This window comes from Telopea speciosissima, chromosome 3, assembly GCF_018873765.1.
Source record: "Telopea speciosissima isolate NSW1024214 ecotype Mountain lineage chromosome 3, Tspe_v1, whole genome shotgun sequence".
Taxonomy (NCBI): Eukaryota; Viridiplantae; Streptophyta; class Magnoliopsida; order Proteales; family Proteaceae; genus Telopea; species Telopea speciosissima.
In genome coordinates, this window is record NC_057918.1 from 43,617,573 (window position 1) to 43,689,661 (window position 72,089).

General features: G+C 40.5%; 3 protein-coding genes, 2 long non-coding RNA genes and 1 pseudogene across 5 annotated transcripts in view; 3 read left to right on the top strand and 3 right to left on the bottom strand.

Moving 5' to 3' along the window:
- Nucleotides 1-6,557: 6,557 nt before the first annotated feature.
- LOC122655200 lies at nt 6,558-8,048 on the bottom strand (annotated as a pseudogene).
- A 433-nt stretch (nt 8,049-8,481) lies between these two features.
- Nucleotides 8,482-11,945, top strand: LOC122655201. The gene is made up of 4 exons (XM_043849416.1): nt 8,482-10,610; nt 10,700-10,885; nt 11,080-11,182; nt 11,277-11,945. The coding sequence occupies exons 1-4, from the start codon at nt 8,482-8,484 to the stop codon at nt 11,943-11,945; spliced, it is 3,087 nt and encodes a 1,028-aa protein (XP_043705351.1).
- Nucleotides 11,946-26,100: 14,155 nt separating this feature from the next.
- Nucleotides 26,101-32,164, top strand: LOC122656571 (60S ribosomal protein L5). The gene is made up of 9 exons (XM_043851150.1): nt 26,101-26,186; nt 26,938-27,007; nt 27,097-27,188; nt 27,840-27,966; nt 28,080-28,159; nt 28,245-28,361; nt 31,394-31,528; nt 31,654-31,823; nt 32,024-32,164. The coding sequence occupies exons 1-9, from the start codon at nt 26,184-26,186 to the stop codon at nt 32,133-32,135; spliced, it is 906 nt and encodes a 301-aa protein (XP_043707085.1). The 5' UTR covers nt 26,101-26,183; the 3' UTR covers nt 32,136-32,164.
- On the bottom strand, nt 32,008-34,564 carry LOC122656572. The gene is made up of 3 exons (XR_006332126.1): nt 34,554-34,564; nt 32,667-32,669; nt 32,008-32,180 (listed from the first exon to the last, which is right to left on the bottom strand). It is a non-coding gene; the product is annotated as an uncharacterized LOC122656572 (long non-coding RNA).
- A 29,543-nt stretch (nt 34,565-64,107) lies between these two features.
- Nucleotides 64,108-72,089, bottom strand: part of LOC122656307 — an 11,043-nt gene continuing 3,061 nt past the window's right edge. Inside the window, exon 3 of the long non-coding RNA XR_006332079.1 lies at nt 64,108-64,179. This is a non-coding gene — a long non-coding RNA (uncharacterized LOC122656307). The remainder of the gene's footprint in view (nt 64,180-72,089) is intronic.
- Nucleotides 64,690-72,089, top strand: part of LOC122656306 (inositol oxygenase 1-like) — a 12,462-nt gene continuing 5,062 nt past the window's right edge. Inside the window, exons 1-5 of the mRNA XM_043850788.1 lie at nt 64,690-64,766; nt 64,862-65,066; nt 65,175-65,234; nt 65,315-65,367; nt 65,472-65,510. Of these exons, the coding sequence (XP_043706723.1) occupies nt 64,871-65,066; nt 65,175-65,234; nt 65,315-65,367; nt 65,472-65,510 (348 nt within the window). The 5' untranslated portion in view covers nt 64,690-64,766; nt 64,862-64,870. The remainder of the gene's footprint in view (nt 64,767-64,861; nt 65,067-65,174; nt 65,235-65,314; nt 65,368-65,471; nt 65,511-72,089) is intronic.

A 72,089-nucleotide genomic window follows, 5' to 3' on the forward strand; every position in this document is an offset into this window, starting at 1 on the left:
CACCCAACAACCAAGGTTCATATAGAATGTCTCAAAAATAAAGACCTTAAAATCCTCAACCATACACAAGTTGGTATGGAAACCAAAAGGCAAGTAGTCACCAAACGGTGTGGAGACCAAGAGGAATGTATAATACTAACAATAATGGACCCAACACCCAATGGGGACCAAAGTTTTATTAAGCATTTTTATTTTTTAGGTGCACTTAAGCAACAAAGAATGATATATTGATAGCGGTTGCTCGAAGCATATGACATCCAACCCAAAATTATTTTCGAAACTCAAAAGATAAAAAGGTGGATGGGTGTCTTTTGGAGACAACAGCAAAGGAAGAATCATTGGTAATGGATCAATAAAGTTTGGAGGTATAGTAATCTCTAACGTTAGCCTAGTCAAGAACTTGAAGTATAACTTGCTTAGTGTAAGTCAACTTTGTAATAATGGCTATTCTGTTACTTTTAATGCTTCCAAATGTGAGATTAAAGATTCTCATGATAACATGATTCTTGAGGGTTCTAAGAAGAATAATGTTTATATTTGTATATTCAATGTGAACTCTCATGATGCTTGTCTCATATCTAAGTTTGATGATGCAACCTTGTGGGATAAAAAATTGGGACATATTAATCCTAAGATTATTAAATCCCTATCTTCTAAGAACCTAGTGAGAAACTTACCTAAGTTAAATTTTGATAAGCATCAAACTTGTGGAGCTTGTCAAAGAAGTAAACTTACCAAAGCTTCTCATAAGGCCATTAATTCTGTTGCCACTACTAGACCTCTACAATTACTTCACTTAGACTTATTTGGACCTATACAAACCACTAGCTTGGGAGGAAAGAAATATACTTTCATTATTGTGGATGATTACTCCCATTTTACTTGGACCCTTTTCCTCAAGCATAAGAATGATGCATACGAGGAGTTTGTAGCTCTTTGCATGAGAATACAAAATCAAAAGGGTTACATGATTACTTCCATAAAAAGTGACCATGGTGGTGAATTTGATAATATAGAAGAATTTGGTGAGTTTTGTCGAAAACAAGGTATAACACATAATTTCTCAGCCCCTAGAACACCACAATCAAATGGTGTGGTTGAAAGAAAGAATAGAACAATCACTACAAGAAAAAGGGTCTTTCGCGGCATTTTTTGATGGGCCTTGGCGGCGTTTATCTATAAACGCAGGTATATATGAATATTCGCCGGCGTTTACCACCAAACGTCGGTGTATAAAGGATAATAAGTAGAAATCATGGCGTTGACATATAACCGCCGCTACATATACATCTTTAGGGGCGTTTGTTTTGAAATGTCGAGGTATACAACACTACAACGACGTTTACTTATAAATGCCGTAATATCATATTAGATGTACTCCTCCCATAAGTATTTTCGGGCGTTTAGTAAGAAAACGCCGTTAGATGGGGAACTATCGCCACGTTTATTGATAATCGCCGCTTAATATAATACTTTTTTCCGGCGTTTGTTCTAAACCGCCGGGGTATGAAACAATACAACGGCGTTTATTTGTAAATGCCGTAATATCATATTGTAGTTATGTGTTTTCGGGCGTTTATTAAGAAAACGCCGTTAGATGGAGAACTATATAGCCACGTTTATTGATAATCACCGCTACTATTTTTCACGAAAAAACTCTGAACTCTATTCATTTCCTGCCTCTTGCCGCGCGCTAACTGATCGACCCTTTCTAAAATCTCAAATCCCAATCCCTCACGTTTCTCTCTCAATCTATCACAATCGTTCTCCCTCAAATCCCAATCCCTGAGTTTCTCTCTTAATCTCTCGCATTCTCCCTCAAATCGCTCTCTTTGTTATTGTTGAACAATGTCCGATTGATAGATAAAGAACCTTTATCTTGTCTCTTCAGTTATTACAAAACAGATCACCCATGGATGTTGGCTTGGGTTGTTGATTAACAATGGCCATGGACGATTGATCATCCCACAGTCTCTTTCACTCTGGCTGCAAGCCGAGGACTATTTGTGGCTTCAACAAAGAACTCAAACTGTTCACCGATCACCATCCTTGTGTCCCTCTCTAATCTTCACATTCTCTTCAAATCTATCTCAATCTCCCACATTTTCTCTCAGATTTCTCTTAAATCTCTTTCAACCTCTCTCCCACTGCAACCGTTGTGGACCATTTGGGGCTAAAACAACCGATTGAGGATCAAGGGGAAGATTCTAGGGTTGGTGTTGCTCTCGGCTACCACTCGCAAGAGCTCCACCTGTTGTAGCCGATGGTGGTGTTGCTCTTGGCCTCCCGCTTGGGAGCATCTCCTACTCTGAGGTACGTAGTGAGCTCTTACTCTTCTTATTCCTCTTTGATCTGTCTCTATCTCTCTCTCCTTCAATGTGAACACTATTTGACTGATTTTGTAGTCGATGATGATGAATTGTGGGTTGTCTTGCGCTCATGTTGTGCTACTGGATTTTGCATTTAACTCTTCTATTCAGCCTTCATTCTTGGATTTCTATTTATATTGTGGTTGTCTATGTGAAATCGCATCAGTGTGTTTAGGTGCAAACCAATTTGGACTTACTCAAATTGGCAGACTACACTTATGACATACCAAGCACATAATTCTGTTGAGAGAAACCATTTTTTAGGAATTATTGGGTGTGTTATAACGAGGATGTAATGCCTGATGCTTAAGGATAGGTTTGGTCCTGTAGGTATAATGCTCTAAGTTCCTTGTTGTTCACCCTTTGACTACGGAGTCTAGAACCCCTCCATTGCTGTTCCTGGTTTGCTTTGATATCATATTGATGTTGCATAGAACCTGGAATATATGGTTCATGATGGCCCTCGAATTCACATAATGAAATCTCAATCTCTTTGCTGTATGAAAGTTAACCAATGATAATTGATTAATACACTTTTGCTTTGAGGGGGGAAAAAAAAGGCCGAAAGATTGTCTCTGTTTTGCAGAGAAATAGCCAAAATTTTAACCCCAATAAAAATTGGATCAGATCATGTAAAAGCCTTACAGAAGTGCATAATCTGCTCATCCTTCACTTATATAATCTGTAATCTCTATTTGTTTAATTAGCTGGAGTTTTCTCAAACCTTTAAAGTATGTACTGCTGTAGTCTAGTTTACATTATGCCATTGATGTTCTCTAGTAAATCTAAAGTGGGTAGGAAATATGTTAAATCAACCTAAACAAAATGGGTTTGTTGTCTCTGATTCCTTTCTTCTTCTTCTTTTTTTCCAATGGTTGGACAATCTAGCTTATGAAAATAATAGAGAGACTAATTCCTCAGTCTAATAATTACCATTTGAATCATCATTCACCCATTAACCTCAATATTTAGTTATGGTCTTCCTTGCATAAAGGTTCCTTGAGGTTTGAATCCCAAAACCATTTATTAGTTGGACTGTATGGGATTCTTGGTTTTTTATGTTTTAGTTGTTGATTGAGAACTGAGAAGTAGGGGAGATGAGAGACCTAAATCAGCCTCAGTGATTCAATGCTGGTGCCAAGTGGATTGGAAGGTCCATCTCTCAACTCATGGAAGTTTTGCTCAAGCTATTACTGCCTCACTTTAATTTAATTTTTTTTTTCAATTGAATTTATAAAGGGGATTTTAAAATATTAATTAGTAAAAACCAAGCGAGTCTTTGTTTGATTCTGCGCATCCTATGCTTTAGTAGAAGTGAAGATCTAAAGATCTTCATCTGCATTTTCTACCACACTACATATTAGTGAAAATAATGCACACACAAACGTTTAAGTAGAAGCATAAGAGAGAATCATGCATATATGTGATGTTGTTTGTCTATGTACTCGTCATTGTTAGTTGTAATCTGTAGTTAAGTAAAGATTGAAATCTTCTATGAACCTGATCCTGGCTGCAATTATTAATTGTAATCCGTGTATAATCTAATGATTTTACTTTATATTCTTTTTTTGTGTGTGTGTGTGTGTGTTGGAGGGGGGGGGTGTTAATTTTTTATGTATTTGTGTTCTTGCTAGTTGATCAGATGTTAATTTCTATGGAAAAACCAAATATAAAAGCATAACTACAGTTTGGTCCAAACTTTTGATTCCTTAATTAATATATATATATAGTATGGCCATGATTGAATTTTAAATTTTAATAAATTAGTTGTGTCTTGGTTTATGGTTGTGGCAAGAATTGTAGGAGTTTGGTATTCCATGAACATGGCTGAGAAGAGTAATAGAACAAGTACCTTTAATAATCCTTGTGAAAGGAGTAGTGAAAGATATCTATAGATAACATTAATTTACCATTTCAATTCTCATTTTTGTTTTTATCAGCTAAGAAAGAATTTATTTAAAATGGAAGTGGGGTTGAGGTAACCCTAAATTACAGAATATCTGTACAAGGCTAAGCCAGCTATAAGAAACTTAAAAGAAATATCTTTCATTCTTCCAAATATTCATTAATCAAAATCAATGGCATTTAATTTATTTGATTACAATTTTAAATGGAATTGAGTGGATATTGATAGCCCCAAAGCAGTTTATCTTTGTTTAAACTCTCTAGATTTTGACGTTGATTGTACTTCTCACTATCTCTTCAAAATAGTGTTCAAGTCCTTTAAATGATGAAACTTGGGTGGTGCATGTGTTGATCACCAAACTAACACCTTATTCTTTGATTAGTTACCCAAGCTAATGAATAGATGTTGGGAAACTTTGGATTCTGTCTTTGCTTAAGGTGATTTAAATTGTGCTTTGCAAATACTGCATTAATTGATAACCTAAACCGTGCTTCATATGTGTGGACAGATTGACAAATGATGAAAGCTTCTCAACTCTCTAATCTCAACACCCCCCTATACATCTTCCTCCCCTGTTTGTTACTCTCAATCTCTAACTCCCTCTCATTGTAGAGCTGGACATTGACCTAAAAAAAATATTTTAACAGGGGAAGGGACTGATATTTGATACTTCTCAGATTTGCTGTTAAATTTGCTGCTTTTCTCCATATATTCATTCACCTCTCTAAGTTTCTGATATTAATGGATTTATCTCCCCTCTTCTCCTTGTTACCTCCAACTCTTGAACTTTTTCCCAAATCCCAACCATTCACAGATTCTTATATGTTTTAAAACCAACTAAAGAAAGTTCTCCAATGGGTTTTGTCTTGATTCTGACTTTATGGGCTGTACCGGGTGACTTATTCCTACCTTTTTAATTAAGATCCATTAATAATGGTCTCTCATTATAAGGTCAAGACCATGACCCCTTTCCTTTTAGTAAATCACCCTAATGTCATATATGAACATTACAGCTTGACACCAACACCCCCAACCCCTTAATTCTCCCCTCTTGGCCTAAGAAGATCAAGATTGGGATTGGAAGTTGGAACTAAATATCACTTGTATGTATCTTTGCGATTTCTATTCATCTTGGGTTTTAAAACATAGAGTACATAAAAACAATTCTGTATTTGTGCTAATTCATTGAATAAGTCTGCTGTAGTTTATACAGATCTGTTTGAATAAGTCTGTTTTAGTTTATACAGATCGATGATTATGTCCGCATGACCTGGTTGTTACGGTTCAATTCTATCTTAATCTAATGTCAAGATACTAGTCTTTGGATGGTAATCACCTAAGTCTTGAGCTTAACTCGTGGGAAGGATTGGTAGTTTTACATTTTAACCTGAGCTTAACTGTGAGAAAAATTGGTAGTTTTACATTTTAACTGATGTGTTTCTTGTCTTGCTAGGGGGTGTCTGTAAGGTTTGAAGGCCTACTGACTAGAATCCTTCATTGGCTGCTGCTGTTGGACCTAGCCATCCAAGTCCTAATCTCAACCTAGCTGTTGTTGGTCTTACCCCAGGGTAGGTTGGGCAGTTTATTCATTTGAGTATTTTTTTTAAAGGTAATTATGTTGCTTATTGATTCAAAATTGGAGATACAATCAGCACAACAGGTGAGACTGTCTGGTTCTTCCTTAGGAGTGAAAGGTTTTGTTTTTGGCACTAGAGATGTGTTTGGAGAGAGAGATACCTTTGAGTCAAGGGCACTACAAGAATGAAAAAAAGAAAAGAAAAGATTAAATCTAATGCAAAAAAGGAATTTAAAAAAAAAGAAAGAAGAATCTCTAAATTTTCCAGTCAATATAGATATGGTAAATGAATTTCATATATAGTAACTAATGCTCTGTTTTTATTTTTCTATTTATTGTGGGTACTGTATTTTATTCACATTTGGTGATTATCAAAAGAAAATTTCTTCCAGATCTATTCTAAACAAGGGAAAGTGCAAACTCAAATGGTAAATAAACTTGTGGTTTAGCTGAAAATAAACAATTAGATCAATAAGTAAATGAACAAATAGAATGTATAAATAAAAAGATAAAATAAAGAAACCAGATCGAATTTAATAAGTGGACCCTCTTTGAGAAGGTAAAATTAGAAGATATTTGGAAAAAATAAAAAAAAATCAAAAAATCAAAACAATGAATATTAGAAACACAAATCCAAGCAAAAATTCAAGGATTTCATTATAAATCTAAAACTTAATGCATTTGAGTGAAGCTATTGATGGTTGGCTTAGTTGGAAGCATGGAGGCTCAAACCCAATCCACCTGAAGGAACAGAGACAGCTTGAAAATTCCATTGAGTCTCAAGAGAGGGTTGCTTCATCTGGCACCTCATGTAAGTTTGATAATTTGCAATGGCCATTAACCATACCTTACTGTTTGAGCAGCTATAGTCTGAGAGCAACCTTCCTATCTCTGCAACCAGATGATCAGTAGCATTATAACTACATACTTCTGCTGAGAATCCTCCCTCTTTCTCACCAACACCACCTTCAACTACCCATTTGAGATCTCCAGCATAGATGATTGCTCCCACCTCCTGTTACAAGAGAACCCACCTTCCTTCTCAAGTCTGCAACCTTCATCTCCATATCCTCTCTCCTCATGAACCTCAAAGAGACAGAGGATAACTGAAATTTAATAAAGTGGGCCAATCTTAATTCGTCAGGTACCTCGCTTCTTTCCACTTTCCCCATGAGCTCTGCAACCAGTCCTTTAGTAGTTGAAACGGAGTCCCCAACAATCACTGTATTCCTTCTTTTCTTCCTCATCAGAACCTCCAAAACCAACCTGAAATCCTCCTTTTCAGTGGCTGAATCAGTGAAGATGGAACTTAAAGGCTTCTTTGGAGTAGAAAAGAGAAGTGGGTTTTGCTCAAAATAGCAGTTCAACAAATGGGTCTGCTAGAAACTCCTGTGGTTGCTAATCTCTCTATGAGTTTCAATAGGAGGAGAACAAGTAGAAGAGAGAATCCCCACCGAGCGCTATAGCAGAAAAAAGAACAAGCTGAAACGTCCTCTAGGTTGTTCTTCACGGTTGTCTTGGAGAATCCAGCTTCTCTCATTACCCTACTAACACTAGGGTCATCTAAAATGGATATAATGAGCTGCTCTAGTGCTACCTTAATGGCAAGGAGAGGTTGTTGTCTGCTGCTGTTCTATGCAACCCCTCCTCGGTGTGCTTGAGCTCTCTTGATCTTGCAATGAGAGCATTTGAGAGAGAAGGTTGGCCATGAAGGAAAGGACCAGGTGTTGTTGGAAGTGTATTGAGAGCCACATTGAAGCAAAGTTCAAGATCTCTGCATTGCAGTGGATGAGAAGTTGAATGTGGATGAGACTTTGAGACAAGCCCTCCTTAAGAGACTGCACCTTGGACTCAATAAGGTGGCAGCCTCATTACAGCTTGACACCAGCACCCCCAGCCCCTTAATTCTCCCATCTTGGCCTAAGAAGATCAAGATTGGGATTGGAAGTTGGAACTAAATATCACTTGTATGTATCTTTGCGATTTCTATTCATCTTGGGTTTTAAAGCATAGAGTACAGAGAAACAATTCTGTATTAAATCAATTATATACAAAGAAACACCAAAAGACAAATATAGAATCCAGCCTCTGGTTCAAACTTTGAAAATTTTTGGGTGCACAACCTTAAATAAAGAGATTCACTATTTCTTCCCCTATGCTATGTTGCTGCTATATTTTACATACAGTTATTTCTCATTGGGTGTCATTTGTCCATCTGTAGTTCCATAAAACCATCCAAAACAAACAGATAAAAATTGGAACAGAAATCCAAAAATCCCAAACAAACAAACAAAAAGAAACCATTTAAGATTTTATGTCTATTTTTTACACTTGTTTTACGTTCTTAACGTCCACTTGTTTTACGTTCTTAATGTCTTTAATTCTCTTAAAGACAACTTGTTAAAGATTCCAAATCTTTAGAATCTGGTCATCTGGTCTCATTTACATTTTGTATGATACCATTCTCTTGTAATAGGTTTTGTGAGGTGGTTAGGCTACAATCAAATGGATAGGAGTTGGATTCATAGATCACGAGATCGTATATTCCGTGCGGGTGATCAATATGAAGCTGGTGTAAATGGTTTCCTGGACTTTGCTTTTTCCACAGTACCCATAGGGGAGAAGATTTCATGCCGTGTATAATTTGCATTAATCAACGACTGGGAACACGAGATGAAGTGTTTGAGCACTTGATAGTTGATGGAATTATGGCTGGCTATACGGTGTGGAGTTCCCATGGGGAAATTATACCTTCAAATACCACAATAATAGAAAATATTGTGGTTGATGAAGAGATTGTTAACATAAATGACATACTTCAAGATGTGTTTCCTGGTGAAGCCTTTGAAGGAGCTGGTGGTAGTAGCACAAGTGGACACATAGAGGGAATAGGAAATGAGTCAGAAAAATTGGATAGATTGATGCAAGAAGCAGAGAAGGCATTGTATCCAGAATGCAACGAGTTCACAAAATTGTCATTTACTGTTGCACTATATCACATAAAGTGCCTATGCAGTTGGAGTGACAAGTCCTTCTCTATGTTGTTGGATTTATTGAAGAAAGCACTACCACAAAATAATACCTTGCCGAATTCTTTATATGAAGCAAAGAAGATGCTTAAAGATTTGGGACTCAGTTACAACAAGATCGATGCATGCCCCAACGATTGTATGCTATATTGGAAGGATGCATCTAATGAAAAGTCTTGTCTCAAATGTGGGGCATCAAGATATTCACCCAAATCCAAAGCTCCAGCAAAAACATTACGCCACTTTCCTTTGATACCAAGGCTTCAAAGATTATATAAGTCATCAGTAACATCATCTGAAATGAGATGGCATAAAGATGGACGTATGGATGATGGAAAAATACGTCATCCTGCAGATGCAGAAGCATGGAAGGATTTTGACAGACTGCATCCAACTTTTAGTGCGGATCCCCGAAATGTTAGGTTGGGGCTTTCAAGTGATGGATTTAATCCTTTTAATGATATTAAGAATTCATATAGCATTTGGCCTGTTATTGTGGTGCCATATAATCTGCCACCATGGAAGTGCATGAAACAAACATCGTTCATGTTGACATTACTAATTCCAGGTAAAAATCAGCCTGGAAATGATATAGATGTTTATTTACAGCCTTTGATTGATGAATTAAAATTATTGTGGGATGGTGTTGACACCTATGATTCATTGAAGAAAGAGTCATTCCATTTACGTGCCTGCCTCTTATGGACAATCAACGACTTTCCTGCATATGCCAATCTTTCAGGCTGGAGCACCAAGGGTGCATTGGCGTGCCCTTGTTGCAACAAAGAGACCATGTCAACTTGGTTGAAACACAGCCATAAGCAATGTTACCTAGGCCATCGTCGATTCCTAGAAGGAAATCATAAATTTCGATTGGATAAGAGAGGTTTCAATGGTTGTGTTGAGTTTGGGGTAGCACCACAGCCCCTTTCAGGCATTGCTTCGCTAGCTCAAATGGAAGGTGTAGAATTTCCTACATTTGGTAAGGGATCTGATAAGAATGATACCGGTAAACGAAAGAGAGTTGGAGGTCGAACTGAACTACCTTTTAATTGGAAGAAGAGAAGTGTATTCTTTGAGTTGCCATATTGGAAGCATAATCTACTCCGTCATAATCTGGATGTCATGCATATAGAAAAGAATGTGTGTGACAACATCATTGGTACACTGTTGGAATTAAAAGATAGATCAAAAGATAAGTTGGAGGCCCGACTAGATTTGCAAGACATGAACATTAGACCATCTTTGCATCCGCAGAGGATAGAGGGGAGCACTAAAGTGATTATACCTCCAGCAAGCTATACAATGTCTAAGGTAGAAAAAGAACAGTTTTGCAAAGCTTTAGATGGTTTGAAGGTGCCTGATGGGTATTCTGGAAATCTATCACGTTGTTGTGAAAGTTCTGAAAGGGATATGTCCGGAATGAAGAGCCATGATTGTCATGTTTTAATGCAACAACTCCTTCCTCTATCAATACGGGTACATCCAACGAAGAATGTTAAGTTGGTGTTGTTGTCATTGTGCGCTTTCTTTCGATGTGTATGTGCGAAAGTTGCTAAAACCGAAGATTTGAACCAACTTGAAGCCAGTATTGCAGAAACCCTATGCAATCTAGAGAGGATCTTCCCTCCTACATTCTTTGATGTTATGGTTCATCTAATGGTTCATTTACCATGGGAGATATTATTGGGTGGACCCGTCCACTATAGGTGGATGTATCCTTTTGAAAGGTTAGTCATTAATATCCTTGCTGCAAGTTCACATGTTTGTTTTATCTTTTACATTTTTGTTCCCATGTACTAATTATGCGTATCAATAGGTTCAACAAGACCCTCAAGGATTACATGCGTAATGCAAGGCACCCAGAAGGGTCTATTGTAGAGGGATACATTGCAAATGAATGTTTGCAATTTTGTGCCCCGCATATCAAAGGACTCGAGACCCGATTAACCCGTCCAAAGAGGAATGTTGATAACGAACATCTACAGGTAGAGCACAACATTGGGTATTCTCATGCAAAGGTAGACCATTAGGGCGTGCTGCGATGGTGCGATTAGAGTGGAAAGAGATTGTACAAGCGCATCGATATGTTCTATTGCATTACGAACCCATTGATACATATCGAAAGTAAGTGTCATGATTAATGTTACTTCACTTCAAGTCTTTATTCCAACTTTAATAAGACTTCTCTAATTGTAGGCTCCATTTGGAAGAGCTAAAAGAGAACCTAGGCCATAGGGTTCGACAAGAACAAAGAGATAAGGTGCATGCAGAGCAATTCACAGAATGGTTTAGAAGTCATGTAAGCAGTATTAAATTTTTTTGCTTTAATCTATTTAATATTGAAAAAACATACATTTGATTATCTCCATAACAACTAATGTTGAATCAAATAGGTGGACAAGCTACGCGAAAGTGGAGAAATCATACCTCCCATTATTCAAAGGCTAGCCCAGGGTCCCAATCGGGAAGTAAAAAAGTATAAGGGGTACATATTGAATGGTATACGTTTCCACACCAAGGATCGTGAAGCTAATCGACGAACCCAAAATAGCGGCGTCTTAGTAACCTCAATAACATCAAGCAACCCTCATCGTAGAGATACTCGACCTTGTGATGGAAATGTGCATTACTATGGTGTGTTGAAGGAAGTTGTTGAGATGGAATATTCAGCGGACCTAAAAGTAATGCTATTCCATTGTGATTGGGTTGAAACAAGGGATAGGGCAGTGTTCAAAGAACCTATTGGCTTTACACGGGTGAACTTCAATCATTTAATGCATACCGGTCGACATTTATCTGATGACCCATTTGTCTTTCCTAGCCAATCAGAGCAAGTATTTTATGTGTCCGACCCCCGCAACAAAGGCTGGGCTATTGCTCTCAGTGCATCAGTGCGCGATGTATTTGATACGAATGTTGTTGTGGAAGAATACTTTACTCAAGATTATCAACATATGAACATGCAGACTAGGGATCTGAGACGAGTAAATATTGGTGGTGTTGATCTTAGTTGGGAAAGGACAGACTTAGAAGGAACAACAGTTGATGCAACTCTCCAATAATAATCTGATAATTATTTTATGGATTGTATATCTTTTTATTATTATGACTTTTCAAGGCAAGGTGTTTATTGTGCTAAACTTTTATTTATTTATGTAAGTTCATAATTGATATATCTGATATACTTACTGTGATTGTGATCTTGTTCCAATGCAGGTTTAGGAGATGAATGAGCACCAGAGTTCCGGGGGCCCTAATACTAGCTCTGAGGGCCCTAGTATTAATTCTGAGGGCCATAGTTCGTCATCGTTATCTAGAAGTATAACTTTCAGTTTCTAATTTTAAAAATATAATAATTATGCTAATTACTAAATGAATACCATTTTGCTTACTAATAATGTCATATTTTTTTTATTGTAGGGCGTAAGAGAGGCCATACAAGAGCCTTCCATGTCTATAATAGGCCAAGTACTGATAAAAAAGATATGCGGATAAATGATTTTGATGTTATAATTGGTGATTACGGAGCTGAATTTGCCACATTCTGTGGTACTCTTGCTAGGACCCCAACACTACTACCGTTAGATTATCATGATTGGAGATTGATTCCGAAGCATTACAAAGAAGATACATGGGATAGGATTAAGGTATGGTGATATCACATCTTATATGTATGTATAAAGGAACTAAGAATGCATAGATATATATGTTGTTATTATTGATGAGTTTATACTTCTATCTACTAATTCAATATGTTTAATAGGAAAAGTATAATGTGTCGGACTCAGCCCAACATGTTGTGTTAATGAGAATTGGCCACTCATGGCGGGATTACAAGGGAGAACTGAAAAAAATGACAGAGGAAAAATATCCTAATCTATTGATTGCCCCTCGCCCTATGAATCCTGTAGAAATTCCACAAACTCAGTGGGAGTACCTCCTTGGGAGGTGGACATCTTCACAATGGCAGGTAATATGATTTTTTTTAATCAATGTATTAACATAATTTCATTTGATTGAAATAATTATGATACATATTTTGCTTATGGGTTTTATGTATGATAGGATAAATCTAAAAAGAATAAAGAGAGTAGATCGAAACAAACTATGTCTCATACAGCCGGCAGGAGGAGCTTTGCACAGGTGGCTGAAGACATGAGGGTTGAAGACCCAGATGGCGAGGGACCTTCCAGAGTACAATTATTTAAGAGAACTCATACAAGGAGAGATGGCAGCATCATAGATCAGGTTGCGAGAGAAATCATAGTAAGTATTCCAAGGCTGTTGTTTGATAGTAATCTCAACCCCTTTCATTCACTGTTGCTGTATTTTTTGAAAGCAATTCATTATCAGATTTTGGGACCCTATTTTTTTCCTTTTTCTCTTCTCAATTTGTGATGCTTGAGATTTTTCCGAGTGAGTCATATATGTTCCTTTTTTGTGCATGTTTTTTTCCTCCCTCTCTCTGTTGGTTCTTCCTTTCGGAGTTCTTTCTTGTCTCATATTTGTATGTCTTCGAGATCAATGAAATTTTTATGATTATTTAATAAAAAGAGAAGGAGAAATAGAGAAAGAGGGAGAGGAATGAGTACTAAGTATGGAATGTATGTTCTTTTCTATTCTGATGTCAACCTATTTTACATTGGTTTGTAGAACAAGATTGATGAGAAATTGGAGGAACAACCCCCAGAAATGAGAGAAATGAAACCTGTCCAAGACAAAGCGTTTGTGGCAGTGGTCGACCCAGATTCAAGTGGCCGAGTGTTTGGTCAAGGCTTAGGTGTAAAGCCGACTACTTTTGGCACCACACCCAGAAATATTGAGGCAAGACGACAACAAGAAGAATCGCAAAGAGAAGTACGAGAATTGAGGGAAGAGCTTAGAACTGTGAGAGAAGAATTGACAGAAATGGGCACTTTGAAAGAAAAGTTGGTAGAAATGGATACTTTGAAAGAAAGGTTGACAGAAATGGATGCAATGAAGCGCCAAATAGAAATTATCACCCAAGGGCTCTTGGGTAGAGGTAGTTCACAGTGTTCAGTTAACTTATGTAAGTTACAAATTATTAAATTTTATTGGTTTGTTTATCTTAAGTATTATATAGATTAATCTTGATCACAAATCAATTTGAACAGCTGATAATTGAGGCCGTTGCATAAGCTGGCTTAGATTTTGACAGTCTATCTATACAGGTAAACTTTCAGGCCCTCTTTCTTACATCCATCAATTCTATGTTAGGTTGAGACTAAAAATATATCACAAGTAAAGATTGCAGGACAAATCCTTAGGAACCAGAATAGAGAGATCTGAAATAACTTGAAACTGAGGAATCTGATGGGGTTGTAATCTAGGTTGGAGGACAATATGGAATAGGGAAATAAACCGTCAAAATATGGTTCCAATCCAATGGTTGGATCTGAAGTTGTAGCACTGCCTAGAAAATAGAGACTTTTTGAAAAACAAATTTAGAAACCTTGTAGAAAATAGAAAGTAAGGATCAATATTAGAACATAGGACAATTTTAGTAACAATGAAGGACAAATTAGTTAGTGAGACTGGAAAATAGTAACTAGATAGCAGAAAATAAATTTAGAATAAGTAGTACTGTTGCAACAGAACTAATGAATAGGCAGTGTACTGCCAACAAAATGTGAAATCAATGGAAGGAAGTTGTGTCTTCAAGACCATGGCTGCATTGTTTCTGGCATTATATGTTTCAAACAAATTTAACCTCAAAATTTTTCTTTTCCGGGGTTTTTACTTGGAACAAATGGAGTCTAAATGGAATATAGGAACTAACAATTTAGGGATAAAGGCAATAAGCAGAAATCCCGGGTTGCTTTATTTTCTTCCATTCAGTTTCTGAGAAAATTATTTCTGTATTCGTTTATTGAGATTTAAGCAGATTTATTTGGTCTTATTTTTTGGTTCCATGCTTTAATCCTATTCATTCACTTGAAGAGAGTTTTATATATTTCTGTAACATTATTTTTATTTTTAAATGTTTTCTTTCTTGATTCCCTGGTTCTTCTTTTATGAACTTAATCATTCCTGCTGCGTTTCCAGTTTCGTTTCAGATTTGAGTGTTCTACTTCGTTTTGGAACTGGTTCCTTCTTCTTCCCTGCATATTTCTCTCAGTAATGGGGCTTTGCTTCGTTCCTTCTTTCTTGAGTGTTCTGTTGCGTTTCAGATCTGAATGTCTAGCTTCATTTTTTATCTAAATGTTCTTTTTAGCATCAGAATCCCATCATCGTTCTGGCATTCTTCTCTGTTTGTTTGATCACCGCTGCTCTCCTTCTCGTTGCTTCTGAGTTGACTCTCTGCTGCTAGCTCCTTCCTTCGCTGGTTTCAGACTTCTACTTTGTTCAGATATGTTCGGCTGTGTTTTAGTTATATGGTGAAAGCACCATTGTAGGAGATGGTGGTGTTGCGACAGAATCGAGGGCGAGGGAGTCGGGAGTGGGGACCGGATAAAGTCCTGTTTTTTCTTCTGACGGAAGTGTTCATAAACAGTAAAAGCAATAAATTTTTGCCCTGCCAAATGTGCTCACTGAGCAGTTTTTGACCCAGAACTACTCTCTCCGAGTAGAAAAACAGACCAGCTTGCCAAATGCAATTCTGCTCACAATCTGCTTTTGTGAGCAAGAAAACAATAAAATTACTTTCAGTGAGTGTAACCAAACACGGCCTTGGAGTAAGAGAGTGATAAGGGGTATGAGTGGAATGAATTGGCTTGGTTAAGATATTTCTCTCTCAACCACAATAGCTCTCTTCATCCTTTTTGCTCTAAGTTGTTATCTCCCTCTCATTAACTTCTCTATTCCCCTCCTACAGCTATTACTCTTTTCCCCTTCTTTGCTCCTACTATTTCTCTTTAAACTAATCTTCTTTTCTTCTCCATCCTATCCATTGGTTTAAAGCTCAAATCCTATTTCAGGAAAGACTTATCTCTCTCTCTCTCTCTCCAATCAACTTCACCCATCAACTCTCTCCAATCAACTTAATCCATCAATTTCAAATACTTAGTTTTTTTATGTCTGATTTCTTGTTGTAAGAATTATTTATATCAGACAATTATTGCTTAAATTCTGAACCATTAGATCTAGATTCAGATCTGGCCATATCAACATAAAAAACTGACCGTTAGATTTAAGATCAGCAGTATGTATGGGAAAGAGGTGAGCATCCAAGTGATGATAATTAGCTTCTTCCTCAAGAAGAAATTGCTCTCAGTTCATGAATCATATTATATTCTCTTCATTTCCTGTGTACCAGAAACCGTAGTTTCATTGGAGGATGAAACAGTATTTGTCAACTATTGGACTCCTTGATCTCATGAAGAGTATCTTGTAGCAGAGACTAATAAAAAGCAATCTAGAATGTTGATTGTGAGTGAATTGGTTAATTAGTTGTTTCAAAAAGCCCTTCCTCTGGAGCTTACTAGGGGATGATTGCTAATACAATTGCTATTTATTGCCAAGAGATTCCTTGGTTATGGAAACAATATGGGTTGAATGACAACAATCCACCATCAGATTAAAATGTTTTCTTTTTAATCTGATTGCTTATAGGGGTTATGACTTTAAAATCCTTTTTCATTTTGATTTGATGACATTGAACCCTTCACTATATTATGATGATAATTCACCTGCCATGGTAGGCAATCTATTTCTCTGTCCTTATCCATTCTAAGTCTCTCCAAAATGCAGAGCATGAATGATATGAGACTCTCCAAGATGGCAAAAATTGGAAGTATCAAGTTCTTGTTAATTGGTTCTCTAGATATAGATTCTTTAAATCTGTGCTTTCTGCTCATTTTGTTTATTAGCTTTTTCCTATCATAGTTCAATATGTTTCCGTCCTTCCCCTTCTGAACTTTTTTACCTTGATATTCTCAAGGGCCTTTCTTGGTTGCTTGTTAGTAGCTGAAGATGGGTTTTGATAGCTCGTTTCATACTTCTACTAGAAAACTAGAAATCCTCACCCAAAAACCAAAAGAATGGGATGCTTGACAGTAGATTTTCCATTCTCAACTCAGTTCCCTCCCCCCACCCTTCTGTTTATATATTGCCTTTTTTTGCTTTTCTTTATAAGCCATCATGTCTCTTTCATAACCACTCTTGATTCCCATAAGTAGTAGGTTAGAGCTTTAAGAGTCAAAATCTCAACCTTATGCTGAAGAAGGCAGCAGTCAGGGTACTGGGTATGTAGTCTGTTCTAAAACTCCTGGATTCGACATATTCTATTCCATAAAGTGGTAGTTACTAGAAATTCAGAATTTGGTATCATTCGACACTTATACAACTCAGACTATATGGTTACCTCTTTCTACACTTCTTAAGTTTCCTATGCTGTGCAACGGGGTTTTGGAAATGTCTGCAGTTTCTGCTTTCCTTATTGTACATCTTGACAAGCTACTATTTATATTCAGTTTAAAGACAACCAGCTGTTATCAAAAAAAGAAGATAGGACCACACGTAGGACCAGGATCTGATTGAAGGATTTGAAGAAAACTGAGAAACTAAATAGATTCAAAAAATTTAATGCAGTTTTTAAAAAAATGGTTTTTCTGTTTTTACTAAACACTACCCAATGATTGTATTCATGAGGGAATAATTTACTGATTTTAGAAATTAGAGAGGGGAAGAAGAGACGTAAATAAACAGGGGTTCTAAAAGATGTCTGAACTTAGGAAACTCTAATTAAGCTGGACTGTAACTTCAGCAATAGAATTGCTTGGGTCTACTTATGATTTCCAGGCCAGAAAATAATATCTTAATAAGGCTAGAGGAGGTATCGTAGGCTGGTTGCTTGTAATTCATATATCTTGATAAGGATAAAAAATATTAGACTATTGTTAGGATTCAAGAGAGATTAGCAACATAAACACCAAATCTAAGAAGAGACCAAACTAATATGAATAAGATATTGTCAAATGATGCAGGTTGGAAATTGATAGAAAAATAGGGTATGTGCTTGGTTTGGAATCAGATAAGCCAAGAAGTAAAGAGGAAGAAGTACGAGAAGAAGGCAAGAAGGAGGACGAGAAGAAATTAGAATGGAGAAGAACAGCAGGTTCACACCGTGATGAATAGCTCATACGAGTTGAGCGGGGACATGCACCACAGATACTAAACAAACAATTGATTCAATCCATTCAACTCAAGTATGTTCAATGGGTTACAATTTTATATAAAGAAAAAAAAAAAGACTCATAATCATATCCTAAAAGCGAAGTTAAGAACTACTAGAACTCTATTCCCTTAAAGAGAGGATTTTTATGCCCTTTTCTGCTTGTCCTTTTTCTCCCCCATCTTCAAAGTAGTTGAGTGACCTTGATTGTGGCTCTAACTAGTTTTTAAAATGCATTGAATGCCATTGTAACATCACCTTTCACTAACAGATTGTTTCTTTTGTGTTTCTCTTTTTCTTATACCGTTGCGTAAGATTGACTCAGTGGGCAAGGTCGGAGAGGTGGTTGGTTGCTCTTGTGTCATTGTAAAGGTGAGTAAAAACTACAATGAAGTTCATGTTAACCCATTTTCTAGTTTAGCATAAATCTGATTTCTTTCTCTTATGGTTTCCCATCTTCCTACGATGTGCAGGACTATAGGGAAGAATTTGAGGGTCTTAATATCGTCCAGGAGTATGTGAAGTCATATTATGTTAATGCACTAAGAATTGAAAGATATATTGTTTGAGGTTTTTGACCTGGAGTCGATCAATGGGAACCTTTCTTTTTATTTTTCCCTTTTGTTATTTGTAGTTGATAATTAGAATGGACTAAATACAGTTATTTTTTGTTGGTGGTTGTGAACCAAGAGGGTTTATCATTTTTTCTTGTTAAGTTGAGATTGAATTAATACTTTTTTAATGTTTGGTATTTCATATTAGTGGATGTTGGGCATTAGTAAAATTACTGCTTTGTGGATTAATGTGTATTTTTATGGTTTGAAATGAATATATATTATATATGAAACAGGGGGGGTGTAGGGTGGTCATGCAGGCTATGCTGCAGCATAGAGAACAAATTCTTAAAAAAAAAAAATATTACTTTTGACGGCATTATATAACAAATGTCACAATAATAAAAGCCCCCATATATGACGGCGTTTATGAAACGCCGCTGCCATATGTTTTACCGGCGTTTATAAACAACTGCCGCAAACAACATATATTTAGCAACATATACCGGCGTTTAAGACACGCCGCCATAGGGTATTTTACCGGCGTTTATGTAAACATGCCGCAAATAAATAATATTATACCAACGTTTACCAATCTATAGCGGCGTGTCCCAAAACGCCGTGATAAAGTATATATGGCGACATTTACTAACAAACGTTGGCGAAAGTATACCTACACGGGCATATCGCATAAACGCCATGATACATTTCCGGCGGTACATTTGACGACATATGTGCGGCATTTATTACAAACGCCGCTGAAGCATATAGCGGCATTTTTGTAAGCTATGGCGGCACTTACAAAACGCCGCAAAAGACGTCTTTTCTTGTAGTGAATCCAAGAAACAGCTTGGACAATGCTCAATGAGTACTCCTTGCCTAAGTATTTTTGGGCTGAAGCTGTTCATACGGCTTGCTATGTGTTAAACCGAGTTTTGATAAGACCTATCCTATTAAAGACTTCCTATGAATTGTTTCATAATAAATTACCTAAAGTGGATTATTTCAAAGTTTTTGGTTGTGCTTGTTTTATTCTTAACACTAAGGACAACTTAGGAAAGTTTGAAGAAAAGGCTGATGATGGTATATTCCTAGGCTACTTCACAAATAGTAGAGCATATAGAATGTTTAATAAAAGAACACTACTTGTGGAAGAGTCTATGAATGTTAGATTTGATGAATCTATGGCAAAAGAAAAATATAAAGACCTAGAAGATGATGATGAAGATGAAGTACTTGAGATTAGGAAGAGAGTTGAAAAAGCTACTTTAGATGAACCTAATGATCAAGTACATCAACTTCCTAAAGAGATTAGAACTGTCAAAGACCATCCCCTTGACCTTGTCATTGGAAACCTAGATAAAGGTGTGCAAACTAGGAGTAAAATCCAAAATGTTTGTTCCAATGTGGCCTTTATATCTACCATCAAACCCAAGAATATTAAAGAAGCTCTTTTGGATAGTGATTGGATAATCGCTATGCAAGAAGAATTTAACCAATTTGAAAAGAATCAAGTTTGGGACTTAGTGCCAACACCCTCTAACACCAAAATTATTGGGACTAGATGGGTATTTAGGAATAAACTTGATGAAGATGGTAATATCACTAGAAACAAAGCTAGGCTAATTGCTCAAGGTTATAACCAACAAGAAGGTATTGATTTTGATGAATCATATGCACCTGTAGCTAGACTTGAGTCAATTAGAATGTTGCTTGCTTTTGCCTGTCATAAGAATTTCAGGTTGCACCAAATGGACGTCAAAAGCGCATTCTTGAATGGTTACATCAATGAAGAAGTCTATGTCTCTCAACTGCCTGGTTTTGAAGACTCAAAGTTTCCTAACCATGTATACAAGCTGAAAAAGGCCATGTATGGTTTAAAATAGGCCCAAGAGCATGGTATGACATATTGAGTAAATTTCTAGTTGATACTGGTTTTTCAATGGGTAAAATAGATACTATTTTATTTGTTAAACATGATAAGAATGATGTGATCATAGTTCAAATTTATGTAGATGATATTATCTTTGGATCTACAGATGAATCTTTTTATCATGATTTTAGCAAATGCATGAGTAATGAATTTGAGATGAGTCTCATGGGTGAACTGAATTTCTTTTTAGGTTTACAAATTAAACAAACCCCTAATGGGATCTTCATTAGTCAAACAAAGTACCTTAAAAAATTATTGAAAAAGTTTGACATCAATGGACAAAAGTCATCCAGTACTCCAATGAGTACATCTGTAACTTTGTCCAAAGATGAAGATGGAATCCCTGTTGACCCAACTAAGTATAGAGGCATGATAGGTAGCTTACTCTACCTAACGGCTAGTAGACCGGACATTATGTTTAGTGTCTGTGCTTGTGCTAGGTTCCAAGCCAAACCTATGCAATCCCATTTGAGTACTGTAAAGAGAATCTTTAAGTATTTAAAGGGAACCCCAAGCATTGGACTATGGTACCCTATGGACAATGACTTTCACCTTGTTAGCTTCTCTGACGCCGATTTTGCCGGGTGTCATGTTGATCATAAGAGTACAAGTGGAACTTGTCACTTCTTGGGATTATATTTAGCGTCATGATTTAGTAAGAAGCAAAATTCAGTTGCTCTTTCTACCACTAAAGCTGAATACATTGCAGTCGGACGGTGTTGTGCACAAGTATTTTAGATGAGGCAAACCCTCCAAGACTACGGAGTAAAGTTTGACACCTCCTCAATCCAATGTGATAACACAAGTGCTATTAACCTTAGTAAGAATCCGATTTTACACTCTCGAGCTAAGCATATCAATGTTCGTCATCACTTTCTATGTGATACAGCTCAAAGAGGTGAAATCCGACTTGACTATATTGAGACCGAGAAGCAAATTGCGGACATCTTCATAAAACCCTTGAGTGAAGAAAGATTCTGCTCACTTACAAGAGACCTAGGGTTGTGTGACCCCTTTGAATAAACTAAAATTTTTTTTTAAAAAAAAAGTATTTTTGCTTCAAAAATTGCTATTTTTCACTGTTTATGCTTGAAACGGTATACTTGGACTAATGCTTGTGTTCTAAGTGTTTTAAGAGTCAAAGCATAGCACCAAGTGAGGGGGAGCGTATACAAGTGTACAAAGACCATACTCAAAGAAGATTGAAGCTTGGAAGACAAAGTCAAACTTTTGGAAGCTTAAAGTCAAACTTTTGAAAGCTTAAAGTCTTGAAGAATTGAAGACTCTTGATTGAAAACTTTGTAAAATTACAAATATGTAATTTTTGTTGTTTTCCTTATGCAATGTCCAAGCCTCAAAGAACTTAAATGGTTTGGGTCCAGAATTGTTATTCATCAAGATTTTCAACAAAATTGGATTGTGGTCTGACACCCCAGGACATAAGAATGTAGCCTCTGAGAACTTCATTTTATCAACCCACTTATTGTTCACTAATACCCAGTCTAGTTTGCAAGAAATTCTATTGGCCCCACTCTGATTATTGTTCTAGGTATAGAACTCCCATTTCCATTTTAAGTCCATTAGCCCTGCAGTAAAAATACAAGTATTAAACTCATCTAGGACAACTTGTCTTACTACATCCCCATCAATCTTCTCATTCTGATGCCTATCAGAATTAAAATCACCAACTAAGGTCCAAGACTCATCAATAGTAATCGCAAGTTGTGAGATATCCCTCCACAGTTCACTACGCCCCTCCAAAGAGTTAAAAGCGTACACTACCGAACACAAAAACCTCAAGGATGTCCCAAGAATTTCCACCTTCATATGAATGAGCTGTGGAGACATCTTGAGCAAATCCACCTTTAAACAAGTTGGGTCCCAACCAATCCAGATTCTAGTAGAAGAATTTTGATCACAATTATGAATAAATTTCCACCCCAATCCAAAACCCTGAAAAATTCGATCCACATTCTCCTCCACATTTGTTTCTAACAACATAGCCAACTTAACATTATTGTCAGCAAGCCACTGTTTGACACTTCTTTGTTTTTCAGGGGCATTTAATCCCCTCACATTCTAGCAGAAACAATTCATTTACCATCATTTTTAGAATGGGACCCATCAAGCTTCTTCCCTCCAAGAGCCACACCAGCCTCTACCAGCTTCTTTTTTAAATTTGAGTTAACCTCAACTTTTTGGGGTTTAAAAGACGAAAAGGCCCTCCTCTTACTCAAATTGTGGCCAACAAACCCCTCACTACTATCAACAGGCTATTTATTAAATTCCATAATATTTAATTTAAGAGAGTGCGACATACCTTTAGTCTGTTGAGTAGAGTCCCCCGAAAATGCAGCAACCTCCAAATCCATTTGTCCTATCTGTATCTCTCTCCCCAAAGACTCCCGAGCACTATGGACTCCTTCCTTCAAATCTGGCCAAAGGAGAATCTCCTTGCTAGACAAATCCAGCTTGTCATAAACCACCTTCTCTACCTTTTCCAACTCCTCAATATTAGGAACTACTTCTGGATTAGCAAACCGCAAATCATCCACCATACTCCCTTCCTTATCCCTCCCCAGTTGAGACTCCCGCACCTTGAGGCATGCATCCTTAATTCCTACCACCTGGGAATAGACAAGAGTATTACCCACCCTCTGATCATGCGCTGCAGAGTCCTCCTCACAATCAACCACCGATAGAATATTAAGGTAAGAATTATTTAATTCAGGGACACCTTCTTGAGCCGCAATTGAATTCAAATCCCCAACAGACCGCTCCTTATTTTCCTCAACATCCTCTACCAGCTCCTTCTCCAATGTAGCAAGGACTCTAAAAGAGTTTCCTGAGTCAATGGACTTCCCTTTCCCCTTCAAATGAGAATTCAAATTTTGAACATTCCCCAGCCGTCTTCCCCCTCCGGCCAGCTTCTCAGGTAAAATTCCATCTCCGACTAGCTTCTCAGGCCCAACTATCACTGAATCAGACCTACTGCCCACCTACACTCCCTTAACTCGCCATTCCTTCCTTTGACCGCTCTCCTTCTCAGCCTTTGCTGTAATTCTAACTCCACACAGATTAGAAGAGTGCCCAAACGCGAAGCAATGTTGGCATCGAGGAGGCTTCCATTAATAAACAACCCTCTGGGAAAAGACTGAACCATTCTCACCATGGACTGAAACAAAAGAAGGGAACTTACAGGCAACATCCACTTCCACACAAACCCGAGCATAAGACAGGCGCTCTTGTGATCTTGTCATTTTATCCGTTATAATAGGCTTCCCAATAACACTATCAATCGAACTTAAAGCCTCTGCAGACCAAAATGTGAAAAGGAAGATTAGGCAAGCAAACCCAAACTGGAACGGAGAACATATCAATCTTCTCAAGTTTCATATCTGGACTCCATGGCCTAAGAATAATAGGCCTCTTCTGCACAGTCCAAGGCCCTCCATCAAGAACTTTCACTTTATCCTCCTCCAAGCTGAACCGAAAAACAAAGAAGCCACTATCCAGCAACTTCACATCCACGTGCCCAACTATTTTCCATTGTTTTAAGAGCATATCCTTCGTGAAGGTAAAGCTTGGTCTCCACCCAATAAAATGTCCCAGTTAAGTGTTCTTCCATTTAAGTAACTCTCCTAACCCAGCATTAGAATATTGAGCAACGCACTTGCCATCAACCACTGCAGGCTTAATAAACTTTAACTCAAAACCTTCCCCATTGAAAGAATTTGACCCAGAAGAGAACAGTGAAGCCCAAGAAACTCCTTTCCTTCTCTTAACACCTGCAGCCTCAATGGATGCAGAACCATCCTTTGCCAAATCAGCAGCTATAACACCTACATCACCAGCCAAACAAACATCTCCCACGACCAAATTTGTACCACCCCCTCCATTAGAAACAGAACCCCCTCCTTCATCCCCAAAACCAGCACCTCCATCTTCTCCAGCCAATGAAGATGAAGGGCCAATATCCGAAGGCTACTGGCCATACCCGAAGCTCGCACACCCGCTTTGGATAGGGCTTTTCTATATATATGGGCAGTGTAAGAAGGAATATGCACACTACAACCAATGAGGTGTTGAAAAATGGTTTCATCCATATGGGGCCTACGTGGGACTCACATGATCATAATAGGAGAGAAAAATATTAGTGTGGGTCCCACTATTTATTACGTGAGAAGGGTATAAATGAATTTGTTATTTTCATGTTCTTCTATTGTAAACACAGATCTGGCATGAAGTTCATCTAAATCGTCAATTGAGTTTCCACTTAGGTCTTGCGTTATAACATTTCTGTTTTTGTATTTCTATGTTTTTGGTTTCTAAGAACAAAAAAAAAGAAAACAAAAAGAAAAAGGAGAATAGAAATACGTTTGTTGTTGCCTGTTAAGAATTTTTTTTTTTTGGGAATGAACCAGTTATTGAGAAACACAGACAAACACTACAATTGGAAATCGAGAAGCAAAATTTTGGAACTTCTTTGTTTTAGAAAAAGGGAGAAATAAGGGAGAAAATTTTGGAATTTTTCTCTGCACCAAGCCCCACCTTGCACTGCCATTCCATGACTTCTAACACCAGCTCCTGTGCATTGCCTCCATCCGACCGCCTCTATTAACAACCATGTAACACAATTTATCCCCTGCAACCTACCTCCATCCGACCGCATCCGCCTCACCCTACAACCTGTCGCAAATCCTTGCAATCCAACAAAATACCTATTGCCGCCCCTGAACCCCCTGAATTCCTGTTGAACAAACATCGTGAATTTGGAATCCACCTGAATCCTCGTCCAACCTCCGCACTGACCTCACCCAACCTCCGAACCCTAGCGCCTCCATCGCGCACCAAGCTCGTCCTTCATCACCCTCTTTTGCCTCGCCAAGCCCGACCGTTGATCTCCTAACCTTAACACCCCTACCCCTGCAATCTCAACTTCCAAAACCCCCTTCTTTCTCTTTCTTTCCTGAACCCAACCCCTTGAACATCTCTTCTTGTCGTTTCTATTTCTTTTTTGGGACAAAAAAATGGAAATTACTACGCATAAAAAATGTGTTTTATGTTTCTTATGGGTCAGAAATAGAAATGACCACGTGTTACCAAATGCCTATTTTTTTTAACCAAGAAATAGAAATATCAAGTGTTTTTTTGGTAGAAGAAATATCAAAAGTTATAAATATGAATTAAGGCCGCGTTTGGTATGCATTCTATGTCGATTTGATATTCTCAGATAATAAAAATAGTTGTTTTTATTGTCTGAGAATATGATGAAATAGAGAATGCATTCTAAGAATGCATACCAAACACAGCCCAGTAAGAAAAATACTATCATGCAAGCCCTTAGGCAGCGTTTGGTAAGATTTCTTAAACCCCATATTTCTTTTTCATGAAAATACCCCACTACCCCCACAAAAAAACAAGAAGTTCAGCAACAAGTCAGGTTGGGGGGGCAAGCCGGATCTTCAGTTTGACACTTCGATCCATCGAGCACTAATCAAGAGAAGGGTAAAATGGAAACTATTGGAAGTCTATCGGGGGTAAAATGGTAAATAGAGAAACCAAATTAGGGTTTCGCAACGACACTCGCTCTATAAGTCTTGTGAGCCGTGCTAGACATAGGGTTTCTCTTGAATCGTCTCTCCTCCTCGAAGCTCCACCGCTGAAACTCTGAAGCAAAATGGTACGTAGATTCAATTGCCTCGTTCATCAGCTGCTGCTTCATTATTTTTTTCTCGTTTCTCATTCTCTTTGTTATTATGTAGTGTGTATAGTTCTTCTCCTCTGTGTATTTATGACATAAGTTTGCTAGGCTGTAGATTCGTTAACATTAGGGTTCTTCTACTTTTTTTTTTTTTTTTTCTGATTTTGATTCAGTTGATGTATTATTGTCGTTTTTTTTTTTTTTTTTATCTATTCTTTTGTTAGAATCCTTATTTTTTTTTTTTTCTGAGTTTGGTCTCTTTCCAAGTATTTTCTTATCTGATTTTGATCTATGTTTCGATCTTTTATTGGCATGCGAACAGATATATTTGTTATATGGTAGTTCTCTGTTTATCATTGAACGATCATTTGAGTCTTATACTTGATTTCTGCTGCTATTTGGATTTTTGTCCTGTCTGAAGCATCGTTTCAGGATTCGGTATCGTTGCCGATCCGCCGGTACAGATACCTGGCCGATGCAGATTTTTTCTTTTGAGTTCTGTTATTCTCACTCCTAGGTTCTTGTAGATAATTTTTTTCTGACATTTAAGAATAGACTTGTTTGATCCCTTATGATTTTGTTTTTTGGCCTTGTGGGTCATGAACATTTCCCATGTGTTATTTTCTTCTTTTTGGGTTTAAATTTCCTGGCAAACACATTACCTTTGGAATTTATTTATCTTTCATATTCATTGGCATTTAAACATTGCATTTTTCACTGTGCAATGTAGGTCTTTGTTAAGGCGCAAAAGTCGAAGGCCTACTTCAAGCGTTTTCAAGTTAAATTCAAGAGAAGGAGAGGTTTTGTCTTCATTTTCCATTTTCACTTTTACGTTCTACAAGTACTTGCAGTTCCCTTCTGATATATGTTGTTACATCATGGCATGCAGAGGGGAAGACCGACTATCGTGCGAGGATTCGTCTGATTAATCAAGATAAGAATAAATACAATACACCGAAATATCGGTTTGTTGTTCGAATTGTATCCAATAATATTTCCATTTATTTTTTATTTGGATATATTAATTTCCGTAACTTGGATGTGGGTTTGGAATTCATATGGTTTGACTTTGAATTATTGAAGTTACTCAAGCACTCATGTTACTTGTGTAATCTTTAAAGCATGAAAAGTGGCTAGAAATGACATTATTTATTGAGGATGGTGAAAATTTTGTGATGCTTAGTTTGTCTCTTTAAAGATTAGTTATTGTCCATTTCAAATAATATGACATTCTATCAGATTTTGCAGACTAACCTTGATAAGATTTATGATCTAGGCTTCAGGAATTTCCATGGTACTTTATTATAAGTACTGTTCCAGTTTCCTAGTTTACTTAATGTCTTTATGAATAAGATGGCTTTCATTATTGATTATTTTCTGACAAGAGTGTTTTTGTTACTTTTATTGCATTTCCAAGAGATGGTTTTGGAGCTTAAAAATAGCCATAATGTTGTATAGGAAGTAAAGTGTCCCAACTAAGTTACCTTTAGCCCATGTTTGCTGCAAACAAACTTATTTGATGATTTGATGTTTTGATGATCATGATTTGCGTTTGATGTTTAGTCATCAGTAGACTAGTTGAGCAGTTCACTACATTTATGATTATGGTGTCCACCTTAACAGTTTTAATAGTCCAACAAGGACATCATTGCACAAGTAATATCTGCTAGCATTGCTGGTGATATGGTTCTTGCAGTTGCTTACTCTCATGAGCTTCCACGCTATGGGCTTGAGGTTGGTCTGACCAACTATGCAGCAGGTATTAATCTTGATGCCTCTCTCTCTCTCTATATATATATATTTATACACACGCACATATATCTCTCCCTCTTTACCCTATTTAACAGAGGTTCCATCATTAATATTTATCAGCTTACTGCACTGGGCTGCTCCTTGCCCGTCGGGTCTTGAAAATGCTTGAGATGGATGAGGAGTATCAGGGCAATGTTGAGGTATCTGTTACAAAAGGGTTTCATATTAATCTTATTCTGTTGTATTTTTAGAAGGTTCTGCATAATATATTTCATGTATTGGCAGGCAACTGGTGAAGATTTCTCAGTTGAACCCACAGAAAGCAGGAGGCCATTCCGTGCTCTTCTTGATGTTGGCCTTGTGAAGACAACAACTGGGCAACGTGTGTTCGGTGCACTGAAGGTATACTTGTAAACTTATCTTGTTTAATTGGGTTTATGCTCCCTAATTTCATCCTCTGATTCTAGGGCTTGTTTCAGAATGCTGTTGCCCCTTTCCCAGAAAAAAGAAAATTTATTCTTAAAGGAAATGATAATCTGATTCAGGCCTTGAATCCCCAATTCTCTAAATCAGAAAATAGGGTAAATTAGGTTGCTAACAGCCCCAGGTTTAACGGTTTTTAACAGAAAGAAACAGCCTACTGACTGGATTGGAAGATGAATAGAGAAAAAAAACGAAGAGATCAGCTTAGCACTTTAGCAGTAGCCTGGGGAAAAATCAGATTGATAAGAGAAGATCAGAGAAATTGAGCTGCAGAAAGAATGGGGAGTGAACAGTGCTGTGAATGGTACAGTGAAGAAAGGGAAGAATTCGGATCAATAAGAGAACAGAGAAAAGGGGGAGTGAACAGTACTGTGAAGAAAGGGATAGGGGAGAAGAGCACAAGTCAATTTTCACAGAAGAAACATCTTCATTAACTATCAATTGGATTTATTTACAGCTTTAATACAAAACAGTAAATAGAATTCTAGTAGACTTCAGCTTCCTAAAATAACTAAACTAACTTGGGAATTACTGATGGAATTCTTCTAGATATTTATTTTCTTAACAAGACAAAACTAACACCTATGAAGAGGGCCCCACAAGACACCACACCAATATAAAATAAATTCCTAACTAATAGCTAATGGGCTCTACTACTATTAAAAAATCATCCTACGTACCTAAGACTATCTTTGGTATAGTTTTTATTTTTGATTTTTGTCTATTTAACAAAAATCATTAATGAAAACCATTTTTGATCAAAAAATAAAAATCGTTTGGTAAACATTGGACATAATAGAAGATAAAAATGAAAAATGGTTTGGTATGGTCATGTGTAGAATAGTTTTTTAAAGAAATGGTGTGAAGATATTTTCTCTTCACCCATCTTCCTTCCTGGAAAACGGAAAGGGATGAGAAGACTCAAATTAATCAAATACGAGAGGTCGCCCTGACCCCACCGGCTTCTCCGGAGCTGAAGCAGCTGCAGCCGCGGCGACCAAGGCGAGCTTGTTTGGAGATTGTCGGTCAACAATCAATTAATATTTTAACAAAAAATAGCTGAACCAGAGGAGGTGGTAAGAGAAAAATAAACAAGGAGTTGCGACTTGGGCTTCAAAGCAGGGACTTAGGGTTAGAGTCGCCCTTAGATGTATGACCTATGTTCCAAATTTCAAAGAGAACCGAGAAGGATTGATAGATTTCAATCCAAAGATTGTTGGGCTGCAGGTACCATTAGAACAGGGTACATCAAATAAAAGGGAAAGAAACTAGAAGTTAGAAGAAGATGAAGAACAGGGAAGGATTGATATATTTCAATCCAAAGATTGTTGGGATGCAGGTACCATTAGAACAGGGTACAGCAAATAAAAGGGAAAGAAAATAGAAGTTAGAAGAAGATGAAGAACAGAATAATGATAAGAAGCAAGGAGAGAATAGAAGAAAGGGGAGTACCTGAGACGGGAAGGAGGATGGAGAAAGAATAGAAGGAGAAGAAGCCAGCGACCGTTGGTGCTGCTGGCGCCTGCGGTGGCGGCATTAGCTGCGATTGTGGTACTATTCTCTCTCTTGATCGATGAAGGAGGAGAATGGTTCATAGGCTTACCTTTTTAAAAAACATAAGCAATTTACTATTTTAACCTTCAATTTTGGGGTATATGAGCACATGCTCATTAAAGTGTCCGCACAAATAGCGGAAAACAGTTTTCAATGAAAAACCATAAACGGCTTTCCATTTATTTTTGGTTTTTGGTTTTTAGTTTTTTTTCAATCTTTTTTAAATAGATACAGGCTCCTTAAACGATACCAAACGCAACTAAAAACGTTTTTAAAGACAAAAATAAAAAATAAAAACTATACCAAAGACGCCCTAAGCTTGCATTATTAATACATCCTAGTTATAAGGTACAAGTCAGAGGCCCATAATAAAAGATAAAGCGACATCCAATCGTGGTGGTCATACTCTTGCATCATTCCTCCCTTGTTTGAAAGAACTTGCCCTTGAGTTTTAAAGTTGAGGAAGATTTCAATGAATGATCAGTAGTAATCATCCTCTTTGACCCAATGAAGTCGACGATCAGTTCATGATCCAATGGAATAAAATCAGTGACACAAGGTTCATTGTTGAAGAACATAAATTGGAACCATGAAGCATGGAATCAACAATCAAAAGATCCAACTAGTTTATTTTCCTTCTTGATGCAAATTTCCAAATTGATATGAGAGATTGCTGCCTGGTTGTGTATCCCCTGCACCAGCACAGGGCCCATTGGGAGTGCGTACAGGGACATCAATATTGATGGGATTTTTTATTTGATGGTGATAGAATGATAAATTTGTTGTTCCTGTGTCTGGGTGCAGGATCCACGCGATCTGGCAGCATTCTTTTTCCCTAAGAAAATTATCTAATTGTATTTCTAGGTACATTTGAAGGTGCCATTCCTGTTGGTATTTATAGATTGTCACTAGCCCTAGACTGGTTGAAATACAACCCAACCCATTGATATCTGTACAATTGCAAAGTAGGAGGCTCTATTGTTGGTGGGAAACAAAAGTAGTCTCTTGTTTAGAGCTATGAACTTCTATGCAAATATGTTGGAAATCTGTAGACAAATACTGATACAGATATTGATATGATGAGGTGTATTTGGTTCTTCAATTAACCTATAACCAAACATTTGTAAAGGTGTGAATGATTTGGACACTTTTTTTGTTTTTGTTTTTTTTTAATGTTTAAGTGTCTCGAAATTTTGAAGTTTAATGTGTTTATAGAATTTTTGGCTAACATATAATGTTTCTGTCAAGCTTAATAAATGAATTATGGTGTATGGGCCCTTAGTTATTTATATCATTCGTTATTTGAAACCGAAAATTGTCATATGCTGGGCGAAGGATTTGGTTATCCATTTTCAGTTGTCAATTGTGATAGTTATATTTTGTGGCATTAATTTCAGGGAGCACTGGATGGTGGACTCGATATTCCTCACAGTGACAAGAGGTTTGCTGGGTTTAGTAAGGATGACAAGCAGCTCAATGCTGAGGTCCACCGCAAATATATTTATGGTGGCCATGTTGTTGCTTACATGAGGGTAAGATTGAGGAGTTACAATGTTACTCATAGCTGATTGGAAGATAACTTGATATTGATGTTGAAGAAAAACATGAAGGAAAGTTTCAGTTTCTTTAGTTGCTGACTTGATTCAGAAATTTGCAGCAATTGACTGAGGATGAGCCAGAGAAATACCAGTCTCATTTCAGTGAGTACATCAAGAGAGGGATTGATCCTGATAACATGGAAGAGATGTACAAGAAGGTACATGCTGCCATTCGTGCCGACCCAATGTTGAAGAAATCTGAGAAGGAACCACCTAAGCAGCATAAGAGGTGAGACGAGAGTTGTGTAATAATGTGTTTAAATTGTATCTATGTGTTTCCTAGGGTAGATGGTGATTTTGGAAATGCACATTTTTAGTCGTATCATTTGAATTGATATAGGCTCATGTTTGTATCTATTGATGGTGATGTGCCTGTTAATATGTATCTTTTGAATTTCTAATTACTGTTATGTTGTGTTTGCATTTCAGGTACAACTTGAAGAAGTTAACCTATGAAGAGAGGAAGGCAAAGTTGATTGAGCGGTTGAATGCCCTGAACTCTGCAGTTGTAGGCGATGATGACGAGGATGATGATGAGTAGAAGCAATTTCCTGAAAGTTTTGATAGATGGTTCGCCTCTCTTATCCTTGCATCCATGGTCACATGTTGCTGTACTTCACTTTGGTACTCAATTTTTTCACCGTTGACAGCTTTAAGTGGCTTTTTTTTGTTTGCCATTTTAGGATACAATTTGGATTTAGAAATATAGTTAGTTATTGGGTTAAGATGCAATTTCAGTTTTGAACTTGCTCAGGTGATTCATAATTATGCATGGGACAGGCCTTTGTTTGGTTGTAGGAGATCTAAACTCTTTAGTGTGTTTTTTGTTTCCTGGTTACTTGCTCCAGAATTGAGTACTGCAATATGTTCTCTATATCTTTGTTCTCAGACCCTTCCTCTGGTGGTAGTAATCACGCCATATGCATACCTTGTTTTACCTGTTGTTTGGAACAATTTCCATTAGTTAGGCTTCGTCTATTTTGACAAAAATAGGTGAAAATGAATGTTTTATGTTTAAATTAAATTTCCCGATGTTTGTTTTGAACTTTGTAAAATATGTATGGGAAAAAACTGTCTTTTTTTTATTGGAAAAGAAAAAATATATATATTAATGTAAAGATAGAAGAGTACAATATTGTAAGTAGAAAATGTTTTTTCTTAGTAGATTCGTAATTTGTCATAAAATTAAATAAGTTCAGGACGTGAATATTCGTAGTAACGGAAAGAAACTCAAAATCTTGGTGAGCTTTTAGCAGCATAGTTAGAAGTGGCCAAGAACTTACTGTAGCAGATGGTTTCTTTGCCATATCTACAAGCTCCTTTGTACTGCACCGGACTTCCTTGATATGTGATCCTTTTACTTGCTCTAATCCTTGAAGTAAGGATGTCAAAATGGAACTGAAACTGATTGTTGGAATTGGAATCGATTGTTTACGATTAAATTGAACCGCAGCATATAAAAAAGATGTCATTTTGATTTCATAGGTTCTAATAACGGTTCGGTTTGATTTAAAATCAGAAAACTGTCGGTTAATTGAATAGAAATTGGACAGAAAATCGAGATTATGAATATTCTTATTTGTTTAAGAATGGGGTTAAGCACTTTAAAATTTTAGGATTCTTTACTATGATTTTTGTGAATTTCAGTTTGAGTGTCATTCATGAAGGGACCGAAGGTTTTAGTGCGAGCATGTCTTAGTGGTCTTTTTTAATGAATCGACTGGAATATGGATTGGTGATGTTTTCAGTTAGTTTCTCTTGTGTACATTACGGCCTTGAGTAATTATTTAAAATTATTATTGTAACCGGCATGTCCAAGTGAACTTTGCCTAGAGTTAGATGTCTGAAAATTTATCAAAAAAAAAAAGGTCTATTAAACAATATAATTTTTCCCACATGAAATGGAAAATTAAATTAAAAGTTACAAAGGTGAAATTGGTATTACAAACTGCATATCAACTGGATAATGTAAACTGTTTATATCGCATCGCATATAAAATGATTTTGATTTTGAGTGATTCTTATCCGGTGCAGTTTTGATTCTACCTTGCAAAATGTGCACCGAACCACAACCGTACCGTATAATCAAAACCTCACCGTCATCTTTACCTTGAAGCATACCAAAATGTTCTCTCTCCAAAAAATTGTTAGTCCCAACAAAACCAGCAACTATCATTTTAAGTTCACCTTGAAGCAAAAAGAAAAATACCCATCCTGATTTGTTTATATTGGATGTTGCTGTTCCTACGCACATGAGAATAGCATAATGAAATATTGTTATATTTGCAATGCATGTTAACAGAGAAAACGTAGGATCAAGAGTAGGAGAGGCATCACAAATTTTAGGGTTAGGGGAAATATTGAGATTGCATAACCATTTCCGAGTATTTGATATGACCCACATTGGATCGGGTTTAACCGCATTGTGTATCACCTTGTTTCTAAGCCAAATAAAATAACAAGTTATTATAAAAACAGAAAAAAAAACCATTTAGACATGGCTTTGTCACGAAGTTTCTCAAGTAACAAGGAGTCACATAGCTGAATCAAGGATGAATGGGAGAGAGATTTCGTTTTCAATCCCAATGGGCCTGCCGTCCATATATGCGTAGTCCAATCACATGAGATAAGAAGATGCTATATGGATTCACTATTAGAACCACAGAGAACACAACGAGAATCGATCTGAGTCCATTTCGAGATGATCACTTTAACAGAGATCCTTGTATGTAAGACATGCCAAAAAAATAATTTAAATTTGGGATGTATAGGAAGTTTCCAAAAGAAACGCCACCAAGAAGATTACTTAGTTTGCAAATTAGGGCTTAAAGAAGTTATAAAGAAATTTGCAGCTGCCCTAGTTGTAAACCTACTTGATTTGGAGATGGAACATTTCCAATAGTCTTCACTATTGGTTAACAAAAGCAATAATCCCATTATGAAATAATAATCCCATTACACATCTAGAGATATAATCCCATTATGGTCTAACAAATTATGGATTATATCATCCTCAGGAATATCCTTGCTAACAGTTGTTAGACTGAATCCAAGAATATATTTAATCCCGGGGTCATTCCAAAAGAAGGTAGAGCAACCATTTACCACACGTCGAAAAACCATTTTTTTTAGGATGGGAAGCATATGGGCAATGCTATTCCAAGTAAGGGTATCAAAACCAAACCAAAACTGAGCCGAACCAAATTTATTCAGTTTGGTTTCGGGTCTGGTATATGGTTATTTAATTCGGTTTGGTTCGATTTGATTCTATGTCAAGACCTGTTGGTTTGAACCGAAGCCGAACCAAATACCACACCTAATCCAAAACCTTATATCTTTTAATATATATTTTTTTTGGGTAAATGGTAAGTATCCAAAACAGCAAAAACAACAAAATAAAAAATCCTGTATCTTTTCTTTGTTTTTTTGGGAAGCTTCTAACCGAATGATCTTTCAACTTTCATATTCCACTTTCCATTTTTTCACTATTTCCCTTTCTCGGTTTCACCTTTCTTATTTTATTATTATTATTTTAGTTTTAGTCTTTTACTTAAACTCTTCAACTTCGTAAGGCTACATCATCAAGGCATGGAACCGAAATCGAAACCAAATTTGACCCGAATTGGAACCGTATTTGAAAACCGAATTAGAATCGTAACCGAACCAAACTGAGTAGGTTCGGATTCGGTTGTCAATCCCAAAACTGAGAACCGACTCGATTTTCGGTTTGGTTTTGGGTCACACCATCAAGGCACAGAACTGAATGGCCGAAACGGAACCGATTGACACCCTTAATTCCAAGACTAAGATCCTCTTTTTCCCATAACCCTAGGGTTGAAATAGAGGACTTAGAAAAGTATTTAACCTTTAAGATCTTAGCCCATAGATCCTTAGAATTATTCAGATTTCTACATCCTAATTTGGGAATTAGGGATTTATTATGAGTTTTTGCTTTTCTGATCCCTCACCCTCCTAAGTAAATAGGAGAACAAATCTTATCCCAAGAAATGAGATGACTCTTTTTACAGTTAACAGTGCTACCATTCCAAAAATTAAGGCAAATTGAATCAATACCTCTGCAGATTTTAAGAGGAAATAAAAAAGAGGACATAAGGTAAGCTGGAATGGAGCTTAAAATAGACTGAATCTCACAACTAGCAAAAGAAAGATGATTAGCCTTCTAGGTAGAAAGTTTAGATCTTAGTCTGTTAACAATTCCTCCCAATTCCTTTGATTTAGAATGTGGAGGAAGGAGGTTAGTACCCAAGTCAAATTGGGGTGGTCATTGGAGATTCCAATAGAACTTAGTCTAACTTTGACATCATTGGGTACATTTTTACTAAAAAGCAATCCACTCTCTCAAAGTTGACTTCCTATTCTGAAAGGTCAGAAAAGAGATCCAGAACTACCTTTATAGTCCAAAGATCATTGTCAGCTGCTCTACAAAAGACAATTGTCTGGGAGTGTGGCTTACCGTGAGTCTATTTCTCTCTCCTCTCCATATGAAAAGACAAACCTTTGTTTTGAGGAGAGAGATAGACATATTGGAGTGCTGTCATTGGTCACACTCCCAGACAGAAAACTGCTTCCCAATATTTTATTTAGTAAAATCTTACATGGGGGTTGGGTTTGTGTAACCGGGTTTACCCCCTGGCTTGAACTGTAAAACCGGACAGGTTAGGTGGTTCTATGTTAAAAAATATTTTACTTGACAACACATGGTTTCCAGATAGGTCAAGACACAAAAAATTTTCCCTGCGATTCCCTTGTCTCGCTCCACAGTGTTTTGGTTTTTGCGTCTATTTGAGAACTAGAGTTCGCGTTGAAAAGGAAAATCTGAAGGCGATCATCATAGATCTGCGGAAGCGTTGTAGGATCGATTCTATCAATGGAGAATGCTATTAAATTATCTAGAACAACAGGGGAATCAATCGTTACCTAGAGTCTCACAGATGCAAGACTTCCCACCGATAATAGCCCTTTCTTAGTCGTTCCACACATTACGCAAAGCTTGGTGTTCCCACACGATCAAACCAACTCCTCCACACACAAGGATTCTCAAAACCCAAGCTTTCTCCAAGATCACACCAAGAGAGGGAGAGGAAGAGAGAACGGTTCTAGGGAGGGGAGTGCTCCACCGATTTTCCAAGGATGAGAGAGTGCTTCTTGAATTTTGGCAATCTCATGAATATATGTGATTTGCCCTCTTACTCCTAAATTGGTAGCACACATGGGTAAGGAATATTGAGTTTCCTATTGGGACTCAATCACCAACCAATCCAATCTTTCTCACCAAGGAAAGATCCCTATCGCTAGAGGAATCCAATATTGGGTCCAATATCCAATATTGACCAAACATCTTTCATTTTCTAACAATCTCCTCCATCCTACTGTAAGATCCAATCTTACAAGAGGATCATGAAAAGGAAATCATGATCAACCGTGCTGCGTAAATGAATGGAACCGAAAGAAAAGGGGTAGGATCGCAATGGGATTCTACTCAGCTTCTAAAGTGTCCAATCACCAAAGATGCCAAGCAGAGTGTAACAATCAACGCCGAAGGTAAGTAGTTAAGATACTCATTAGTCTCCCACAAAACAATGTTGCATGGTTCAATATAAAGCATGTGTTCGAGACTGTCAATCCTCAATGAACCGATATGCCGATCGAGAGATTCTATTACCTTGATTGGACCGAGGAAAAATATTTCAAACAAAATGTTCAAGAAAAAAGATAATGATTTGTAAAAATATATCTAAAAACATTTCAAAAACATTTTGAAAATGCTACCAGATTTGGATTTGTGTCCAATCTTGTATAGAATATTCTCCTCAACATATTCCCAATGTATGGGTTGTGGATTCCATGTTGGGCATCTCTTTCGAATACAGTCAGACACTATGAATCTAGTGCACCGATATATAGTCAGAGAGACATCAACCGTTGGTGCACCAAAACACACAACATCTGAATGCAACGATAAGGACCCCTCAGGTTAAAAGACCAATCGAGAACTACTTAAGAGAATCTCATTTTCTTTATAAACTGACAGTACACTACATGTGAAATTCTCAAGTGATCCAGTCCAATGTACACACCGTATGCACACTCACACTTGTGTCTTGAAAAAGTAACCTTCCTAAGCACACACAGTATGTCCACCATGCCGGACAGGATATCCAGTCCCGTCCCTAGTGGTGAACAGTTTTAGGTATGAATACTTATGGACAACAACTGAGCTCAACAACTGATCATGCAAAAATTAAATTCATTAATTCAAAAAGAGTTTGTACATCAGTGCCAATTACCCATAAACTTTATCCCCATATTCCCAACATGTTTCTCAAAAGTAATAAGAGATAATGCTTTAGTCATAGGGTCAGATAAATTATTTGCCGTGTCAACCTTAGCTATGGTTATGTTACTACGCTGAATGATCTCACAAATCAAGTGATACTTCCACTCCACATGCTTATTCCTTTGATGAGCTCTTGGTTCCTTTGCTTGTGCTATAGCTCCCCTGTTGTCACATAACAATGGTATAGGTTGCTCTACTAGCTCAGGCACCACCCCTAAGTCGGTTAAGAATTTCTTGAGCTAGACACCTTCCTTGGCTGCTTCACTAAGTACTCAGCTTCTGTTGTGGAATCAGTTGTTGACTTTTATTTGGCACTCCTCCAAATCACTGTACCACCACCAATCATAAAGACCATCCCAGAGGTGGACTTTCTGTCATCCTTGTCAGTTTGGATGTCTGAATCCGTATATCCAATTACTGACAGCTGATCGCAACTGTAAACAAGGAAGTAATCCTTGGTCCTCCTTAGATATTTGAGGATCCCTGATAGCTGTCCAATATTCTTATCCCGGATTGGATTGATATCGGCTCATAATCCCCATAATATGAGAATGTCAGGTCTTGTACACAACATGTCATACATTAGACTTCCTACTCCCGAAGCATAGGGAACTCTTTTCATAACCTCAATATCCTCAGAAGTTTGAGGGCATTGTGACTTGGAAAGACCGATTCCATGTCTGAGAGGCACGTTACATCTCTTAGAATCCTGCATGTTGAACCTGTTAAGTACTTTGTCAATGTAGGTGGATTGTGACAATCTCAACATCCTTTTCTTGCGATCTCTCACAAGCTTAATTCCTAGGATGTAACTAGCTTCACCCAGATCTTTCATTGAGAACGTTTTGGATAACCACATCTTTACAGATGAAAGTAACTCCACATCATTCCCAATGAGAAGTATATCATCCATATATAGGACAAGGAAACAGACGGCACCCCCACAAATTTTCTTATACACGTATGGTTCATCAATATTCTGCTCAAACTCAAATTCCTTGATAGTTTGATCAAAATGGATGTTTCAGCTTCTAGAAGTCTGTTTCAGTCCATAAATGGACCTCAACAACCTACATACCTTGTTTTCCTCCCCTAGGGAAGCATAACCCTCTGGCTGATCCATGTATATGACCTCATCAAGATATCCGTTAAGGAAAGCGGTCTATACATCCATCTGTCAGATCTCATAATCATGATATGCAACAATCGATAATAGAATCCGAATGGATTTAATCATCGCTACTGGTGAGAAGGTCTCATCATAGTCAATACCCTCTTTCTGAGTGTATCCCTTCGCAACCAGTCTCGCCTTGAAACATTCCACCTTTCCATCTATACCTCTGTTCCTCTTGAAGATCCATTTACAGCCAATGGTTTTCACCCCTTGTAGCAGATCCTTAAGAGTCCAGACATGGTTAGAATGCATGGAGTATATTTCAGAGCGCATTGCTTCCTTCCATTTATCTGAGTCAACATCCTTTAGAGCCTGAACATAAGTATAAGGATCAGTGTCTGAAGAATTAAACACCATGTGGAATTCTTCCACACTTTGGTCTTCCTCTGTGGGAAGATTCAAACAAGTCGATGGCCGTATAGACCTCCCACTCCATCTAGGCTCTTGAGGCTGTTGCTCCTCAGTGGGTACGTCGGTTGAAATTTCTATGGGTGCAGAGGGTAGCTGGTCATTAGATATTTTCCTTCATGACCACTGGATCCGATCTCATATCATCGTCTAGAAATGTCGCATGCTTACTAACTATGACATTCTGATTTATTGGGTTATAGAAATAGTAGCCTATTGTAGTCTTAGGGTATCCAAGGAAATAACATCTATCTATACGAGATTCCAACTTATCCGTCTGTTGTTTTCGCACATGTGCTATGCAAGCCCACACCCTGATATGTTGGAGACTAGGCTTGTGCCTATACCACAATTCAAAAGGTGTTTTGGGTATAGATTTTTTGGGTACCCTATTCAATATATAGATGACAGTTTCTAGTGCAAAACCCCAAAAACTTAACGGTAATTCTGAATAACTCAACATGGATCGAACCATATCCAACAAGGTTTGATTCTGCCTTTCTGAGACTCCGTTCTATTGAGGTGTCCCTGGGGCCGTCAACTGAGATACTATCCTAGCTTCTTTCAGATAGTCCTTGAACTCATCTGATAAATACTCTCCTCCTTGATCAGATCGAAGACACTTGATGCAACTATCCAACTATTTTTGAACTTTCGCTTGGAATTCTTTGAATTTATCAAAAGTTTCCGACTTGCAGTGCATCAAGTATATATAATCATAACGGGAGTAATCATCAGTGAAGGTTACGAAGTATTCGTAACCATACCTCGCTTGAACATTAATGGGTCCACACACATCCGAGTGTACCAAATCTAACACAACTTGGGCTCTTCTTCTTTTATTTGAGAAGGGTTTCTTGGTCATCTTTTCTTGTAGACATGACTCACAGGTTGGATAAGGTTCTACCTTCAGAGAATCTAAAGGTCCATCCTTTACCATCTTGCTTATCCTTTCTACTCCAATATGACCTAACCTTAAGTGCCAAAGATATGTTGAATTATCTTGGGCTGATTTTCTTTTTATAGATGTATTAGAGATTTTATTCACATCAAACACTGATTTTATGAGATATAATCCGTTATGTAAGCCAGTAGTAATAAAAGAATTTTTAAACCGAATAGTCAACTTATCACCAAATAGAAAAGTATAACCATCCATCACTAGCTTACTAACAGAAACAATGTTTCTCCTAAACAGGGGGACATAAAAACAACCTCTCAAAATCAAAGTAACTTTATTGTTAAAATATAAAGTAAATCTCTAATGGCCTCAACTCCAGTACCCGTTCTCAGACGAACTTCATCCTTATTCAGCCTCCTTGTCAGCTTGAACCCCTGCAACATATTGCAAATATGGGCGGTAGACCCAAAGTCCACCAACCATGTATTAATAGGTTCCTTCGACAAATTAGACTCAGAAAGGACTAAGGTTTCAGAAATACCTTCTTCCGGCTTCTTATTCTGAACAGCTAAGAAAGCTCGACATTCTTTTTTTTCAATTCCCGTCCTTCTTGCAATAGAAACAAGTTTCTTTTTTCTTATTCTTCTGAGTTCCCTTTGACTCAACCTTAGGGGCTTTCCCCTTGTCAGTATTCTTCTTCTTCTTCTTACCCTTAGGCTTAGAAGAAGAAGACTTCGCCTCTGTGGTTGAGACCTCCACTTTCTGCTTTTCGGATGCAGTCTCTACCTCTTGCAACAAGTTACCCAGCTCAGGAAGTTTGACAAAGAGTTTATTCATGTTATAATTAACAATAAATGATCCGTAGATATCCTGAGGCAAAGAGTAGAAGATAGCACCCGTCTTATAATTCAGCTTAAAAGACGTCCCAAGGTTCTCCAGATCTTGGAACAAGTTCTGCATTTTTATCACATGATCTATAACTGGAGTTCCTTGGGCCATCTTCATGCCATGGAGAAGTGTCACTAGTTGATGATGGGCATGTCTTTCTTCTCTCCCATACATCTTCTTCAACTCCTCCATTATATCATTTGTCAAGTACAAATCCTTGATAGAATCAGCGATGGTCTTTTCCACAGAGTTCAATGTAAGGAGTTTGGCCTTAGAATTGTTCTAACAAAATAACTCATAGGCCGCTTTAGCAACAGGGTCCTCGTTTTACGGGAATTCAGGTTCATCTTGCTTAATAACTTACATCAGACCTTCTACAGTCAAGAGTAACTTGATGTTCCTCCTCCAGTCAACGTAGTTTAGGCCGATCAAAATATGATCTTTTATGAGGGTAGCATAGTTGATTTGGGTCGACATAGTATAAAATCTACATGATGTACAAAAATAATGATTAGCATTGACAACCATTGAAAAATGGGGTAAAACAATCAATGGTCAATCACACCCTAAGCTTCCCTCTAGCTTATAGGGTATGAATTAGAACTTATCAACCCTTATGCTCCTGACTTAGCCTATCGGAGTTCATCATTTGCATGTTGGTTGAGTGGAATATTCTGTCCGTCGCTTAGACTTCCAATGTGATTTAGCCACCTGAGTGTCATACCCATTCCTATCGGTTGACATACACTCAAGTCAAGTGTATACCCTTAGTTTTGGAGGAAATTATGGTGTTTGTGGGTTAATGCCTACTATCACAGTACACGTACCACTGACCACATTTTCTACCTATCACATGTGAGATGGGTGTAGATAATTTCATCAACCTACTCAAGTTATCCTATCGGCATCTACAAGAGTAGATCAATGAAATTTCTACACTCACCAATTAAAGGAGGCCATGGGAATCCCACCAACCAGGGTTTCCCATGTCATACTTGTTTTAAAATTGAGGGATTACGGGAATGCATAACATTGCGTTTGGTTGCGTAAATTTCTAGATGCCTGCATTGAATCAGATGTAACATCCATAGATGAGAGAATCTATGGATTTGAAATTCTGACATAATAATTGTTTGGTTACCCTATTCTAAAACCTGAATCTACCAGAATAACTGTTTGGTTACCCTGATTCTAAAACCAAAATCTATAAATAACTGTTTATGTCAGTTGATCAATTTACATTTTTACAAGTAAATTAATAAATATTCAAATGTGATAAAATGCAATATGAAATAAAATTAATCATACTAATTATTTTATATTACTAATGTGTAGCATCTTTTTCCTAGATATATATTACTTTTTTTTAAAAGAGGTCCATCTATAGCATTTTTCTAATGAAATGAACACAAACCACGGATTGGGACCTACTCCAAAGTACCAAAGCAGGTCCAGCTGATTGTTAAGGTGAGCAAAAAATTGTATAAAACATTCCATCCATAATAGTCTGTAATAAAGTCATACCAAAAAGTTTCAATGAGAGAAAGGCAGGACAACTTTCAATTTTAGAGAGAAAGTGCCCCTAGTTTCATTAGGAAAGAAACCCATGAGTGGCTGAGAAAATTGAGGGATAAGATGAGCATAGTTGTAAAGAATACAAATAGGAAATGTCTCATTTATGTTTGCATCTTCAAAACTAGAGAAGCAACAAAATTCATTCAAACTATCAACAAAAAAAGCAAGAAAGAAAAAAAAAAAAAAAAACCTCAGAGAAGTAGACATTGTATAATGCTCATGATTGTCTTTAATGAACAGTTGAATAAAAAGGGTCTTGGTGGATTCGAACCACCATTCCCTTGGAACATGCTTGAGACATCCTCATGTTCAAAAAGTGCTCTACCAATTTGAGCTAAAGACCCAACAAATAAAGTTTGAAATTTACAAGTAACCATGAATGGGATTTTACTATGAATTTCCTAGGAATAAAGAATAACAGAATTCCATGTATTTCAGCAAAGTTCTACAATTACTCCCATCCATATCTCATGCAAAAACTTCTTGCTGACAAAATTACTTTTAAGTATTGAGCATTTCTAAGCTAGTTTTCTTTTTTTCCTATTTCTCTTCCTCTTCCCACAATGCAAGAGAAATAGGAAAGGAGTTTTTTTTACTTCTTTTCCCCTGCACTGCACAGTAGCCAACACTATAAAAAAGTTCCATCTACTCTTTTTTATGTTCCTTTTGGTGAACATTTTAAAACTATAATATGGGATTGATCAGGGTTTTGTTGGGTTACCTTTGGGGTAGTGCTTTAGGGCTGATTAGAGTGTTGCTATTTGAGACTATAACTAGGAGTAGGGTGTTAATGGTGGTGGACATGTAGAGATGTAAGTGAATGCTATCTGTAATACAGAAATTGCATGAATGTTTCCATAAGAAAGGAGTGAACTGGATTTCTATATGTACTGTGTAGCAGAAGTGGGACTGTGGGGTTAAGCTACCATTTTCAGCTAAAGGATTGTCACTACTCACTTGTCACTTGAAATCGACATAGAGACATCAAATTCCAGATTAAGGAGAAAATCCATAGAATCAAATCAGATGGTTTCAGCTTGATCAAGTTCTCCTTTTAGGGGGTGAGCTTTGCTGAAAATCTCAGCTTGATCCGATGGTTGGATATGAGACTATGGGGGATTCCTATTACAACCAGGACATGGGTAAAAATGTCAAACCAGAATTGTAGAATTAGTAAATCCAACAGAATACCAATATGTATGATGTTAATATCAGGTTGAACAGAACAGAAAACACCCTAAATCGGTTTCAAGATCCAAGTCTTTAAAACAATCCTACTCGAAGTAGGACTTTATGAATTAACAAACAGAATTGAAAACTAAAAGCAGATTATGGAAGGATGCAATATCGGAAGGATTCTTAAATCAGAATTTAGATTAGTAGCCTATTCCACCTTCAAATTAGCAATCCTAGTGAGAGAAGGATTGATGAATCGCAGGACAGTAATGGCTAGAATGCAGAAAATCTGAAATCAAAATGGTACCCTGATGAAGAACAAGTAAGGAACAATGACATCTAGGCTTTTGCAAGCCAGAAATAGATAGTGTTGGAATTCAATATTATCTGTGTATTCCTCTCTCAATGGAGGATCAAATATACAATTACATACTCAATTGTTCTAACTATGGTAGGGAACATCTCATCTATTATCACATGTGATAATAGAGGATTACAAAAGATATGCACATGTGATAATAGAGGATTTACAAGATATACATAGGATTGCTTGTAGAGAATAGGAGATATCCTTGGAGAACCGAATATTGAGAGTAAACTCAATATTCGGTCAATACGCCCCCTCAAGGTGGAGGTGAAGGGGACTGAACCTTCAGCTTGTCGAGCATGAACTGAAACCTAGCAATCGGCAATGCTTTGGTGAGGACATCGACCAGCTGATCAGAGGTGGAGATGAACTGCACAGATAGTTGACGATTGGCAACACTTTCACGAATAAAGTGAAAGTCAATTTCAATATTCTTGGTGCGAGCATGAAAAACCAAATTGGCAGTCAAGTAGGTAGCCTCGAGGTTGTCGCACCAGAGTATAGGAGGCCTACGAATTAGAAAGTGAAGCTCTTTGAAGAGGGCCTCTAACTAGATTAGTTCTATAGAGGCATCGGCTAAGGCCTTGTATTCTGATTCAGTCGATGACTGGGCAACCGTTTTCTGTTTCCGTGATGTCCAAGAGATCAAATTTGGGCCAAGAAAAATAGCCTCAACTCCCAAGAAGAAGTGCAAAGGTCCCAAGTCCTTGATAGAGAACTCAGCCGCCAGTTGCCCTAAAATACTGGCAACTCTAGATGGGGTATTGCTTGTTACAAGAATGTCGTCAACATGGATCAAAAAATATATTAGTACACCCCCTTGCTGAAATATGAATAGAGATGGGTCAGTACGAGAAGCAATAAACCCCATTTGGAGTAAAAATGTGGAGTCTGTGGAACCAGGCCCGAGGAGCCTGTTTGAGGCCATAAAGAGAGCGATGCACCTTACAGACATGATTAGGCAGTGATGGGTCTGCGAAGCCAGAGGGTTGTGTCATATACACATTCTCAGTTAACAATCCATGTAAGAAAGCATTGTTCATGTCCAGTTGCCGGATGGGCCAACTATATGCGACTGCAATGGCTAGAACAGCTCGTACAGTGGTGGGTTTGACAACGGGACTAAATGTTTCCGAGCAGTCTAGACCCTCTTTTTGGTGAAACTCCTTTGCAACAAGGTGAGCCTTGTAGCGTTCTAATGATCCATTTTCCTTCCGTTGGATTCTATAAATCCATTTACATCCAACCAAATTCATAGAGGAATCTCTAGGGACAAGGGACCAAGTTTCATTTCGCAACAATGCATTGAACTCATTGGTCATTGCGGCCTGCCACTCAGGAAATTTGTTTGCTTGAATAAAGCAGGTCGGCTTTTCTTGGAGCATAGGAGCTACGGTCAAGGCATGGGGGATTGTGTGGCGATTGGTGCATAGGGTCATGGGGTGCAACCAGGGAGGGAGGGGAGGTGGTGATGGTGGGGGGGGGGGGACGGGGAACCCAAGTGTGGAGATGATGGTGCAGAATTGTAAAGATCCAGAAGAGGACGTGTACGCCTAGGGGGGCTTGTGGGGGTTGTTTGAGGAGTAGGTAAAGGGGTTTGTGGGGGTGCTATGGGTAGAGGAGTGGGAGACCGGTCCTGGAGGGAGACCGTGGGGGAAAGGGGGAAGGGCGAGGGTCGTACCGAGATTGTTGCAGGTAGGTGAGGTGTGGGTAAAGTGTGAATAGGGGCCGAAGCCCATGGGGGAGACAAAGGGGGGGGTGGAGGTAGGTGGTGGTCCCAATAGGGATGAAGTCTGAAAGGGGAAGACAGATTCATCAAAACGTACATGGTGGGCAATGTACAGTCGGTTCATGGCGACATTCAAACATCGATAGGCAGCAAGAGACGGACTATACCCAAGAAAAACACAAGGAGTCAAATGATAGTCCATTTTATGGGAATTATACGGTCGAAGATATGGGTAGCAAAGACACCCAAAGATGCGCAAAAAGGAGTAGTCTAGCACCTAGTGATGGATGAGTTGGTAGGGGGACACATTGTTGGACACACGGGACGGCATGCGATTAATTAAATGCACAACCGTATCAAATGCAAAAGGCCAATACCGTTGGGGAACTGAGGAATGGACGAGGAGAGTAAGACCAGTTTCAATGATATAGCGGTGTCGCCGCTCTACAAAGCCCTATTGTTCATGGGTATGTGGAGCGGAGAGACGATGTTGAATGCCAATGCGTTGAAAGTAAGAGGGTAGGGTACTATACTCACCCCCCAATCGGTTTGGATGGTTTTAATTTTCCTAGAAAAAGTCCGTTCCACAAGAGATTGAAAAGTTTGAAAAATAGTAATACATCCGACTTATTAGCAAGAGGATAGAACCATATGTAGTTGGTGCAGTCATCCACAAAAATAATAAAATACCTATGTCCATCATAAGAGATAATATGAGAAGGTCCCCATACATCATTGTGTAGCAAGTCCAAAGGAAATAAACTACGAGTATGTGTTTCTTTCAAAGTAAAATGATGAGATTTTCCTAACTGACAAGAAGAACAAACCCTAGAAAGCCATGTGGACTGACACAGTAGATTATTGACTCTAAGCATAGAATGAAGAAGTGTCTCATGAGTGTGTCCCAGCTGCTGATGCCACCTATCAATATTAGAGTTTTCAGCCACATGAGCGGAGGGAACCGAATGTGCATTAGTGGATAACTGATAAAGCCTGCCATCACTCGGTCCGGACAGAAGAATGTTCTTGGTTGTGTGATCCTTGACAAGAAAATAAGAAGGGTGAAATTCAAAATACACATCATTGTCACTAGCAAAATTCTGAACTGACAAGAGGGATTTAGAAATAGTGGGAACATGTAAAATGGAATTTAAATTAAAGGAGTGAGAAGGGGAAAGAGAAGAAAGAGTTGAATAACCAATATTATGGATGGGGAGACCCTTACCATTACCTACATGCAGCTGATCGGCACCACCATACGAGTCATAAGAGGCAAAGGATTGGACATTAGGGGCACATGGTAAGTGGCTCTAGTATCTGGGTACCAAGTGAGGGCAGATGAGGGTTGGTAAGGGGGCGGGTAAGGAGGAGTGGGTAGGAGAGGTGGTTGGGTATGATGGGCAGAGGGAGTAGGGTGGTGGGTATTTGGGTAGTATGAGGGTGGAAAGGTGGATGGAGGATAGCTAGAGTTTTGGGAATTACGGTAGTAACAGTATGGGGCTGTGTGGTTTGTCCGATTGCAATAGGTGCAAAAGAGGTTGCCACGAACACCACCAGGGGGGAAGCGACCACCACGTCCACCACATCCAAAACGACCACCCCATCCATGGCCCCGAGCAGAACCACGGCTAGCAGAGGAACCCGAATCAGATGAGGGGGTTCGTTGTGTTGTGTTGGCCGACGGTGGGGTAGGGGAGGTAGCCTCCGTTAGTTGCAACAGATGCTCTCATGGCTAAGCAGCAAGCCACTTAACTCCAATAAGGTGGGAGGTTCCAGACGTGTCAGAATGGGGGCCACAATTCCTTGCAGATCTGGAACAAGAGCTCGTAACACATAAGTATTGAAGTCAGCAGGCTTCAATGGATTTTTAGTGGCAGCAAACTCATCGGCTATAGTCTTTGCACATTGGAGATAGGAAGCAATGGACTCATCAGGCTTTTGGTGAAGATTTTGAAGAGACATACTCAAAGTCATCATTCGAGTAGAAGAGGTGGATCCATAGGTAGATTGCAAGGTCGTCCAAATTTCATGGCTGGTTTCCTTGTCAAGTACAATGGAGTAAACTTCCTCGGAGAGAGATGCGAGAAACATACTGGTGATGGCAGCATCCTGTTGCTGTCAATCGGCCATGGCATCAGCAGCGGTGGGGCACGGGTTGGTGTCATCAACATAGGAAAAGAGACGTTGGCCTTTGGGAAAAGCCACAAGCTGTTTATGCCAAGACAAGTAGTTGGTTGGAGTCAGCTTTAAGGAGACATAGTGATGAGCATGGGGAAGTAGTTTGGCGGATGTGGAGTTGGTGGCAGCCGCGGAAGAGACCGAGTCCTCAGTAACTAAAGTCATGGAGAAGAAGCATGGAGAGGAGAAGAAGATGGGTAGAAAAAAAAAACAGAGATCGGCTAGAGATGGGGCGTTAGCCTTCTAGCTTTGATTACCATGTTGGAATTCAATATTATCTGTGTATTCCTCTCTCAATGGAGGATCAAATATATAGTTACATACTCAATTGTTCTAACTATGGTAGGGAAAATCTCATCTATTATCACTTGTGATAATAGAGGATTACAAAAGATATGCACATGTGATAATAGATGATTTACAAGATATACATAGAATTGCTTGTAGAGAATAGGGATATCCTTGGAGAACCGAATACTGAGAGTAAACTCAATATTCGGTCAATAGATAGCAACAAAGCAAAAAAAACGAGATCATCAAAGCTGGCTGTTTGTTCTGGCTCTTCGGTCTTGAGAGTGGAATATTTGTATTTGATTTCCAGGGGGTGGATCTTAGTAGACAGATCCTTGCTGAAGGACCATGGAGTCTGGGTTCTAGGCCATTGGTTTTGCGGCCATGGTCTCCAAAAGTCTCTCTCTCCAAAAGAGAAGAGTCTATTGGAGATACTAGAAGATCCTTAGAAGATCCTGCAAATCACATGTTCCACATGTGATAATACAGCTTTTGGATTGATAGAATTCTACAGCTATTAGATTGATAGACTCCCTGATTTTATTCATTCTTTCCATATTCCTTTTATTTGATTTTCTTACCTTGTATAGATTCATTCTATCTTGTATAAATGCACAGTCATATCAATGAAACACACAGGCAATTCACACAATCTGATTCCAATTGTAACATGGTATCAGCCTAATCCGATCCTCTCACTACATCATCTTCTTCTTCCTCCTTTCATCTCCATGGCTCCCACCGAGGCTGCTGCCCAAGCTGCCGCCGAGGCTGCTGCTGCCCAGTCTGCTGCTGCCCAGGCCGCTGCTCAGGCTGCCTCCTTGCAAACAACTGATTTGGATGGGTCCTCCCCATTCTTTATCCACCACTCTGACAACCCCGGTGCTGTGCTGGTTACCCAACCTTTGAAGGGCGACAATTACCCCACCTGGAGCCGCGCCATGCACATGGCTCTTGAGGCCAAACATAAGCTGGGTTTTATTGATGGTTCTATTCCACAACCTGATGCAACCTCCCCTCAGTTTCTTCTCTGGAAGCGTTGCAACAGCATGGTCCTTTCATGGATCGCAAATTCTCTGGACACCGACATTGCACACAGTGTCCTTTATGCCTCTTCTGCCCATGAGGTTTGGGTCGACCTTCACGATCGCTTCTCTCAAAAGAATGCCCCACGCATCTTTGAGATCCATCGTGCTATTTCCAACCATCGCCAAGGCACGTCCTCCTTGGCCACTTACTACACACTTCTCAAAGGTTTTTGGGACGAGCTTGCGTCCTATGACTCTTATCCAGCATGCACCTGCGGTGTTCTTCAACACCATTCTGAACTACTTCAGCGCGATCGCCTTCTTGAATTTTTGATGGGTCTTAATGATTCATACACTTCGATCCGCAGCCAGCTACTTCTGATGGACCTGCTACCTTCCATCAACCGTGCATATTCTCTATTGCTCCAAGAAGAACGCCAACGCTCCATACTGGCGGCACCTGAACCATCTCTTACTCAATCGGCCCTTGCTGCCCAGGGCCGTCCCAACCATAAATCTGGCCGCCCTAAACCTCATTACCACTGTGATTTTTGTGGTCTTGATGGTCACTCTGAGTCTCGTTGCTTCAAGAAACATGGTTACCCACCGAAGAACTCCGCTAAGGCTGCCGCGCCTACTACATCCAACCCAGTTCGCTCTCTGCAGGCCTCCATGGTCGATGTTCCTACTATGCCTGCTCCTACCTTCACCACGGATCAGTATAATCAGATCCTTGCACTTATTCAATCTGGTAATATGACTCCCTTGCCCAATGCCGCAGGTAATATTGCTCATTCTAATATTTGGATTATCGATTCGGGGGCCACGCACCATATGGCATCTGATTTCTCTCTTTTTCAGTCACACACCATCAAGCCTTATTCCTCTCCGATCACCTTGCCCACTGGGCATCGTGCTTCGGTCACCCATATTGGCACTTGTCTTCCCGTTCCTACATTGCCATTACAAAATGTTCTTTTTGTTCCCACTTTTAATTTTAATCTCCTCTCTGTCAAACAACTTGTTCAATCCCTTAATTGTTCAGCCATATTCACTTCTACTCATTGTTTTTTCCCTTAATTGTTCATTCTATATCAAATAAACATGTTTGTCATATTTGCCCTTTAGCTAAGCAGACCCGTTTACCTTTTCCAAGGAGTGTGATCTCATCGATTAAATGTTTTGACTTAATACATTGCGATATTTGGGGGCCATACGTTGTTCCCGCCCGATGTGGTGCACGTTTTTTTCTCACCATTGTTGATGATTTCTCTAGGTGCACTTGGGTTTACTTACTAAACCATAAGTCTGATGCTTGGCCACAATTGCAGAATTTTTTCTCAATGATACACACCCAATTTGGGAGCCAAATCAAACAGATCCGATCCGACAATGGTCGGGAATTTTTTAACCATGCTTCCCACCAATTTTTCAACACCCATGGAGTTATCCATCAACATAGTTGTGTTGACACCCCTCAACAAAATGGGGTTGTCGAACGCAAACATCGCCACCTCCTCAATGTTGCTAGGGCCCTCTCTTTTCAAGCCCACCTCCCACCGGAATTTTGGGGTGACTGCATCCTCACAGCCACACATCTTATTAACCGCTTACCCACCAAAGTTTTACACCACAAATCACCCATTCAGGTCCTCACCAACAAACCACCAGTTTACAATCACCTTCGGACTTTTGGGTGCCTTTGCTATCGCCACACCCACAATTCGATCAAAAATAAATTTGATCCACGAGCCTCTCCAGGCGTTTTTATTGGTTACCCATATGCTCAGAAGGGCTACAAGGTCTATGACCTCGCCACTCGCAAAGTATTTGTCAGTCGAGAGATCACATTCCATGAAACCAATTTCCCATTACATACTAACTCTACCCATTCCGACCCCCGCAGCCTTCCCTTACCAGTGATGGATTCCACCACTGATTACCCAATACCCACGCCATCACCCACACCGCCGGTGCCCAACCCTCCACCTGCCCCTGTTGCACCAGTTCCCCAACCCAATCCAGACCCACCTCCACCTGTCCCCCCACCACCCGCACCCACTCTACCCCCAATAATCCCTCTCAGACGCTCCCTAAGAACCCTACAACAGCCATTGCGTCTTAAGGACTACCAGTGTTCAGTCGCTACCCACCCTTCGTTTCCTTCCGCTGCAGGTACTCTCTTTCCCACCGTTTCTCTCATTTCTTATCATATGCTCTCACCCTCTCATTTCCAGTTTATCAGGTCACTCTCTGCCATCAAGGAGCCAACTAGTTTTTCAAAGGCTTCTCTATCCCCAGATTGGAAGGAGGCAATGCAGGCTGAGATCAAGGCTCTTGAGCTTAATAACACATGGACTTTGGTCCCTCTCCCCTTCCATACAAAACCCATTGGTTGCAAATGGGTGTACAAGATCAAGAGGAAGGCGGATGGTACCATCGAGCGTTACAAAGCCCGCTTGGTCGCTAAGGGTTACACACAGACTGAGGGCCTCGATTACCATGAAACATTCGCCCCAGTTGCAAAACTCGTCACTGTTCGCACATTAATGGCTATTGCAGCTGTTTACCAATGGCCCCTCTCACATCTCGATGTACACAACGCCTTCTTACATGGCGACTTAGACGAAGAAGTTTATATGAAACTACCACCGGGTTACCAGGGATAGGGGGAGAACACTGTTTGTCGGCTCAATCGTTCTTTATATGGCCTCAAACAGGCTTCCCGGCAGTGGTTCGCCAAGCTCTCCGCGGCACTTATCCGCCTAGGTTTCACCCAATCCAAGGCTGATTACTCATTATTTTTTCAAGGTCGAGATGCTTCTGCTATCTATATTCTAGTGTACGTTGATGACATCCTTATCACCGGCCCAAACACCAGTGCCATTGCTGCCCTCAAAGTAACCTTGCATCAGCAATTTCGCCTCAAGGACCTTGGCCCAGTCAAGTACTTCCTAGGCCTTGAGGTGGCCCGGTCTCGCCATGGCATATTTCTAAATCAGCGACAATACACCTTGGACATCCTTTCGGATATGAATTTTACAGAGGCCCGACGCACAGCTTTCCCTATGGAACAACACCTCAAATTCTCTACCTCCGAGGGTGAGTTACTCGCTGATGCAAGTCCATACCGCCGCCTGATTGGTCGGCTGATTTATCTCACTATCACACGGCCCGACATAGTTCATAGTGTTACACTATTGAGCCAATTCATGCATCAGCCCCGCCAACCCCACATAGACGCTGCAACTAGGCTTCTTCGGTACTTGCATAGCACGGCCGGGCAAGGCATCTTACTCTCCTCTTCTAGTGCTCTCACATTACGCGCTTATTGTGATTCCGACTGGGCTAGTTGCCCTGAGACCAGACGCTCCACCAGTGGCTATTGCATCTTTCTTGGCTCCAGCCCGATCTCCTGGAAGTCCAAGAAACAACAGACGGTTTCCCGCTCCTCCGCTGAAGCTGAATATCGTTCCATGGCTGTCACCACTTGCGAGCTTATTTGGTTGACTACTCTTCTACAGGACTTGGGCATTGTCCGGACCCAGCCCATACCTTTATACTGCGACAACCAGGCCGCCCTCCACATTGCAGCTAATCCTGTGTTCCATGAGCGTACCAAACACATCGAGATTGACTGCCACATCGTTCGTGATCACATCAACAACGGTCTGCTACGACCGACTTATGTCCCTAGTTCTACTCAAATTGCGGATATTTTCACAAAGGCCCTGGGTGCTACTCTATTCACCACTTTGAAGGCCAAGTTGGGTGTTCTCAACATTCACAGCCCACCTTGAGGGGGAGTATTGGAGATACTAGAAGATCCTTAGAAGATCCTGCAAATCACATGTTCCACATGTGATAATACAGCTTTTGGATTGATAGAATTCTACAGCTATTAGATTGATAGACTCCCTGATTTTATTCATTCTTTCCATATTCCTTTTATTTGATTTTCTTACCTTGTATAGATTCATTCTATCTTGTATAAATGCACAGTCATATCAATGAAACACACAGGCAATTCACACAATCTGATTCCAATTGTAACAGAGTCGGAGTTGCCATTATGGGTGAGGTTGTATGGTCTTAATCTTCACTATTGGGGACATCGCTCTTTGGGACGAATTGCAAGCGTCCTTGGTCGACCCATTTGCGTAGACAGCAGGACTTTGCTTCGTGAGCATTTGTCTTTTGCGCGATTGTGTGTATCGATCAAGGCAGTAGATGGTTTGCCATCTGCTATTCCCATTGCATTGGAGGACGGCACTATCATGGAGCAATCTGTTCATTATGATTGGAGGCCGGCATTGTGCTCTGTGTGTGGTGTCTTTGGACATATTGAAAAGGATTGCACTGTTGCTGCTATTGCACAATCTGCTACAGCAGATGGATCGCACAGTGAGGCTATGGAGGTTGAAGAGGAGTGGATTACTCCAAGTCGACACCGTTCTACAGGCAAAAGGCCATTAGAGGCGAATGATGGTACAACTCCGGTGGGCTCCTCTGGTGGTGGTGGTAATTCGACGACGGCTGCGACATTGGAGAAACCTGCGCCAACGCCTTCCCTGCATGGAGTGCCTCCCAACTTGCCACGTGGAGGAAAGGGGTCGACGGTTTCAGAAGTTGCAGTTGGAGTTAAAAATTCAAATTTAAAATTGCAGGGGCGTGGACATGTTGCGTCTTCTAAGGGAATGGTAACTACCCATGCAACGGGTATGCAGGCAGTTAAAGGGAACCAAGGATCTTCAAACCGTAGCTCTAAAGATTGTATTGGTTCGGCTGATGTCCCACGGTCTGCTGTTGGTTCGGTTGGAAAGACATCTGCAATGCAGCCTACTGCTTCCAGTAAGGGTTCTGCTTCGGCTGTGACTGTCTTACCCCCAGATGCCAATGATATGCCTGTGGTTAATGTTCAATCAGATGGTGTTGCTACTAGAAGTCCAGTGCAAATGGATGTCGCCTTAAATTCCAATCGATATGCAGCAGTGGAGCAAGTTGGTGTTTCTGAGGATAATGTGGAGGGTGTGACTGCTGCTTCCTCTCTTAGAGAACGAGATAGGAGTCCAGGTCGGGGAGCCCCATCGCGTCGCTCCTCTTCTCCTCTTTCTTCATGATTAAGTTTGGTGCATGGAATATCAGGGGGATGAATGCCCCTGGTAAACGTAGGGCAGTCTTGGACTGGGCTTCTACTAATCACTTAGCTTTCTTTGGAATTTTGGAGACTCATGTAAGATCAAGTAATTTTACTAGTTGTTATAGCGTGTTTTGTAAGCGTTGGAAGTGTTTTACTAATGATAATTTGGCTGATTATGATCGAATCTGGGTCTTATGGGATGAGGATTTTGTTGCTTTATGTTGGCGAAACTAAAGGAATTGAATATTCCTATTTGGTAGCAAATCTGGGTCTTACCCAAGATAAGAAAAATGACCGTTACAAGACAGCTTGTACCCATTGTAGATACCCATATCAACACATGTGTAATTCTTTATTTAAGGATAATTAACCCTCCTCAATAAGCTAAGATTGAGAGAGGAATTTCACCGTGGAGTAGGATTCCATCTTCAGGAAGTCCGAACCACATTACATGCGTTCTTCTTCTTCTTTGTGCTGTGTTTGCATAACCCTTGTGCTCTAGCAAGGTATCTTTTATCATGGTATCAAAGCAATACTGTTTCTGGGATTACATCGTCTGCTATCGTCGTTCTTGAATATCTCTGATTTTGGGAGCAAGTGCATCTGTGAATCAGCAAGTCTGCAATTCACCAGATAAGTGCCTTACTTTCTTTGTTTTTTTATCATGGCTGGTTCGACTAAATCATCTGAATCTGGATCTGGAACTAATAAACCAGCTTCCAATGAGACTAATAATCTCAGCAACCGTCTTACCTCCATGACTCTTAATGGCCTAAACTACCTGCCATGGGCACGGGCTGTAACCGTTGCTCTTGGAGGACGTTCTCGGCTAGGATATATTAATGGCAAAATCGTGGCTCCTAATCCGGAAGACAGTAAGTTTGCCGAATGGAAAACTAATGACAATCTTGTCATGAACTGGCTGTTCAATTCCATGGAACCGCAAGTTTATGAAGTTTTTGCATATTCTAAGACCTCTAAAGTGCTTTGGGATTCCCTGAAGGACATGTACGGGCAAGCTGAGAATGCCTCTCGTATATTTGAATTGCAACAAGAAATTTCCCATATGAAACAAACTTTTGGGCAATCTTTCACTGATCATCTTGGTAATCTAAAGCGCAAATGGGATGAACTGAGGCAATATTGCCCCCCTGCTGCCACCATTGATATTTACACCCAACGTGAGGAGTAAGATCGTGTGTTCCAACTTCTGTCCAGCCTGCGATCTGATTATGAAGATCTCAAGAGACAAATCCTGATGAATAGTATCTTACCCTCCTTTACCACCGTGTGTGCAACTATCCAGCGAGAGGAGACATGACGTCGTGTTATGCAATCCAATCAGAAATCAGGTAACGATATATCTGAAAACTCTGTGTATACTGCTAATCTCGGTTTTACTTCTCAAGGTAACCGAAAAGATGGAAAGAAAGGTGAAAAGAGAGGTGGATCACGTTACCACTGTGACCACAGTGATCGTGATGGGCATACTAAAGATAGATGTTGGGGCCTTCATCCTCACCTTCGCCAAAATAAAAGAAAAGATATCAAAGGGGGAACTGATGCTAATCTTGCCGTGTCACCTAATCTGCAATTATCTCTTGGTCAATTGGCTACGCAATTGCAAAATCTGTTACAATCTGGTGGATCAACTGGATCCTTAGGCTCTACTTCTGCAGTCACGGATTCTGGTAATGATCTCTCTACTTTATCGAAAGACTTTTTTATAGTTGATTCTGGAGCCACTCATCATATGTGTTGAGATTCCTCTACATTATCTCAATTATAAAATAACCATGGTCACTCTTCAATCACTGTGGCTAATGGTACTCAGGTGCCGGTTCAGGGTGTTGGTAAGCTTGCTTTGTGTTCAAAGGTTTCAGATGGTTTACTTGTGCCTTCATTATCTTCTAACCTTTTATCTGTAAGCAAGTTAACCAAGGAATTTAATTGTGATGTTATTTTCTCTTCTACCAAGGTAATATTCCAGGACAGCATATCAAAGAAGAAGATTGGTGAAGGATATTGTCACAATGGTTTATACAAGTTTGATTTTCCTGACACGGCCCTCCTTGCAAGACAACCCAATGATACTGTGGGGCGTCTCTGGCATGGACGTTTCGGTCATCCCTTTGACCGGGTGTTACATTTATTGAATCCGTCTTTTTCTCTTAATTCTAGTAATTGTGAAATTTGCCATTACTCTAAACAACATAGGTTACCTTTCCCTCTTAGTACTACTACTTCTAAAAGGGTTTTTGGTTTGATACATTCTGATGTCTGGGGGAGAGCACCTGTTGACTCTAGAGATGGTTTTAATTATTTTATTACGTTTATTGATGATAAAACTCGTAATACCTGGTTATATCTGTTAACTTCTAAGAGTGAAGTTTTCAAAAAATTTCAAGATTTTTGCCAACTTGTGCATACTCAGTATGATGCCCATATTCAAGTTCTAAGAACTGATAACGGCACTGAATACACCAATGGTCCTTTTGAGGCCTTCCTTAAACAACGTGGCATTGTCCACCAAACTTCCTATGTCGGAACCTCTCAACAGAATGGCGTAGCTGAAAGAAGAAACCACCACCTGCTTGAGGTAACAAGGGCTCTCTTATTTCATGCCAATGCCCCTAAATCTTACTGGTCTGATGCTATACTCACTAGTTGCTACCTAATCAACAGGTTGCCTAGTAAGGTCCTTGATTATAAGTCTCCAATGGAAATTCTTCGTGGTCGTCCAGTAAATATTTCACATCTTCGTATTTTTGGCAGTATATGTTATGTTCATTCTCAAAATGGTGGAAAATTGGACCCTCGTGCCCGTAAATGTATGTTTGTAGGATATTCATCCCATAAAAAGGGTTATAAATGCTATGATCCTACAAATCGAAAGATGACCATTTCTCGTGATGTTCAATTTGATGAAAGCCATATGTTTTTTTCTGGCAGGAGTCAAATTCAGGGGGAGAATGGTGGTGACTATGACTACAGTCAATTCAATATGGAATTTGTCCTGCCTATTGTTAATGATAACATAGGTACAAGTAATGATCAGCACACTGAGAATGTCACTGAGCTCATCACCGAGCCTGATGCTGAGCCTAATGTTGAGGCTAATGTTCAGCCCAACACTGAAATCGAGGAAGCTGAGGCTATCTTACCTATAAATCAGGTTCTGGTTCCCATTGAACCTCTTCGGAGATCCTTTCGGGTGACTTGGCCTACTGTTAAATTATAGGATTTTTCTTACCATATTGTCAATTACCCAATAGAAGCTCATCTCTGCTATGACAATATAGCATCCGAGCTTTGAGCTTTTTTGAGCATGATTGATGCTACTAAGGAGCCCAGTAGCTATAATGAAGCTAAGACCTTTCCTATATGGGTCAAAGCTATGGAAGAAGAGCTTATAGCTCTAAACAAAAACCACACTTGGGACATTGTCTGTTTGCCCAACGGGAAAAGACCTGTAGGATGTTGGTGGATATATAAAATTAAACACAAAAGTGATGGGTCAATAGAAAGACACCAAGCTAGGCTGGTTGCAAAGGGTTATACTCAAACCTACTGGGTTGACTATAAGGAAACATTTGCTCCCGTAGTCAAGATGAACACTGTGCATGTTATTCTATCTGTGGCTGTTAATTATGGGTGGTCTTTATTTCAAATGACGTAAAAAATGCTTTTTTGCAGGGTGACCTAGAGGAGGAAGTATATATGGAAATTCCCCCAGGTCATGACTTGGAAAACAAGAAGGGGATGGCATGTAAACTCAACAAAGCTATCTACGGTCTTAAACAATCACCACGTGCGTGGTATGGAAAGTTAAGTTATGCCCTTATAACTGGAGGTTTTAAAAGGGGAGAATCGGATTCCTCCCTCTTCATTAAGAGGAATGACAAAGGCATTGTGGTCATTCTGGTTTATGTGGATGATATTGTCATCACTGGCAGTAATCTTCAAGAAATAGCTAAGCTCAAGCAGTACTTAAGTGACAAATTTGTTATTAAGGATTTGGGGAGACTTCGATATTTTCTCGGTATTGAAATTGCCCGATCTAGTAAAGGGTTGTTTATGTGTCAGAGAAAGTATGCCTTAGATCTTTTAAAAGAAACCTGGAAGCTTGGAGCTAACCCGGTGGAATCTCCTATGGACTATAGTAGTAAATTTGCAAACAAGGATGTTCCCTTGTCTGATAGTAGTCGTTTTCAAAGGTTAGTTGGTCGCTTAATCTACTTGACTATTACCAGGCCTGACATCACCTATGCTGTGAGCTATGTCAGCCAATTTATGCACTCCCCCACTGAGGGACACATGGACCTTGTTGATCGTATCCTACGATACCTGAAGTCATGTCCTGGAAGGGGAATTTGGATGAAACAAAATGGTCACACTGAAATTATTGGCTATGCTAATGCTGATTGGGCAGGAAGTCCTACCGACAGAAGGTCTACCACAGGTTTTTGTACCTTTGTCGGAGGAAATCTGGTTACTTGGAAAAGTAAAAAACAGAGTGTTGTTGCTCGTTCAAGTGCTGAAGCAAAATATCGGGCAATAGCTTCTACTACCAGTGAGCTGATTTGGTTAAAATTATTGATGCATGAACTTGGTCTTTATGTCTCACATGTTCCTATGAAGTTATTCTGTGATAATCAAGCAACCATACATATTGCATCCAACCCTATCTTTCATGAAAGAATGAAGCACATCGAAGTTGACTGCCACTTCGTTCGCGAAAAAGTTCAAGACAAGACCATTGAGACTCTGTACATTCCAAGCAAGAGTCAACATGCCGATATGTTCACTAAAGCTTTATCTGGAGGAATCTTTCTATTTGGTAGGAAATCTGGGGGAGTGTTGGCGAAACTAAAGGAATTGAAAATTCCTATTTGGTAGGAAATTTGGGTCTTACCCAAGATAAGAAAAATGACCATTACAAGACAGCTTGTACCCATTGTACATACCCATCTCAACACATGTGTAATTCTTTATTTAAGGATAATCAACCCTCCTCAATAAGCTAAGATTGAGAGAGGAATTTCACCGTGGAGTAGGATTCCATCTACAGGAAGTCCGAACCACGTTACATGCGTTCTTCTTCTTCTTTGTGTTGTGTTTGCATAACCCTTGTGCTCTAGCAAGGTATCTTTTATCACTTTAGAACCCATTTATTCTACTGACCAGCTAATTCATGTGAGGCTAAAGGTGAAGCAATCATCTCGGGTGTTTGAGGTTACTTTTGTTTATGGCACTAATTTTGCACCAGAGAGGGAGGCTTTATGGGGCAGTTTACGTTCTCTCAAGAACTCGATTTCTCACCCTTGGATTGCACTTGGAGATTTCAATTCCGTTTGTACTCCTTCAGAAAAGTTGGGGGTAGACCGGTTTCCTTCTCTATGACCCAGCCTCTCTCATCTTGCTTAATGGATACGGATCTTATGGATCTTAAATGGGGTGGTAATTTGTTTACTTGGAGCAATAAGGCTGTTGGCGAGGCACGTATTGCTTCCAAGATTGATAGGGTTCTTGTTGATGCGGGCTGGTTGGGTGCTTTTCCATCATCACATGCACTGTTTCAGAATCCGGGCATTTCTGATCACAGTCCCATGGTGGTCACTTTGGAGACACATTTTACTAGACATGGGAAGCAGTTCTACTTCTTCAACCATTGGGCTGATCATGTAGATTTTATTCCTATGGTGCAAGAGGTGTGGAGTCAATCCTCTTCGAGTTCCCCTATTTATGGTTTGGTTAATAAGCTTCATCGACTTAAGCTTCGGCTTAAGAATTGGAGTCGACAGACTTTTCATCATCTTGATCGCCGGATTGATGCCCTGGCTAGGCAGGTTGATGATTTACAAGACATTTTGCGGGTTACCCATCCTGATCCATTTGTTGTGGATAGGGAAAGGTCTCTCTCAGGGCAACTTCGCCATTTGCTTAATATTCGGGAATCAGAATTGTGCCAACGGTCACGTGTACGCTGGCTTACTCTTGGTGACCGAAATTCTGGTTTTTTCCATCGAGCCTTGAAGTCAAGAAGGAACAGAAATCGGGTTTGACCCAGCCATTCTGCTGAGGGGGAATTGCTAGATGATGAGGACTTAATCAGAGTTGAAGCAGCTAGGCACTTTGAGGATCAATTCATGGGGTCTCCACAGGTTATTTGTTCACCATTTGACCTCCCTTTGAATCGATCTCTGGATTTTCTTGATGGTGTTAACCTTACAAAGGAGTTTACTAAGGAGGAAATCAAGGGGGTGGGCTTCTCGGCAGATGATGACAGCTCTCCTGGTACAGATGGTTTTGGTGCGTACTTCTTCAAGAGAGCTTGGCCAGTTATTGGTGATGCTATGTGTAGGGCTATTTGGGATTTCTTCACCAACCTTCATCTTCCAGAACAGGTGAAGCTTTCTAGATTAACCCTGGTTCCTAAAGGTGAAGTACAGTCAACCTTCATTGATTTTCGCCCAATAGCTGTAAGTCCTTTTCTCTACCGAGTTATAGCAAAGCTTTTGGCTAACAGAATATAATTAGTGATTCACAAGTTGGTTGGTAGTAACCAATCGGGTTTTATGGAGGGGCGCCATATTGCTGATAATGTTCTCTTGTGTCAAGAGTTATTATATGGTTATCATGCCAATAGTGGTATGGCCCGCTTTGCTGCGAAGATTGACTTACGTAAGGCTTATGATTCAGTCTAGTGGAGCTTTTTGTTTACTCTTTTGCACCGTTTGAATTTCCCCCTAGTGTTTATTAATTGGATCTCTCAGTGCATTGTGAACCCTGGATATGTTGTGTTCTTGAATGGCGCCCAATCCCCAAAGTTCTCTGCCAATAGGGGATTGAGGCAGGGGTGCCCTATGTCCCCTTTTCTTTTTAATATTGTGCTCCAGTTTTTCTCTGATTCTCTTGCTGTGGAGGCCAATAATGGAACTTTTGCATACCATCAGTTTTGTGAGAAGCCGGAGTTGACATCTGTATGCTTTGCTGATGATCTATTTGTCTTTGGTAAAGCAAGTTGTGCTAATGTTGAGACTTTGGTTCGTGTGCTCAATGACTTCTCAAAGGTGTCTGGGTCGTCAATTAATACTGGGAAGTCTTCAATTTTCTTTGCTAATACATTGCTTGATACACGTGATTTCTTTGTGAGATCTTTGGGTATTCAGGTGGGAACCCTCCCGATCAAGTATTTGGGTGTCCCCCTTGGTTCCAAAAGGTTACACAATAATGACTTTACTGAGCTTATTGCAAAAGTTGAATCTAGAATTTCTTCTTGGAAGACACGGTTACTCTCTTTTGCAGGTAGGCTAGCCCTTATTCAATCTGTTTTAATGGGCTTGATTTCAAATTGGGTTACTGTTTTTCGCCTTCCTGCAAAGGTTGTGGTGACCCTAGAGGGGATGATGGTGAAGTTCCTATGGAAGGGTTGTTTTGAGAGTGATTCATACAAAGTGGCATGGAGTGTTGTGTGTCGTCCAAAGGGTGAAGGGGGTTCGGGCTTACAACGCCTGAAGGGTTGGAACACGACAACATTGATGAGGTATCTTTGGACTGTGGTCTCTGGTACTGACTCATGTTGGGCTTTGTTTGTTAAGTATAGGTGGTTGAGGCGTCACTCCATCTGGTCTCTTCCCATGCCTACAAACTGTTCTTATTCCTTTTGCAAAATTCTAAGGACAAGACGGTTTGCAGAGGGTTTTACTCGGACACTTATTCACTCTGGTGAGGGAACCTTGTTGTGGTTTGACCCTTGGTTACCAAGCGGACCATTGGGAATCATGGAATTTTGGTTGCAGAGGCCCTAGGGCGTAATCCATTTGATTCGGTTGATCGTTTTATTGCTAATGGAAGTTCATGGGAGGACTCTCGGTTGGATCCTTGTATTCAGGAGCGTTGGTCAGAAGTTATTTCAACTAAATTCCATCCACGGCTTTGGCAAGACACCTGTGTTTAGATCCCCACTTCCCATGGGATGTATAGCCTGCGCACGGCTTGAGATGTGGTGCGTGTTTGTGGTGATGCGGTTGATTGGAGCGATCTGGTTTGGTTTCCTTCAGCACAACCTCGTTTTTCTTTTATATCTTGGTTGGCTTGTCTTAATAAGCTAACTACTCGGGCTTCTCTTGCACAATGGGGTTTGACTGTTGATATTTCATGTGTTTTATGCGATAGTGGCGTTGATTCTGTGCAACATATTTTGTTTTGTTGCCCCTATTCGGCTACAGTTTGGAAGGAGGTTCTCCATATTAATGGCTTCTCTAGAGATCCATTTGGTTCCTGGGATGCAGAATTAGCTTGGTTAGTAGTCCACTTCAAAGGCTCCTCATTACCAGCTTTGGTTCGGAAGTTTAGTTTTACAGCAGTTATTTACAGATTGTGGCAGAAGCGAAATGCCAGAATCTTTAAACAATGCTGTAATCCCCCAGCTGCGGTTTTGCATCGTGTTCTTTCGGATACCAGAGATACTTTTGAGAGTTGCAGGAAGCAGGTGCCTGACACTGCTCAAACCCGATCCTTCTTTGCTCGATGGGGTTTCTATGTTCCTCTCTCTCACCCTACAGTAACCTTTCATTCCTGGATTCCCCCACCGTCTGGTTGGGTTGCCCTCAATTGTGATGGGTTGGTGAAGGATGGTAGAGGCGGATATGGGGCACTTGGTAGAAATCATCTGGGCTCTCCTTTGTTTGCGATTGCAGGTGGGTGCAATAGTGTGTGCATATTGAGGATGGAGTTAGAGGCTATTAGATGTGGACTCAGCAAGGCCAAGTCTTTACATCTGCCGAGCGTACAGGTGCGATCTGATTCTAAAGTTGCTGTCCAGATGGTAGTTGGGACCTTCCATATTTCATGGGATGTACGTTGGCTTATTGAGGAGATTTGGCAGTTGCGGGATTCTTTTGTTGGTTGTGTATTTGCTCACAATGTGTATGAGGTTTCGCTTTCTATTGACTCATTCTCTCGGTACTTTCTATCTTGTTACAGAATGATGCTAGAGGGAAGAAATATCAAAGGATGTAATGTATCTTATTATGGTAATTTATAATACATAAGTTCCCTTCTAACCAAAAAAAAAAAAAAAATTGGTTACTATCACTATATCCGTGCCTCATATCGCTCGGTATCCTTTGTAATAAAATAGAAATTTAAGATTATCTTGGGAAGGACTTGTACCCTTCCAAATATCAAGGAAGGACTATTGATCGATCAACCTATAAATACCCCTCTCTTCACCCCCTTTCACTTCCATTCATCCGATTTTGTTATTCCCCGTTCTTTTTTCTTTGTTCGGTTTCTTCTTCATTTCCTTCCATTTTCCTGTGAAAATGAGAGTCATCGTCGAACAGCCTGAACTTGGTAAGATTTTCTCTCCCTTTCTTCTGATTCTAATCGTTCTTATGTTACAAGAAAGGCTTTGTGGGTTTTTGAATCTTTTGATAATGAGAATGGCTATTTCTTTCAGGAAATCAAGGACAGGATAAAAATATTCATAAAGAGACTAACGAGTTGATTCTTGATGGTGGATTCGTGGTCCCTGAATCCAACACATTTGGCCAAACCTTCAGGTCTTTTTCTTGAAAATTCTTGACCTATCTTTTCCATCGAGAACTTCAATTTCTGAAATGGGATTCAATTTCCCAAACATTGTGTACCCTTTGTTAAGAGCAGATTTCTTGTCTCAAAGGGTCATGGTACCTGAAACTCTGTATTGGGCCGATTCCACACACACGAAAAAAAACCCTTTGTTTGACTGTATCCCCCGATACCGATACGATACTGATACTTAGACCAACACGTGACTAAAAACTAGTCCTATTCAAATATTTTGAGTTTTTAACTGATGAGAAAAGTTTATGTGAAATGTGGTCAACACAGATTATGATGCAGAGAGTGAAAGGAAAAAGTCTGTTGAAGAATTTTACAATCAGAATCACATCAACCAAACATTTGATTTTGTAAGCCCATTTCATATGAATCTGTCTTAACAGCTTTTGAAATTGGAAGCATAGCTTTGATTTTGATGATTCCCTTATTTTTTTGATCAATTCAGGTCAAGAGGATGAGGGAAGAGTATGGAAAACTGAACAGAGTAGAGATGAGCATTTGGGAATGCTGTGAACTTCTCAATGAGTTTATCGATGAAAGTGATCCTGATTTGGATGAACCTCAAATTGAACACTTGCTTCAGAATGCTGACGCAATCAGGAAAGACTATCCTAATGAAGATTGGCTTCATTTGACTGGTCTTATCCATGGTATATTACACAAATAACCCTTCTCTCTCTCTCACTCTCTCTCTCTCTCTCTCTCTCTCTCTCTCTCTCTCATGCAAATAATAATCTAATAATGTTTATGGATTTCAGATCTTGGGAAGGTCCTTCTTCACCATAGCTTTGGAGAACTACCCCAATGGGCTGTTGTGGGTGAGAATCAAATCCTTTCATGAAGAAATCACTGTTTTCTTCATTTATTGTTTGAATTGCTCACAATATTCATATTACAGGTGATACATTCCCTGTTGGGTGTGCTTTTGATGAGTCAATTGTTCATCATAAGGTATAAATCTCACCTACTTCAATTCTGCAGAATTGACTAGATGTTGTTACAAGCAAATCACTAACTTGAATTTATTTATAATTAATTAATTGTTTTTGTTACAGTATTTTAAGGAAAACCCTGATTACTACAACACAAAATACAATACTGATACATCCAAGATTCACCGAACCAGTCAGCGGCTGCCACGTGTCACAAAGCGACCCGCTCCAGAACCAAGGAGAACCAACCGGGGGTCCCACCCGGGCGCGGCCTGCACCCAAGCGCGGCCTCACCCCGGCGCGGCCTCTCACCCAGGCGTGGTCTCACACCCAGGCGCGGCCTACACCCAGGTGAGGCCTCACCCAGGTGCGGCCTCACCCAGGCGCTGCCTGCACTCAGGCGCGGCCTGCACTCAGGCGCGGCCTCACTCAGGCGCGGCCTCACCTAGGCGTGGTCTCACACGCAGGAGCGGCCTCGCCCAGGCGCGGCCTCACCCAAGCGCGGCCTCACCCAGGCGCGGCCTCTCACCCAGGCGTGGTCTCACACCCAGGCGCGGCATCGTGGAGGCAGACGTGATGTACACGGACACCGAGGCTGCTCGTCTATGACCCAATCGTGTCACTGCAGACTTATGCCACCACCAGGACTCTGGGCTAACGCTTAGAAGTCACGTCACCCAGATGGATTCAAGCACCAATGACGTTATCACCACACGCGAGTATCTATTCGCGAAGGATCTTGATACCACCAGGACACTCCCTCCCGCTGGGAGATGGCCAATCAGAATAGAGCCCTGCTACCCAGGGCCTCTATCCACTCAACGGCACACTCGCCATCAAACTGGGACTCTCTATATCATCATACTCCACTATAAAAGGAAAGGTACACCACCCTCATAGAGGACATCTGAACTCATATTGAATTCTACATTCATCTGTTTGCTCAGGAGATCTAACTTTGGCATCGGAGAGCCCTAGGCCGGAACCACACCGGTTCTCTCTGTTGACCCCTTGGTCCTCTTGCAGGTGACGGCACTGGCAGGACCACTCGGTGATTTCTTGACGCAACAGATTGGCACCGTCTGTGGGAACGACGCTAGCCATTACATCTACTAGCTCGCTTCCATATTCATTCAATGGCACGAAGGAAGACTACCACCACCAACAACGTAGCGAGGAATGGATCAACACCCCCAGAGTGCTCTCATCGCAGAGCCAATGACCAGAACCATGTCCCTTTGGAGGAAGAGATCCCCCTTAATGACCAGTTTGTGGTCGACGAGCCCAACAATGACGAGGTAGACGATGTGGTGGTGGAGGTGATACCTGACCCCAATGCACCAGCAACTGGGGGTCAGATCAACGACCTGCAGCGATAGATCCTCGATGAACAACGACTCTTTCGAGCGGGGGGAGCCTTCCTAGCATCCCAGGAGAACAAGAGACCTCCCACCACGGTTAGAGTGTGGGAGGACACCAACACCTAGGGCGAGGGTGCCTAGCCCGGAGAGATCGGTCCGGAGGTCTGTGTTCGACGGTCAACTTAAAGAAGGTCACATACCACGATGAAATCGGACCTACAGAGAGGAAAGCCCCTCACCTTCGCTACAGGGTTCATCGTGATGTGACTATTCACCATCCCGCCAACACTCAAGGCTGGAGGGGACCTCCAGGAGAGAGCGTGAACAAGGTCGTAATGAACGTCCTGCCAGGCGTGAGGGATGGACACGGGATGAGGAGCTCAATCGAAGACTCCCCGACCTGGATGAGAAGCTGGAAGGGTTGAAGAAGCAGACCAAAGGTGAGACACATTCCATACCTGGACAACACCCATTCTCGACAGAGATCATGTCAGCCACGCTCCCTTCCAGGTTACGACTGCCTACCTTTGAACTCTACAGTGGTACCATGGACCCTAATGACCACATCAACTACTTTAATGGCATGATGACACTGTATGGTGGGTCGAACGTGGTCTCCTATCGGGCATTCCCTGCATCCCTCAAGGGAGCAGCCACATCATGGTTCTCCAGGCTACGACCGAGATCTATAGGCTCGTTCGCGGAGCTATGTGAACAGTTTGTCACCCGCTTCCAGAGCAGTGTCAAGCAGAAGAAGACCACCGTCTACCTACTGAACGTGGTACAGAACCCTGGGGAATCTCTCAGGGAGTATGTTAGCAGGTTCACCAAGGAGTCCCTGGAGGTTCGAGACTTGGATGAGCAGACCCAGCATGCAGCCCTGGCAGGAGGTATCAGGGACCTGGCACATCATGAAACTAGGACTATGAAAGAGCTCCTAGAGCGGTGCAACAAGTTTGCAAATATGGCCGAGGTACTACAAGCTAGAACGAAGATAATCGAGGCCAAGCCGCAGGACAACAAGAGGTCAGCACCTGATGACCGCAAAAAAAGTAAGAGGTCGAGAACAAAGTGTCGAAAAGAGAAGGGCGACCGCCCATCTGGGAGGATTGACCATCGCCCAGAGAGAAGTGAGAGGGCAAGCAGCCCTGAGTTCACCCCACTGAACATCATCAGGTCCCAGATCCTCATGCAGATCCAAGACCGTGACCTACTCTGTTGGCGACGACCTATGCTAGCAGGACCAGAGAAGCGAAACCCTAACAAGTACTGTCTCTTCCACAAAGAGAATGGGCATGACACACAGGAGTGCTATCAATTGAAGAAAGAGATAGAACAACTTGTAAGGGCAGGAAGCTTAAACAAGTATGTGAAGGGGAGAGGTGACAACCGCTTAGGCCAAGGAGACAGAGGTCGTGACGGAGACAGAGTAGAACCGAGAATGGAAGAAAGAAGAACAGATCGAGAGAGAGACCGCCCAGAAGAGCGGAGAGATGCAACAGAACCTAGTGGCACCAAGGGACCTCCTATCCTCACCATACTTGGAGGACCGGGGCAAGAGTCCACCAGAAAGGCTAAAGCCCATGCCAGGTTCGTGGGAGTGGTAGAGAAGCCAAGCAAGATAGCCAAGACCGAGACGGTGATCTCCTTCTTGGATGAAGACCTAGAAGGACTAAGCTACCCACATGAGGCTGCCCTGGTAGTATAGGTGGAGGTAGCCAACCGACCTATACATAGGGTACTGATAGAAACAGGGGCATCTGTAGACGTGCTCTCCTTGGATGCCTATCGACAGTTCGGGTTCGGGGACGATCAGCTCAAACCAGAGCCCACTTAACTCCATGGATTCTCAGGTGCCACCGCCTCCATCAGAGGTACCATAGAACTACCCGTCACCTTGGGGATACACCTCGATAAGTAACTATCATGGTGAACTTCATGGTTGTCAAGTCTGTGGTGTCCTTCAACGGCCTCCTAAGGCGACCATCTCTGATAGCCCTTAGAGGAGTCATATCGCCACTCCACCTGAAGATGAAGTTCCCCACCGAAAATGGGGTAGGCGAAGTCCGAGGAGATCAGAAGAAAGCAAGGGAGTGCTACGCCACCTTCATGAAGAAGAATAATGGTAACACCCGCGGAATGGCACTCTGCCTAGAGAACATGGTCAGTGACCAGAGAGATGAACTGACAGAGAGAAGAGGAAGACCAGTGGAAGACCTCATCCCATGGCCCCTCAGCAGGGATGACCCCTCAAAGGTCGTACAGGTTGGCTCGCTACTAAGCAAGGAACAGAAAGAAGGACTTGGACACCTCCACCAAGCGAACATGGATGTCTTTGCATGGTCGACCTCTGACATGCCTGGAATACCATGTTCAATAGCAGAGCACCGACTACATGTTGACCCAACCAGGAAGCCCATCCAACAAAAGTGGCGTAACTTCACCCTCGACCGACAAGCAGCAATCAAGGAAGAGGTCAAAAAGTTGAGCCAGTCAGGGTTCATCAGAAAGGAGAAGTTCCCAACCTGGCTTGCAAACGTGGTTATGGTACCAAAGCCCAATGGGAAGTGGAGGATGTGTGTCGACTACACCGACCTGAATAAGGCATGCCCAAAAGATGAGTACCCACTACCCAGGATCGACCTACTGATCGACGCCACCGCCGACCATGAGATGCTGAGTTTCATGGATGCCTACTCCGGGTACAACCCGATCCTCATGCATGAGGGTGATGAGTCCTGTACCGCATTCCGAACAGACAAGGAGAACTACTGCTGCCATGTCATGCCGTTCGGGTTGAAGAATGCAGGGGCCACCTATCAGAGGATGGTCAACAAGATGTTCGAGGAACAGATCGGGAGCAACATGGAGGTATATGTGGATGACATGCTTGTGAAAAGCATCCACGCCAACCAACACCTGACTAACCTAGAGGAAGCATTCACAGTACTGAGGAGGAACCAGATGAAGCTAAACTCTACAAAGAGTGCCTTCGGTGTAACGTCAGGAAAATTCCTGGGGTTCATGGTCTCAGTATGTGGAATAGAAGCCAACCCATCCAAGATCAAGGCCATCCAAGAGACGACACCTCCTCGAACGGTCAGGGAAGTGCAGAGGTTGAATGGAAGGGTCGCCGCCCTTTCAAGGTTCGTGTCACGGGCAGGTGACAAGTGCCTACCATTCTTCAAAACATTGAAGAACCTCCGAAGCCCTAAAGACTTCACATGGACAGAAGAGTGCCAGAAGGTGTTCGAAGAATTGAAGGAGTACCTAGAGAGCCCACCACTGCTTGGACGACCAGAACCTAACGAAGAATTACAGCTCTACCTGGCCGCTACCCCTGTCGCGGTCAGCGCAGTACTGCTGAAGGAAGAGGACAAAGTCCAGAGGCCCATCTACTATGTCAGTCATGTTCTGATCGATGTAGAGACCAAGTACACCAGGATCGAGAAAGTAGCTTATGCATTGTGTTCGCGGCTAGGAATCTATGACCATACTTCCAAGCCCATACCATCATAGTCCTCACCGACCTCCCATTGAAGAAGGTATTGCACAAACCAGACATCTCTGGGTGATTGATAGCTTGGGCTGTCGAATTGAGTGAGCATGGCATCAGGTTCCAACCCAGGACTGCCATCAAAGGCCGAGCCTTGGCAGACTTCGTCGTTGAATGCACCTTACCAGAGACAGAGCCAGAGAAAAAAAAAAAAGAGAGAGGCCAAGTGGCCACGGACCATGACCAAGAGGCCACGGCCAAAGGGCCATGGTCGTCATCAATGGACGTCACCTATCAAGAGAGAGAAGAAAGAGATTGAAAAAAAAAAATTCATGAATGGGTGCCATCCGTCAAGGGCCGCCGCCCAAAAGCAAAGAAGAAAAGAGAGAAGAAAGAAAAATAAAAAGGGGATCTTTGGCCATGGCCAAGGACCACGATCGACAGGCCACGGGCATGGACGAGGTTTGAGGTCAAGATCCAAGGATGAGGTTCGAGGTTCGAGGTCGAGGCCCAAGGACGAGGTTCGAGGTCTAAGGTCCGAGGTCAGAGTTCACAAAGGTTCTAGGACGAGGTTCGAGGTTCGATCGAATACGTGTCTATGGCTGAAGACCAATTCAAAAAAAATAAAAAAAAAATGCTACAGCCAAGGACCGTAGGCGACAAACTATGGCCGAGGTTTGAGGTCTGAGGTTCAAGGGCAAGGTTCGAGGTCGAAGTTCGAGGTTTGAGGTCTGAGGTTCGAGGAGTTTGGGAAGTTCGAGATGGTTCGAGTTCCAACGATTGAGAATGCAACTGTTGATGCACTGTCCAGGCTAGCCAATGATGAACTCAGAAACCTGGCCAATACAGTGTACGTGGAAATATTATATGAGCTAACATACCGGGAGAAGCAAGTTAATGAGATTGAGGAGGGGCCTAGCTGGATGGACCCCATACTCAACTACCTCCTGAACGACGTCTTACCAGAAGACAAGGCCGAGGCAAGGAAGATCAGGATGAGAGCTGCAAAGTACACCGTCCTAGACGGGGTACTGTACAAGCAGGGAGCAACAGAACCACTACTCCGTTGCCTAGGACCCAAGGGGGCAGAGTATGCCCTAACAGAAGTCCATGAGGGGACGAGCTCTAGCCTACAAAATCCTCTGCCAGGGACTGTACTGGCCACGAATGCAAGAGGAGGCCATACAATATGCCAAGAAGTGCGAGCAATGTCAGTTGTTTGCCCCAATACCCCATCTACCCGCCACCAAGCTGACATCAATCCTCAACCCCATACCCTTTGCCATGTGGGGGATGGACATCTTAGGAAACTTCACCGCAGCATCGGAAAACAGAAAGTACCTGGTCATCGCGATTGATTACTTCACCAAGTGGGTCGAAGCTAAACCCTTGGCCAAGATAACAGAGCCAGAGATGGAGAAGTTCATCCGCGACGACGTCATCTACAGGTTTGGGGTACTACAAATCCTAGTCTCAGACAACGGCAAACAATTCAACAACCCCAAATTCCAAGCATTCTGTCAAAGCTACAACATCGACTATCGGCCTGTATCGGTAGCATACCCATAGGCCAATGGTCAGGTGGAGGTCACCAACAGAACACTGCTGGAAGGAGTCAAGAAAAGGCTAGAGGGAGCCAAAGGAAAATGGGTTGAAGAGCTACCAAGCGTTCTGTGGGCGTACCGAACTACAGTACGGACACCCACAGGAGAGAGCCCATTTCGCCTAGCATATGGCACTGAAGCATTGGCGCCAGTAGAGGTCTGCGCCATGTCCCATAGGGTTCTGCACTTCAACAAACATACCTATACTGAAGAACTACGGGCGAACCTAGACTTTATAGATGAGGTCCGTGAGAGAGCACTCCTAAGGAACGTCGCCTAC

Excerpts from the sequence above, each read along its gene's own strand:
- LOC122656571 (XM_043851150.1), top strand. Across the intron at positions 27,189-27,839 it reads ATCGGTTTGTTGTTCGAATT|TCCAACAAGGACATCATTGC; the intron begins GTATCCAATAAT and ends CAGTTTTAATAG. Across the intron at positions 31,529-31,653 it reads ATGTTGTTGCTTACATGAGG|CAATTGACTGAGGATGAGCC; the intron begins GTAAGATTGAGG and ends AGAAATTTGCAG.
- LOC122655201 (XM_043849416.1), top strand. The coding sequence starts at position 8,482 with ATGCCGTGTATAATTTGCATTAATCAACGACTGGGAACACGAGATGAA. Across the intron at positions 10,611-10,699 it reads TGGATGTATCCTTTTGAAAG|GTTCAACAAGACCCTCAAGG; the intron begins GTTAGTCATTAA and ends GCGTATCAATAG. Across the intron at positions 10,886-11,079 it reads CAGGTAGAGCACAACATTGG|GCTCCATTTGGAAGAGCTAA; the intron begins GTATTCTCATGC and ends CTCTAATTGTAG.